Genomic DNA, 65,463 nt, shown 5'->3' with positions numbered 1-65,463 from the left:
GTGCAAACAATAGTATTTATTCAGATAGTATATATAGCATACATAATGCCTCCATGTTGTGGGAAAATATTTATATTGGGGAAATAATGGGGGAAATAAATATTTTCTTCCTTTTAAATAATTGTTTTGTTCACATCAAATTCTATATGCATACTTCATGTGCTTTGTATATTTTATTTAAATTCAATGAATTGATTAGATTTACCAAGTTGTTTAACTAAAAATCCATTTTTATGTTTAGAACAAATGTTATACCTTTCTTATTTGTATTTCTCCTTGTTCATCATATTTTAAAAAGATTTTCAACCATTTTTAAAGTGTCATGCTATCTGTTATAATACCCTATTTAGTCACTGCATCCACATTATAGCAAAATAGGACTTATCCAGGAATCTTAGTCACTGCATCCACATTATAGCAAAATATGACTTATCCAGGAATCTTGGTCACTGCATCAACATTATAGCAAAATAGGACTAATCCAGGAATCTTAACATGTTTAATATGATAACTTACTTTTTATACGTCGGCAAACAAATTTTGGGGATTGTATTATAATGCTATCATGGTGTTGTTGTCCGAAGACATTTGGTTTCCGTACGATAACTTATGTTTAAAGTGTATGGATATTTTTGAAATTAAAGCAAAAGGTTGGATTCCAATACAGGAAGGTTGGGAATATTTTTCGGGGTGATGGGTCCCAATCATTTATGAATAAGGGGCCAAACCAAGCATTTTTCTAGTTTGGGTATGGGTAGATTTTTGAAAAAATAACTTTGGGTAATTGATACCTATCCGCTGTCATGGATAAGAAAAAGGAAACTTGAACCATGCACATTGTATGTAAAAATGTAGTCCTTCAGCTCTTGCTATAATATCAAGCTTTTGTGTTTCTGCATTAATTTGATTTTTTTTGTAATCCTGATCTATTAGAGTGTGAGTTCCTAATATTGCCATACTCGCTCAGTCAGTTACATTATTCACAATAAATTCTGAATTTACAATACTTATTTTCAAATATACAGATTTATCAAAACTGACACAAATGTTTATTCTTCAATGCTATTGATATAATTAATACATGATAATATTGTTTGTTATAATTAATACATGATAATATTGTTTGTTATAATTATATTATTATATTACATTTAGGTTTTTAACTTTGTTCTTATGCATTAATCTTTTACCGTTTGGGAATTAAAGTTAAGAATTGGCCTTATTCTTTTGGACCAAATGTTGGATTACTATATTGTAATTTGTTTGTAAAAATAAAATAATTGATCATACAGTTATATTTTATATGCCCCACTTAGGGGCCATATGTTTTGAAGTCTGTGCATCTGTCCTGCTTCAGGTTAAAGTTTTTGGTCAAGGTAGTTTTTAATTAATTAGAAGTCCACATGTTCCCTATGATATGATCTTTTTTTCTAATTTTAATGTAAAATTAGAGTTTACAATGGACACATATTTATGTGACGGGATGACAGGATAGATTCCCTTAGTAAATGTAGCAGATACTTAGTGAGCCGTGAGCAGTTGAGCTAAGGAAGTACTTATTTAACTCAGTTGGTATATGCACTGCCTTGAAACACAGAGGTCATAAGTTCTAGTCCTGGTGGAGACAAAGCAATTTTGTAAAGAAATTCATTGGCTCCTAACAAAAAAAAGAATGGTTAGAAGCATTACCTGGCCTTGGAAATATATATAATAAAAATGCAGATATCATCATTATAGACTGGGGTAAACCCAGGTGAAATCAAACAAAAGAAAAAGATGATTGTTGAGCGTACATGCTTTTTATACGACCGCAAATTTTGAAAAAATTTTCGTCGTATATTGCTATCACGTTGGCGTCGGCGTCGTCGTCGTCGTCGTCGTCGTCGTCGTCCGGCGTCCGAATACTTTTAGTTTTCGCACTCTAACTGTAGTAAAAGTGAAAAGAAATCTATGAAATTTTAACACAAGGTTTATGACCATAAAAGGAAGGTTGGTATTGATTTTGGGAGTTTTGGTCACAACATTTTAGGAATTAGGGGCCAAAAAGGGCCCAAATAAGCATTTTCTTGGTTTTCGCACCATAACTTTAGTTTAAGTTAATAGAAATCTATGAAATTTTGACACAAGGTTTATGACCACAAAAGAAAGATTGGGATTGATTTTGGGAGTTTTGGTTTCAATAGTTTAGGAATAAGGGGCCAATAAAGGGCCCAAATAAGCATTTTTCTTGGTTTTTGCACAATAACCTTAGGTTAAGTTAATAGAAATCTATGAAATTTAAACACAATGTTTATGACCACAAAAGGAAGGTTGGTATTGATTTTGGGAGTTTAGGACCCAACAGTTTAGGAATTAGGGGCCAAAAAGGGACCCAAATAAGCATTTTTCTTGGTTTTCGCACCATAACGTTAGTATAAGTAAATACAAATCTATGAAATTTAAACACAAGGCTTATGACCATAAAAGGAAGGTTGGTATTGATTTTGGGAGTTTTGGTCCCAACAGTTTAGGAAAAAGGGGCCCAAAGGGTCCAAAATTAAACTTTGTTTGATTTTCATCAAAATTGAATAATTGGGGTTCTTTGATATGCCGAATCTAACTGTATATGTAGATTCTCAACTTTTGGTCCCGTTTTCAAATTGGTCTACATTAAGGTCCAAAGGGTCCAAAATTAAACTTAGTTTGATTTTGACAAAAAATGAATCGGTTGGAATCTTTGATATGTTGAATCTAAAAATGTACTTAGATTCTTGATTATTGAGGTTTTTTGGTCCAGTTTTCAAATTGGTCTACATTAAGGTCCAAAGGGTCCAAAATTAAACTTTGTTTGATTTCATCAAAAATTGAATCCTTGGGGTTTTTTGATATGCCAAATCTAACTGTGTATGTAGATTCTTCATTTTTGGTCCTGTTTTCAAATTTCAAATTCTACATTAAAGTCCAAAGGGTCCAAAATTAAACTAAGTTTGATTTTAACAAAAATTGAATTCTTGGGCCTCTTTGATATGCTGAATCTAAACATGTACTTAGATTTTTGATTATGGGCCCAGTTTTCAAGTTGGTCCAAATCAGGATCTAAAATTATTATATTAAGTATTGTGCAATAGCAAGTCTTTTCAATTGCACAGTATTGTGCAATGGCAAGAAATATCTAATTGCACAATATTGTGAAATAGCAAATTTTTTTTTAATTAGAGTTATCTTTCTTTGTCCAGAATAGTAAGCAAGAAATATCCTATTGCACAATATTGTGCAATATTGTGCAATAGCAAGAATTTTTTTTAATTGGAGTTATCTTTCTTTGTCCAGAATCAACTTAAATCTTTGTTATATACAATATACAATGTATATACACGTTTTACTACCAACTGATAAATTTAAATAATCTTTACCATTCAGTGATAACAAGCAGTTTTTTTACATCTTAATATTTTATGATGTATTTAAATGAGTAGTTATTGTTGCAAACTCCATTAGAAATTTGAATTGATATCAGTTTTGAAAAAGGGAAACGGGGATGTGAAAAAAAAGGGGGGGGGGGTTAAATTTTTCTCATTTCAGATTTCATAAATAAAAAGAAAATTTCTTCAAACAGTTTTTTGAGAGGATTAATATTCAACAGCATAGTGAATTGCTCAAAGGCAAAAAAAACCTTTTAAGTTCATTAGACCACATTCATTCTGTGTCAGAAACCTATGCTGTGTCAACTATTTAATTTTAGATTTAAAAAGTTTGAAGAAGAAATCTTTAATTGATTTGTAAAATCTTGGCATTTGTTTTGTGTAAAAAAAAAACCATGTAATGTCAAAAATTTGATCACAATCCAAATTCAGAGCTGTATCATGCTTGAATGTTTTGTCCATACTTGCCCCAACTGTTCAGGGTTCGACCTCTGCGGTCGTATAAAGCTGCGCCCTGCGGAGCACCTGGTTTATCATACAATGGCAAATAACAAAGAGCAAATTCTCAATAAACAAAATAGTTGTAGAACCTACAACTAAGTTTGACTAGTATGATGGCTAGAAATTTAAACTACCATTTGAAAAAAAATAAAATACGGTAAACACTTTAGAAATTGCATTCTTCTCTTGCTTTTTTCTGGATTAACCTTCATCAGGAAAGCTCAAAGTCATTTATTTGAAAGCCAAAGATGTAATTAATTCTTATTATTGAGTTAAGCCATTTTAATTGGTATTCTATAGGTTGCCTTTCTATGTTGTGATGTTACTCTATTGTTTTAGGATGGGTGAAGGTCAGCGAATATATAACCAAAAAGGACCTAAAATAATACTCATATACATCTCTAACTTCAACTTTGCCTGAAGGAGATTAAACCAGAGTTTCTTAATTTATAAACACAATTTATGAAATGGTATGTTATAAATCATATTAGTACCATGTTGGACTGACAAAAACTCTTGTGAAGCATAAGAAAGCTTTTATGCCTAAAATCTGCACAAGCAATAAAAAACCCAATGAAAGCTGATTTTTTTTTTTTACTGTAAAGCACTCTGTTTACCTTTTTAAAACAAATAAACTACAGGTAGTGAATGATTTATTTTAGAATGAACTGGATTCCATCCATAAAGACCAAGCAAATTTGATCAAATTATCATATTTGGTATTGACGTCATATTGAAGCTGCCCCACCTAATTGTTAACCTGTTGCATAAGTATCCTCAGCTCAGTTTAGTTGGTACTATAGAACAACAAATTTCAAACCAATGGATCAATAAAATCCCATAAATTTTATTCCTGAAAAATGAGACGTAAGCATGGAGTTATATCACATATTTTGTATTGTATAAACACCACACGGTAATAACACTTATCCCATGAAAGAGAAAAAAAAGTATTAAATGTCAAAATAAATGTACATTTTGATGTCATAACACGAAGTTAAATTTTCTAGACTTTTGATGTATTGTATAACATAAAATCCTGATAACTGCTGGTAACAACCTCCTACTGCAAGAGAGAGATAAACCAATATGTTCGGGTGCTAATTAAAGTGCATCTAATTACTATGTGTCAGACCTCGACACTTTGTCCATAGGTTAACACCAGTGATGAGTCAAATCTATATATTCATTCAAAATTCTGACCATATTGCAGTTAGTTTTTATCACCTTGTACTTTGATGACTTGACTGTGGTTTTCTAGCAGTTGGTTAAAATTTCTGACCAGTTGAATAATTTGGTTTGATAGCACAAATTGCAATTTGAGCAGAATTTGAATGAACCATAATAGGTGGAATGCAACATTTTGGTAAAAAGTGAAATTATTTAGGAAATGTATATGAATTTACTAAGGAGACCTTACATTTTAGGAATTAGGGTCCAAAAAGGGCCCAAATAAGCATTTTCTTGGTTTTCGCACTATAACTTTAGTTTAAGTGAATAGAAATCTATGAAATTTTGACACAAGGTTTATGACCATAAAAGGAAGGTTGGGTTTGATTTTGGAGTTTTGGTCCTAACAGTTTAGGAATAAGGGGCCCAAAATGTATCTAATTTTTTGGTCGTATATTGCTATCACGTTGGCGTCGTCGTCGTCGTCTGATACATTTATGGTCATAAACCTTGTGTCAAAATTTCATAGATTTCTATTCACTTAAACTAAAGTTATAAACTTTGTGTGAACTTTGTGTGATTTCATCAAAAATTGAATAATTGGGGTTCTTTGATATGACGAATCTAACTATGTATGTAGATTCTTAATTTTTGGTCCCGTTTTCAAATTGGTCTACATTAAGGTCCAAAGGGTCCAAAATTAAACTTAGTTTGATTTTAACAAAAATTGAATCCTTGGGGTTCTTTGATATGCTGAATTTAAAAATGTACTTAGATTTTTTAATTATTGGCCTAGTTTTCAAGTTAGTCCAAATGAGGGTCCAAAATTAAACTTTGTTTGATTTCATCAAAAATTGAATAAATGGGTTCTTTGATATGCCAAATCTAACTGTGTATGTAGATTCTTAATTTTTGGTCCAGTTTTCAAATTGGTCTACATTAAGGTCCAAAGGGTCCAAAATTAAACTAAGTTTGATTTTAACAACAATTAAATTCTTGGGCTTATTTGATATGCTTTATCTAAATATGTACTTTGATTTTTGATTATGGGCCCAGTTTTCAAGTTGGTCCAAATCAGGATTCCATATCAAGTATTGTGCAATAGCAAGAAATTTTCAATTGCACAGTATTGCACAATAGCAAGAAATATCTAATTGCACAATATTGTGCAATAGCAATTAATTTTCAATTGGAGTTATCTTTCTTTGTATAGAATAGTAGTTGATAATATATGTTGGAAATTTGCCAGACATGACTATGATGTCATTTTCTATTTTTATTTGCCAATAACTTTATGTAAATAACTTCATTGGAAATTTGCCAATATAAAATGTTGCTGATGAAGCTTTTTTTCCTTATCTTATCTAAAATGTTTTTAGATAATGTATGTTGGACATTTGCCAGACATGACTATGATGTCATTTTCTATTTTTATTTGCCAATAACTTTATGTAAATAACTTCATTGGAAATTTGCCAATATAAAATGTTGCTGATGAAGTTTTTTTTATTGTTTTATACAATAAACAATGTATATTCACTTTTACTACCAACCAATCTTTACCATTCAGTGATAACAAGCACTTTATTTTACATTTTAATATTTTATTATGTATTTAAAAGAGTAGTTATTGTTGCAAACTCCATTAGAAATTTGAATTGATATCAGTTTTGGAAAAAGGGAAACGGGGATGTGAAAAAAAAGGGGGGGGGGGTAAATTTTTCTCATTTCAGATTTCATAAATAAAAAGAAAATTTCTTCAAACATTTTTTTGAGAGGATTAATATTCAACAGCATAAGGAATTGCTCAAAGGCAAAAAAAAACTTTTAAGTTCATTAGACCACATTCATTCTGTGTCAGAAACCTATGCTGTGTGAACTATTTAATTTTAGATTTAAAAAGTTTGAAGAAGAAATCTTTAATTGATTTGTAAAATCTTGACATTTGTTTTGTGTAAAAAAAACAACATGTAATGTCAAAAATTTGATCACAATCCAAATTCAGAGCTGTATCACGCTTGAATGTTTTGTCAATACTTGCCCCAACTGTTCAGGGTTCGACCTCTGCGGTCATATAAAGCTGCGCCCTGCGGAGCACCTGGTTTTTGTGCTATTTTCACATTTCCTGACCGGTGTGAGAAAAATTTGTCTCCTCACTAGTGAAAAATCTGTTCTCGACAAATGATTGGTGTAAATTTAATTGTGACGTTAAATTTTCTTGTTTTCTTCTAAATTTCCTTATTGTGACGTCATGAAAAAAGGTGACCATGCCTGATGACGTCACATCAAAAGTACACAACTTTCCTCAAATCTTTGAAGAGGAAGGATAAAAATCATAAGAGAAACAGATTCCACCACTGTAACTCGTGTATTAAGATATTTCCCCACTCTCAACAGTTAAATTTAAATTATTTAAAAAGCTCAGCAAGCCTCACGCTTTAAATATTAAAAACTGAACTGTCTCCAGTGGAGAAATATTGTAATACACTTGTTGCAGTTGTCGAATCTATATATCTCAATTTTCAAAGGAGACGTTACAGACTAATCATTTTGTAAAAGTCACCTTTGAAACTCAAATAAGATGTAGGTAAGGAGTCTCATTTTCTTCTTTTCATTTACACTAATACAATAATTATAGTAAATCACATATCAGACATCAAACTTATTCTGAATAAAAAGAGATTTGAGGTATGTGTAAAAGAAACAGCATGTCATAAACACAATCAACAACAAAACAAGAATGTGTCCCCAGTACACGAATGCCCCACTCGCACTATCATTTTCTATGTTCAGTGGACCGTGAAATTGGGATAAACCCTCTAATTTGGCATTAAAATTAAAAAGATCATATCATAGGGAACATGTATACTAAGTTTGAAGTCAACTGGACTTCAACTTCATCAAAAACTACCTTGACCAAAAACTTTAACCTGAAGCGAGACAGACAGATGGATGGTACGACGCACAGACCAGAAAACATAATGCCCCTCTACTATCGTAAGTGGGGCATTAAAATAAGCAACATGTATAGTTGAATATTGCCATGTGTTCATGTGTCTCATTCATGGAACCTTATTACGAGCTGTCTTTTTATATATCTGATGTTGTTTTTTTGTCATTTGGGGAAATTTTGCTTTGTTATTGACTTCATAGTACTTATAGAAGAATATTTTTAAGACATGAAAAAAGGCCTCTATATAAACAAATGTCAGTGCCAATTGATAATTTGCAGCGCAGGACGTTTGCGCTTTTTCATAGGACATTTGCGCTTTTATTTTTGAACACTTGCGCTTCACATCATAGGACATTTGTGCTTTTTAATAAAGGACATTTGCGCTTTTTACATAGGACATTTGCGCTTTTGCAATATTTGGTTTTTATTACTATCCTATTTTATCTGGGCTTGGGACTGGCAGGTTTGACCTGGCAGAGTTAAAAGTTTAAAAATCATTGCATAGCACATTTCATAGCATATTGATATATGTTTAAAAGTTTACATACAGCTAAAACTAGTAAAAGAAAACATTCTGTTTTCGCTTGATATCTGAAGTCCAAGTACTGAAAAAAATTAGCTCTTGTTATCTGTTCTTATTGGTATTTCGCCTTTATTTCAAATCAATAATCATGTTTCTCATTCTGGGGTGCATGTTCATCAATATAACAAATGTGAATGTAATTCACCGACTGTTAATTTGCTAAAAGATAGCAGAATGAGTGAGTAGAATTGTTCATTGAAGTGGGTATGGAAGGTTTCTGCACTATTTCTCTTAATAATAACAAATTTAAGTTATTCGTCTATGTACTATTACTTCTCATTAAAATTACAGGTGGACGACTATAGGTAAAAAGTGCAAATGTCCAGTCAATTTAATACAGGTGAATCAAAATTTAAAGCGCAAATGTCCATAGTATATTTGACGTGCAAATGTCCTATCGTTTTACAGGTAAAAAAGCGCAAACGTCCTGTGCCAATAAATTGTACCTGTTGAATTTAAATTAAAAAAACTTGTTGTGCAGGTGTTACATGATAGGTTTTTGTATTGTATAAACACCACATGCTGGTATGATCTGTAGAAAAGAAAAAATATCACATTTTGCCTTTTTATAAGATTCAATGTAAATAATGAAACAAATATCATTGCAATATTTATCATATAGCCTGGATTTTTTTGCTCTCTTTAATCAGATGTTATTCCTGTTTTTATGGAAAAGCTTTTACTAAAATCTTATTATTGTCAACTTTGAATTAAAAATATCTACGAGGCAATTGTGACATTATTATTCAAATACGGTACCCATTTATACAAACTTCAAAGGTGTTTGTATTCTGCTATCTCATATTGTATTTTCTTGTAGTGTTCTATTGTATTTTCTTGTAGACTCTTATTATATATTTCTTGTAGTCTCATAGTGGGAATATTATTTCTGTAGTTTCAGTACATAGCTAGCCCACATAAATGAGCAAAAAAAGACCAAATAACTGCTCCAAAACAAACTGCAAACAAGGCAAATATAAGGGGTTTCTGTGTGTAAACCAAAACAGTCTCAGGAAATCATACTGGCTTATAGCAGAAAAACAGTTAGAATAAATAATAATATTTATTAAAAAATCATTTAATTTTGGCCCTTGAGAAACACTCAGCATACAAACAGAATTTTGAGTTCCTGAGAAAGTCAGCTTGCAACCTTCAGTGTAAGGAAGAACCTGCCTGCCCGACAATGCGCCAGCCGGGGAATGTGAAGCGAGGGTTCTCCACTTAGGTGATGAGACTAGGCGTCTCATCGGCAGCCAGGTAGTGCAAGGTCTGCCTGGCGGATAGCCCATGTACTAGTGAAGTAGCAGGGGTCTATCAAACTGGCACTGGAATAAATTTGATAAAATCCCCGAAATGCTTAGGGATGAATGAAATTTTAGAAATGACCAGTGATAAAATTCCATTAAGGAAAAACTGAAATAAAGAAAAATATATATATCACTAGTTTAAGCTGAGTTGTTTCTCTAGTCATGAAACAATATTGAAGGTGTTAGGAAGGGGAAGGTGTGAGGTAAATTGAATAATAGCACTGTAAAACTCCATCAACTAGTCAGGCTGCTATGAACCAAGAAACTGATTATACAAAGACCATGCAATTGGCTTTACACAGATTGGGTACATCTAACATCCAGGGGGAGGAGACTGACCTACTGACCCTCAAATAATATACTATTTTTTGTGTAATCAGTATTAAAGAGATCTGGTATCATATCTGCTGTCCTCTCCTACAGTGATTGTTTGTGACATGTATCTGATTAAGAAAAGATTAGTGTGCCTCCTAGTGAGATTCCAGTTGTAACTTCAAAGTGTCAAATGTTAGACAAATTAACCTCAAGATATAACAAGTGGTCTGTGTATGTTAATTAATTGCATCCATGATGTCAGCATCTTTATCATAAAATTAATTACTTGTAAACTGAATGGCTTTTCTGTTTGTATAAACAATACTTATATTACATATAAGTAAAATATTATTACACGTTCCTTTATGATCTTTCAAACTTACTAATCACTTGTTATAAAAATTTTAAAAATTCATCGAGCATGTCTAGTGTTTTTCAAGTATTTTCTGTGCTTTATCTTTATTTACCAATGAGTTTTAGTATTGTAAACTGACCTTTACATGTAAACAATACGAAATATTCAAAGTCAATAGACCATGACTGAAAGGGCCAGGGCCAAATAATCGCCAAGTAATTGAGATGTGCCAATGTTTATATAATTACATACCAATTGTCATTAATATATCACTAGTGTTTCCCCATACACTGACCTAATCACAAACTAAAACAAGAAATCTTAGCCAAAGTTTCAATGTCAATAGACCATGACTGAGGGGCAGGACTAAATAATCTCTATGGAAATGAGATGGGCCAATGTTTATACAATTGCATACCAAACATCATTGAACCACAACTAATTTTTTCTCATTAACGGACATAATAAATAACTAATACATAGTTGATGCCAACTTTGACAGGGATGGAAACAACACATCCAAGTCTTGCGCATCCAATACTTCAATAAGGCTAAACAAATAGCAGAGATAGAAACTTCAGGCTTGGTCCACAATATCCTATGTTTCAAGATAATTTGTATCAAATCAGCTGACAATCGGTATCGAATCAACGGCTTAAACCCTATTTTTCGTTTTGAAACATACAATGTAATTATCGACCAGCCATTATATTCTGTACTCGCAAATTCCAAAAATATAGATACTACTAGTAAGTAACATTATTGCACATCATTTATTAGTTTTATAAAAATTCTATAAACAATTTTGACACTTTAACATTCGTCAGTTCTATCAAGAATTTTTAGCACTTCGTTAAATCAATATCTGTTTGAATAACAAACAATTTGAGTAAAGTATATTTATGACATGTTTAAAAATAAGAATTTTTAGCACTTTGTTAAATCAAAATCTGTATGAATAATAATAAACAATTTGAGTCAGGTATAAATATCACATATTTTGAAATGAAATTCGCACTGTTGACAGTTTTCCAATTTATGTCCTTGACTCTAATGCCATTTTATTAACTAAGTCTGTATATTCTTTGATATTCAACACAGCTGCTTTTTTCTTGACTGCATCTAATGATCGTACCTGCAATAAACAACATTAGTAAGACATTAGTTAAAGCAATATCTATAGTACATTTAATAATTAAAGTGAATAGTAATAATTTCAAACAAGGAGGAGTCATAACCTAGCACAATATAAAAGCCCTATTGAAATTTTGAGCAAAAATCTAGGACCTCACAGCCCGAAATTTAGTACCTTGGGCTATAAATTTTTGTAATTTCCCATACACTAATAAAGGTCTGCCTGTCTGATTCATACAGACTGACATGAAAAAACAAAACAAAGACACATAATCTTAACTATAAAATGGACAAACGATTCCAAGTAACTGTTGTTCACACTAGTTTTCATGATTTCAATCTTATCATAATACAGATATTATTTTGTCCCCTCATTAATGATTTGATGAATCAAAGCAGGTTTGGAATTATTATTTACAGTTTTGCAATATTACAACATACTTCCTTCTATTTATGGAATCAAAAGATGCAATTTGTATATGAACACATTTTGTGTTTGTGGATTCAGTAATATTCCTTGGATACCAGTTCTTAAGGAGGGATGGTTTTTAAAAGTTATAATTTCATACAAGGCAAGAAACCAGGATTGAACAAGAATTGATACATGTACATTATAAAAGAAGTGCATGTACATATGCAATATTTCTAATGACTTTTGAAAGAATCTGTGTTAACATACTACTAATGGGAATGTTTAACAACCTTGACCTCCCACTAGGGTCCTCTCTGGTAAGTAAAACTTACTGTTTGTTTAGTATCACACTCCCCATGTTTCTGAGCCAAGTTCCATAAGTTCAGAGCCAATGCAAACATTGATGGCTTAGTCACATCACCATGATGTACAATTGTATTAAACAGTTCTAAAGCAAGCTGACTTTGTCTTCTCAATGTCTGAAAAAAAAAAATATATTTCTAAAAAAAAGAGAAAAAACAATTTCCATGTGTTCTACTGGTTATGTTCTCTTTTACGCACTGGATGTAACCAACAATCAATGAGTCTTTTTCAGGTGAACGGAATTTTGTCCTTATAGGTTTCAACATATCAACAGCAACCATTTCCCATGTCTTTTCTTTCCAAAAATTAGACAAAAGAACAGTCCTTTTCATAAATTTTGTGACTGTCTTCAATTGTCAAAGAGAAGCAACTTGTGTTAAAAGAGTGTAATAACAAAATCAAATCAGTCATTGGGAAATAAATTATTGATTTTTTTGGTGTCTTGTTGATAAAATGTAAACTTTTAGCTATTTATTGGAAAGAAGAATACTTCTGTTACAAAAATATTGGCTGTTTGTGACCAGACAACGCACATATATCAAGTTCTAGCTTCATTAAGTCATGCCAATATAAATTACTGAAATCTTCACAATTCTAGCATTTGAGTTAAATTTTAGACAGTTTCCTTCTTAAATGGAAGTGGCCGCATTTGTGTTCAGTCTAAATATTTAAATGGAAGTTGTATTTGATGATAATACATAACATATGTAAAGGTTGAGAGTGAACACAGATGCAGCCACTTTCATTTTTGACAAAAACCATCTGAAAAGTGACATATTATGGCATATTTGACAGATTTTTCATATTTAAGCTTTGAGGGTTTTTAATGACTAAATCAGTTCAAATCCTTCACATAAACTAATTGAATTGACTGAAGAAGACACTTTAGTGTTTAAAAAGTGTGCAAAATATTTCATCAGATGGACCTGAAATTTGAGGCCAAAACCGTACCTACTCCTTTGTACCATGAAAATAAATAAAGTAATTTTACCTCTGCTGTATGTAATGATTTCAGATGATTGAGTACTTCCTCAAGCAGTGTACTACAGATTCCTCGAACATCAGCGGTAAACTTAGGATCGGATCCATACATTGAGTCATTAGAATCAACTGAAAAATTAAATCACATGCATTACAAATGGATCAAAAACTTTTTAAATTCTGATAAATAACCTAAGAGTTAGTGGCAAGCTTTACCACAAAATGACTAATTAAATATATAGCCCCATTTAAAAAAAAAATAATTTGAGCAATGCTTATAGGTTTACATTAAAAGTAAAAGGTATGGGCTTTGGTCATTGTTGAAGGCCGTACGGTGACCTATAGTTGTTAATGTCTGTGTTATTTTGGTCTTTTGTGGATAGTTGTCTCATTGGCAATCATACCATATCTTCTTTTTTATAAACTTATCTTCATAGTGTTATTTAAATCACTTGGCCACAGAGTCCTTGCTATGAGGAAATCTTTAATATCTTTGCATCTTCTAAATAGTCATACCTAAACTAAAATTAAATTTTAAGGTTTATGTTCTCTAGACTTTATCTTTATCAATTGAGCATGGTGTAATTTACTTTATTATATACTTTAACTTAGTAGTAAATACAGATACATTGTATGTGTAATACATAGAGATTAATACATGGCATTTTCCATATCAGCCTGGGTATCATCCCGAGACCCCCATATCAGCCCGAGACGGAGTCGAGGTGCTGATATGGGTCGAGGGATGATACCCAGGCTGATATGGAAAAGGCCATGTATTAATCGCTTTATCATATACTTCCGACAATAGTTTTATGTAAGGCAAATAAACTAATGCAATAACTAAAACAGTCGACACTTTATAAAGAAAATTAAAATTATGAATCAAATATACTATAGTTGTCCAACAACAGCATCATTAACTCCTTATATATTTATGGTAACATTTCCTATAGAATTTTTAAACATTGAAAATTTGGAAGAGTTTTACGATCATTACTACTCCATGTTTGTTGTACTATAAAATGATTCATAATTGTCAATGGCATTTGTTAGCAAGTATTAAACTATCCCCACAAAAGTTCCCGTAAATTTTGACGTCGTCATAAAAAACATCTGACGTCACAATGGAAAAGTAAACAACCGATACCGGAAACACCGGAAGTAACTTGCACGAGGGGCACTGATATGGGTTTTTTGCACGAGAGGCACTTGATATGGGTTATCAGGCCGGGTGGGAAGATATGGCTTGTGCACTTCCGCCCATTACACATATGCAAAAGCTATCATATCAATGCTAAGTATATGATAAAATCATTGACAAGCGTGCAGTATCAGCCACCCGTGATGATATCGATATCAGCACGGTTGCAAAAGCTTTATCACACCTTTAATCTGTATGACGTCACGTCATCGATTGCAGTCACTGTTGCAAAGGCTTTCAAATCCCTAATCTATATGACGTCATGTCAAACCTATAATCTGTATGACGTCATGTTACATAAAAAACATCTACTTGAGGTATATGTATATAAAAAATTGTATATGATATGGCTTTTTCAATATCACACACCATATCAACCCTCAACCAATATAATCCCTCGAGCAGAGCTCTTGGAATTATATTGGTGTCTAGGGTTGATACAGATGCGATATTGAAAAAGCCATATGATATTCTCTATTTATACTCAATCACAAACTCCTATCAAAAGACCATTTATTAAACTTCAAAAATGTTGTTTGACTTTTGACTTAACATATACCCAACATCTCCTTTATTCATATTCATTGACCAGAACAATAGTATTTGCATGTACATTAATTTTTTTTAAATACTTTGAACTAGTTACCTTTATCTACATGATAAGGATAACTTTCCTGACAAACTGCTGACAACACTGCCAGGACACGGACATAAATATTGGATTTAAAATCACTGTCACTGGTGTAGTTCTGTAGAATGTTTAATAGACCTCTCAATAAATAGAGAACTCCAGAATCTGGGTTGTCCTGTAATGAGATTAAAAAAATAATATTCATGACACACAATATCACTGAACTAGTGCACATTTTTGTTTAGGGGCCAGCTGTTGCACACCTCTTGATGTGGGATTTTCTCGTTGTGTTGAAGACCCATTGGTGGCCTTCAGCTGTTTTCTGCTCTTTGGTCTGTTGTTATCTTTTTGACATGTTCCCGTTTCCATTCTCAATTTTATCCCTACACCAGGTTATATGATTTTAGATCAATAAGGAACTGAGGACAGAAGTAGAATTGAAAACTTAAACGAAGTCACTGAAATGTGAAATGTAGTAACTTGAATATCTACAACATCATGGATAGATATAAGAATACAAACTCATAAATATAATGTTGTAGTTTATTAACATTGAGGAGGGGAGTCCGAAATCCCGGGCTTAAAAACAAGAAATCCTGATGTCCCCTATTTAAAGAAATTTAAATCCTGACATCCCGAAATTCGAAAAAAGAATTTCCAGAATTCTGAAAGGATCAATCCCGAAATCCTGAGCTTAAAAAACCTGATCCTGATGTCCCGATAAAAATCCTGACCCCCTCAACATTCTACACCTTTATTACACATGTATATGTATAAATCTGAATACTTACAGGAACAGTTAGTAAAGTGGACAGGAAATTACAGATATACTCCTGCAAAACTGGCTCTGATTGTCTCTTCTTTCCATCTTGAGTTAAATCTTTAGGCACATCTGGTATTAATGATATTGCTGCTTTAAAGAAAGAATCAGCTACAAAACAAAGATATATTTATCAATAACATATCTGTTTTATGCTTTAACTAAAAAAAAATTAAGTTACAATGTTAAACAACAAATCAACATCATTTAAATCTACAATATTTAAAACTTCAACATCTCATGGGTACTAAATTTTGTGGATTGAGGTAACATCATAATTCCTTGGATATATGAATTGATGGATTTCTTGAAGGCTGCATAAAAGCCTATAGAAAATTTATACTTGGTTGGTTATAAATTCTTGATATTCCCAAGTATATAAATGTTGTGATCTGAATTATATATACCCTCGGTTACAATGATTTTTATGTCTTATTTAAATTACTTTATCACTAAATACTGTGAATATGATATCAGATTAATATATGCATTCTTTGATGTAAATTGTCAAAATTTTATTTATGAATGTGATTTCAACAAATAATTCCTGTAATATATATGTTTTTGAAAATAAAAATATCTTATAACTGGTGTGTCATGACTGAAACAAAGTAGATCACCTGGTACTAATTATTTTGACTATCCATCATGAACAGTACTATAGCACTAGTCTTGTTACCTTGACTAAAACACTGATTTAGCAGTGCCACCTGTCCTGACAGAAGATATAACTGTAGCTGTGACGTCTGTGATTGTAATGATGGTACTGTTATAAAGCAATATGCTGCACATGCCTGAAAATAAACCAATCAGAGACTCAGAAAATTAAAAATACATGGCAGAAAAACTGATAGAAGACTTAGTAAGGTTTACTGAAAATATACTAATCAGAATTTCTAAAAGAGATTTTTAATTTTTTTTCATCAAAACAAATGTTTCAATTTTACACCTGAAAACATACAGTAATCAGTCTAATAGGTAAACATTTTAAATTATATTGCAGCTTCTGGAAATGAAATTCAAAATGATGATTTCTGAAAAAAATTTCAGAAACGATAGTTTCTGACAGTAAAAATTCAGAATGATAGTTTCGGAATGTTTTTTTTGGACGATCAATGCATTTGAATGGGGACATGTAGTTGGAACCCCCCTTTGTCCTGGGTTAGAAACCCCTCCTTTTTAAAATGACTGGATCCGCCCCTGAGCTTATAAACAATACACCTTATCATTATATGTCCGCCATTACTGGACATCACACAAGTTCCTGTAAAATGTTGATGTCATAATAGAAAATATCTGATGACACAATGGAAAAGTGATTGTTGTATGACATGAAAAGTTCAAGCGGGACAGATTCTCGGGTCAAGCGGGAACAGCGATAAGGTGTATTGTGTGGTTGTGTTTAGCAGAATGTTTTGTTATATCTACAAAATTGAGTTTTTTTGGAATGATTCCCTTTCACATGTTTTATTATACCTACCCTAACAAAATTGCCTGTTTTTCTGGAATGATTCCCTTTCACAACTTTTCGTGTATCTATTGACAAATTATTCACATTCTGAAAAGAAAACCATTAAATGTGAAAGTATATGGTAACTTTTAATAAGTTTGCTTGCAAAAAAGAATAATGTTTATACTCAACATTTTTAAAACAATGGAATATTCTCTAATTATATAACATTTACAAATTATGAAACTTAAGTACATAAATTGTGTTTCTAATAATCTTCTTAAAAAAAAAATATTGTAAAGAAAATACTTTCGATTTTGAAAAATTCTATATACTGTAAACCGGGAAATTTTCGCGCCGTCTTATTTCGTGATTTACTTACACGATCCAAATTCGAGCCGTTTTGAATTTGCGATTTCCCAGTGGCCTAGATAAATATTTTCATAAATGATTTGGAAAGTGAACAGTTTTACATATATCTTAAATCAAATGATAAAATCAATCAGAAATATTTTGTTTTCGATTCATTAATGTTAAAGTAGATTGAAAGTTAAGCATGTTTCAATGCTCGTATAAACGCATACAGAATAATATAAAAGTATAAACCTAATTAGGGATGAATTAAAATAAAGAGCTGTCAGGATTAATGCTAATTAGTCGATCTTTTGATCTGATCAATCTTTGTAGTAGATTCAACGAGGTGATACCTTTATTACTGATTGACAGGTGTCATTAACATAATGGTAATCAGTGTTTGTTTACATAACAATATCCGTAATGTTCGCTTCAGTGAAATAACTGATTTGAGTTAAAGACATGACTTTTAACATTGCTTTTCATTAAGACATACTGTTATAATTTAAATTATATATTTGTCGTCTTTGAAATCAGTGTTATACAGTATTCCTATATATATTCTATTCATATACGTGGATATAAGAAGATGTGGTATGAGTGCCAATGAGGCAACTCTCCATCCAAGTCACAATTTGTAAAAGAAAATGTAATTAAAAGAGTTTTTCCTTGACATTTTCACGGTTGTTTAATTTTCGCGTTTCACTTCTTACCGCGAAAATAGCGAAAACAAGAATGTGTCCTCAGTACACGAATGCCCCACTCGCACTATCATTTTCTATGTTCATTGGACCGTGAAATTGGAGTAAAATCTCTAATTTGGCATTAAAATTAGAAAGATCATATCACAGGGAACATGTGTACCAAGTTTGAAGTCGATTGGACTTCAACTTCATCAAAAACTACCTTGACCAAAAACTTTAACCTGAGGCGGGACAGACGGACGGACGGACAGACGGACGAACGAACGGACGCACAGACCAGAAAACATAATGCCCCTCTACTATCGTAGGTGGGGCATAATAAAACTACCACGAAAATTTCCATGTTTACAGTATCACAACTGAACTTCCAATCTGTTTTCTAACTGCCTTTTTAAGAAATAGCTGCCCTTATTTAAACAAAATTCTATTAAGATTCTTTCTTTTATTTTAACCTGTCATCCTTTTCAAAGAGCGAAAGTGGCACCTGCGCAAAAATCCTTTTTTTTTTTTTTTACAGTACATACCTGCACCAGCTCTATTAGGACCATATCAAGGTTAGTGAAATTAGATCTAGCTTCTACATAGAAACTCAATTGTTGTTCAAAGTCACGACCAAAAGATATTTTCCTAACAAAGCCCGAAATTAAGTTACTGATCATTTTTCTTTCATCGTCGAGAGTTAAAGCACTGAAATAAAAAGATAAGCACATGTTAAATGTAAAGTTAATAATTCAACATATACCTTCTTTAAAAATTCATGTAAATGTAGTTGTTAATCTTTAAGGTAACTCTAAATTGCTTTGTTGGATATAAATGAGATAAAATCATTAAAATATTCCAAAAGAATGCTATATACTGCAATTTTCCCCATTTTAATTTGAGACATAATACAAAAAAAAAACATGGTAGTTAAAAAAATGTTAGTTAAGTTCTATTTTTATAAAAGGTTATAAGTGAGAATTGACAAAAAACTTGAATAACAACAAAAGGATTTCCATATAATGATACATAATATTATAAAACTTACTTAACTGAATCATGCATAGTCTTACATATAAACATCAGGGCATTCACTATAACAGGATCATTGGTAGGTTCTAATTGTGTTCTGAAATGAAAGAAAATACTAATATATTTGTCAGTCTAATAAACAGCAAACTGCTCTTACCTCAAATAAGAATAATTTTTGTTAAGTTTGTGGGAGCGTAGCTATAATCTGACACCCCGAAATTCCGACAGTCCAGTAGTTCCGACAGTCCGATAGTCCGTTAATCCGATAATCCGATGGTCCGACATGAAGCCGTGCTGCTGCAAAGGATGATTGTCTTCTTAAAAGCGTATTGGCATACTGCTGAAACGCGAGCAGTGTTTGAAATTTAAAAAGTGTATTGCATCGAAATGGGATATAAATTAAAAAGGGCAATTCTGTATGTATATGCCTGTCCTAAGCTTAAGTCAACATATAACATGTTAACAACACCTCGATTTTGGCAAAAACAGTTAACAAAAAATGCAGAAATGCTGATAACAGTTAACAAAGTGGGTTGAAAACTGTTAACAGCTTAAATTGATCTCAGATAACAGTTAACAACACCTTGAAAAGGGTCATAACAGGTTAACACAAAAAAGTATTGCCCCCCAATGTCAATGTTGATAACGAGAATGTCTGTTTACATACATTTTGTACATGCACAAGCATAATGTAACCAGGGGCACATATATTGTTAAATATACTGTTCCAAGATGTAACGTATAATCATATATCACAAGTATTAGATGTATGCTTTTATATCTGAGGGGAAGATATGTAACGACTACTTCAGATAGAATAACATAGAAGTATCAATATTTTCTTTTATCTTTTCTTATGTTTTCTAAAAAGAGCAATTAGTTTTGATAAAATAGGAATAGTATCATTATCTCAAATTTCAGTCAAAATGCAAAACCACTTTCAGAACTTTCAGAACGATTTCATAGATTTGGAATGAGATCTTAACTTAAATTGCGTCTATTTATAATACCTTATCATTGCTCTAGCTTGTATGGCAATATAAACCGCTGTAGTATCTAGTATGTTTTTGGTTTACTGATTGCCAAAACCTGAACTCTTTGCTGATAAAAGATAACACTTATATGTAAATTATTATGAGGACCTGAGCATCCCTAGTCTTGAATCATCACGGCATGACACCAATTATGTAAAAAAGATTGGAATAAGAGCGATCATGTTTTAAGGTGAACGGACCCGGATTCCGTTCATTTCCGATTTGTATGAGATAATTGTGGTCCTGTACAAGACGTCATACTGACTGATTTGTTAATTTTCTGTGTGAAAAAATATACCAATTTACAAACGTTCCATGTCTATATAGGCATACTTTTCAGAGACAAGTGACCGTGCGTCAGACTATCGGGCTGTCGGATTATAGGACTGTCCAACTATCGGGCTGTCGGATTATGGGACTGTCGGACTATCGGACTGTCGGATTATGGGACTGTCGGATTCTGGGTCTGACCCCCAGTTTGTTTGTTTTTTCATGCCAAAGAGTACTTTTGATGAGAACTGAGCATGTGTAGATCAAAATTTATTTTTTAGGATAGGAAAATGGTTGAAAGTAGGAACTTACAATAAAAGATCTGTTATGGAACCAACTGCACAATTTGAATGTCCAAAAACAATTAATTTAGCAGACTTTTGTATGTTTTTAGTTTTATATTGTTTTGTATAATTATCATTCTGTTGATGATGGAAGTGTTTAACGCCTTGACTGGAAATACATCTTCGCACGGTTCTGCTTGTTGCCTGAAGGCATTTGGAGAGCGTTTAAATAATTTTGTGCCATCTGTCAGATACAGGTGGTGGATGCCATTTTGCTAGGTTGCCATATTGGTTTTGTGAGTTGTTTTGGTTTTTCTTTTGTTGACTATTTTGATGTTATGTCGTCACAACGGCTGCTGTCAGGGCCAGATTAGTCAGCTTAGCAGCCCGCTAACCTCGATGATGGAGTACTGGTCGATGAGTCTCGGACGTAGTATTAAGGATGATAGGAAGCATTATCAGGACCACTGCCGTGGGACAGTAAACTGGAGATCCATTATTCAACACCTTGGATACAGCCCTCGGAGGCCAGTCGGCACAATACTTCCCCAACCATAATAGGTTTTAGAGTGTATGCTGACGTGGGTTACACAGAAAATGCCTCACGTATTCTAACTCTATACAGCATTGGATTGGTTTCTGTCATCGAAAGTAGTAAGTCGCTGATCCATCTATCAGTAAACCCTCATAGAAGATAGCGGGTAAAGGAGAGCTGGCCCAGCACATCCGTTCAGCTGTTAATGTTATCATTTGAATTTTATAGCTTACTATGGAGTTAGGGATTAGCTCATTGTTGAAGGCTGTACAATATTCTAAAAAGTATGGTTGTTAACTTCTTCATCATTTGATCTATGCTGGAGAAGTGTCTTTATTGGAAGTCAAACCACATCTTTTTATTTCTATTTTGGAATCATGATCTACATAAGTTTATTAGGCCACTTATTTTCTGATTCCTTTAAACTGAAAAGTTTGCAATGAAATCTTACATTAAGCACTCAATAGCTTGCTTTTATGAAACTATTAAAAAATACATGTACTGTCAAATATATGCTGTTCCAAAAACAATACCTACTTATTAAAAGATTCCATAATAGTTTTACAAACATCCACTCGGACAGATTCCTTCTGGAACATATCTATGAATGGTAAAAATTTGTCCTGCAATAAAATGAAAATATTCTGTAATTTCTGTCAAACATTTTGTTAACTAACATTCCATTAAATTTCACTTTTTGAGATTTGCTTTATTTTAAAAATCATCATTCTTTTGTTGTTGTTTTTTTTATTCTAAAACATGTTTTTATGAATGCCCAATATTAAAATAACTTAATATGTTCCTTCTCGTTCAACCTTTAAATAAAGAAATAAAGCAAGAAATATATTTCAGTATGGCTAACATCAAATTAACATATTAAATTTTTTATTCAATGTTTGCAAATCATGTATGGTATGGTCTCATCATTTTTTTTTCTCTTTGATTACCGGTAGTTTTAATTACCCTGCTGCATGTGCAGTGTCATAGAGTAATTTTCATATAGGAAGTTTTATAAATTTTCATTGGCATTACTATTTTTAACAAAATAATATATGTTAAAATAATACATCCACATCTATTATTAGTACTTACCAAAGAAAATAACATAGAGAAGTTTGTGATATGACACATTATTTTGGTAACAACAGACTGTAACTGTGGATAAAAGTCCTCAAATACTCTATCTGGTGTCATGTGCTTAATTATGTCTGCTAAAATTGTGTTTATCTCCCTTTTCTGAAATAAAGTATCAGTTTAATACCATTGTCTCAAGACTGTTTTTATTAACTTAAGACATATTAACTTATATGGGACCAAGACAAGGCACTTAAAAATCTCAACTATGGGTGGAAAGGGTGTTTTTAAAAAGACTATATTGTACATTGAAAATGTAAGAAAGTGTCTAATATTGCCTTTATATATGGTTACTCCCATTTTAAAATTGTCTTCCCTTGGTATCTTGTATGCTTTAAGGGACGACATCAAAAGTTCAATGAAGGATAAAAAACTTAATTCACATAGTTTTTTCACTGACCCCCACACCCCTCTCTCTTAACTTAATTTGGGAAAAATTGATTGACCAATAGAGATATATGTAAAATTGATTTTAGATTGACAAAACTTGCAACAATGTTGACCGGTGTTGTAGTTAATCTAGGTTTGATAAGACATTGAAAGATGGAAAAATAAATTTTGAGGAATGTTGGAAGAATAACCTAAAGTGTTTGTAAAATACTTACACCGAAATGTTTGACAACATATTCAGTCCACACCTCTGCACAGTCAATGTAATCCTAAAATATAAAAAAAGGATCACTATATTTTATAGGCACTACAATCTTTCAGAATCTCAATAATAGATCATTTATGTACAAAGTTCCATCAAAGGTCTTTGTAGTATCCTTTTAACAGATCGGATATTAAAAAATAATTTGTGTTTCATAGTTTCATTACATGAGCATTGATCAGTTACCCTTCTGAGGCAACTGTGATCCCTCCTCCCCCTTGTATGTAATAATAATATTAATAATAAATATATGTTTATAAAGAGGAAAATTTGGTAAAATACTAATGACAATACTTACACTTGGATTTTTCAGTTTCATGATACTTTTCCAGACTTCATTCAATACAGGTAATCTTTGTTCTTCTGGTGGAGATGCCATCACTAAACATAGACCCAGGGTCCTATCTAGTAAATGCTAAGAAAACAGAAAACGATAAATCATAACTTTTTTTTTCTCTTCTAAGAATCTCTTTCAATATTTTTAAATTTTGGCATGCAGGCAGTTTTATTTTGTTCTGTAATAATGAAGGATAGTTCACAATAGGGCTCTTCACGGTTAGTTCAACCATAATGGATAGGGGGCAGATTTTCATAATGGAGGTAAAAATGGTATGAAAAATACAGGAACACATCATTAAAACAGAGCAGTTGCTTAGAAACATGCATAGGATTTCCCACACTTTCATACTATTTCCACCTCTTTCAATAAAATCTGCCCCCTATCCAATATGGCCGAACTAACCGTCAAGAGCCCTATTAACAATCTTATATAAATAAAACTAGTATCAAAAACAATGTGTCTATTAACAATAAGGGTAGATGTACTTGTATGGTGTGTAGAATTTTTTTTAATTTTTATTTTAGATACACTTAATTAAAGATCTTCTGAGCCAACGCCTCCTACATTTTGTTTTGGTAGAGTTTCCTTAAGTGGATACTAGATGTTATGCAGGATTGTCAGATAAAAAAAATTTAAATACCGCTACATTGACAACAACCGTTAAGTTAACTGCAACATTTATTGGTTGACATGTTTCTCCAATTTGATCAGCGTCTTCAGGTTGCAATTTACTGAAGTGTTGTTGTCGTTTTAGCTGTATTTAACTCTCGTATGCTGTAAATTCAGAAATTATTGGGATGTTTATATTTATGTGAAAAAAGTTGAGACTCAGATTTGTTATACTAAAAATGTACATTCTTAATTTCAGTAGTGATTTTTCTGTACAAAATGTTAACAATCACATTAATTTGTAATTTATCAGTATTGCAATAATAAATGCACATATTGATTTCTGATTTACAGTCCTTACCTTAGGAAATCCAGCTTCCTCTGATTCTCTGATTAATTCTATAAACTGTGTGGATCTGGAAGCTATATATTCTGGTTTAAATGCTGATATGATAGAATTCAGTAGTAAGGCACTAAAAATAACATCATAGACAATGTTAACATTAAATCAAATAAAACTAGATGTGTCAAAGCGACACGAATGGCCCCGTCTCAAAAAGTTGAAAAATCTGTATTTTCAATAACACATGTGGACGAAAACATGATGGTAGTCTCACATATCAAAAATCAGCTCAAAATCTAGAGGTTTATAAAAAAAAGTCTGTATAACTGTGATTTTCAACAATCTTCAAAGTTGTAAACCCATAATTTTGGCAAAAATTAGCAGAGCAGAACGAAACTTAAACTTGATCTATAACTCATCATGAGTAACTCACATACCAAAAATCAGCCCAATATCTGAAAGCTTTCAGAAAAAAAGTCTGTATAACTGTGATTTTCAACAATTTATCAAAGTCCATAGCCCATAATTTCGGAAAAAATTAGCCAAGCGGAACCTAACTTAAACTTTATGTGAAACTCATCTTGGTTAACTCACATGCCAAAAACATCCCAATATCTGAAAGAGTTTAGAAAAAAAGTCCGTATAACTGTGATTTTCAACAATTTATCAAAGTCCAAAGCCCGTAATTTCAACAAAAGTTAGCGAAGTTGAAGGAAACTTAAACTTGATCTGTAACTCATCACGGTTAACTCACATACTAAAAATCAGCCCAATATCTGAAAGAGTTTAGAAAAAAAGTCTGTATAACTGTGATTTCAACAATTTATCAAAGTCCAAAGCCCGTAATTTCGGCAAAAATAAGCAGAGCAGAATGAAACTTAAACATGATCTGTAACTCATCATGGTTAACTAACATACCAAAAATCAGCCCAATATCTGAAGTATAAGAGTTTGAGAAAATAATCCATTTAATGGTTTGTTGCGGAATGACGGAATTTTCGAATTTTGGAATTACGAATTTTCGGACAAGGGTAAAACTATATGGCACCGACAACTTCGTTGCGGGGCCATAATAAAAAAAATTATAACATAATGGCATTCACATAACAGAGCATAGAAATTGATTCCATCCTTCCACTGAACAAAAATATTTCTGAACTTCAACAAGAATATCTAGAAAATATGTAAGGGTAAGTAAGAAGGCATAGCAAAGGAAACACCCATCTCTGTCTTAACTGATTGTCAACAATGCAGTAGGCTAAACACTTAAGTATCAAGTGTGTGAGTGAAAAATATTTACTGAACCTTACCACTTATTACAATTATAATGGTAACATTTTGATTTCGCATGATTTCATTGCTAGAATTAGCCTGGTTGTGAACTCCATTATCACTGAACTAGTACATACTTTGTTTAGGGGCCAGCTGAAGCATGGTGGTCTTTGGCTGTTTTCTACTTTTTGGTTGGGTTGTTGGCTCTTTGACAAATTCCCCATTTTCATTCTCAATTTTTTCTAACAGCTTTAAAAGTTACTTACTTATTACATTGTTTCCTTGATTTCTCCAGGATATCCATAAGTGTCTTTTCTGTAGATTTATTTGCTATACATTGTAACAGCCAGTCCAAGGCAGGAGAAAACAATGTTAGATATCTAGGCATCTCTATTTTCTGCATGGCTAAGGTATTTTGAACAGCATCCTTTTGCACCTACAAATGTTATAAAATTTGCAAATACAATGTACCCATAAGTTGTATGCTCACATAAAGATTTTCATTGAAAATTTATGATTAAAACATTGTTTTTAAAAATTCTTTAACATACAAAAACTTTTGCATTCTAACAATTATTTATTTGATACATTTCTATTTTTCCTTAAGTTGTCATGGAAATTTGTTGATTATAACCTGAATTTGTCAAATTCATTGTTGTGTAATCACTCTTTTTTAACATACACAGTACCCTTTTTCAATTACAGGCATCATTTATTCAAAATTATACACCAACTTACAAAAATCTATACAAAATCTATCTCTTTCTAAATAATGCGATTTATATTTGCTTTTTATAATTTATGACCAATTTTTGTTTGGTTAAAAAAGCCTGCTTAATACCTGTGAGTATGTGGCCAGGAAATCTTCATAGCATGGTAGTATATGGTCTCTTGTTTTAGGTGCTATCAAAATGCCAACCTGTAAAAACATATGATAAATTGTGTGAGCATATCAAATATCATTATTTATTCCATAATCAAATAAAACTTATAAAATATACATAAACTGATTCAAAATATTACTTTTACTTCTTACAATGTTAGGAAACAGGTAGAAATGCAAGACAGTATAATCTAATCTAAAAATAACTTTTGCATATATTCAAAATCACTCAAAATACAAATACTGATATGTGAGATACTCTTTTAAAGGGGGTCTCATTGGGGGGTTCTGATCCCAGATCCCGCTTACTGTTTTGTCAGATTCCCATATCCCGCTTACACTATCTACGTAAGCAATTGTCATTTTTTTGTAATTTCCCGGATCCCACCAGACTTCATTTCCCGTTTTCACGGCACAATAATTTGTATTTCAATTGTCCCGCTTACAAAAAATCCGCAATCCCGCATCACGCTTAGACCCCAATGAGACCCACTTTAAACTTGTAGTTTGTTACTTTTAAAGTTTTATATAGTGCATATATCTGAATCAACAATACAACTTATAAATTAGTACAACACTTTTAATAAATATCTATAAGTGAACAACCTATAAATCTAGTTACTTGTCAAATCGAGGTAGCATCTTGCAAGTAAAGCTAGATATGAACTATATATACTGTGGATTGACTTATTTTCATGGATACCAATTACTTACCGGTATATTTGTATATTTTTTAAAAATTCATGGTTTACCTAAATCCATGAACATTAGTAAATTTGTATCCCTTAAAAAATAAAGCACTTACCCTACACAGATAACATTTGGCATAAATAGCTACCAGTGGATCACCTATACCTCTGGTCATAACACATAATCTGTCTATGGCATCTGTATATTCCCTGATAACAAAGACATTTTTTTTGTAATTTTCATCTTAAATGCATTACGGATCTTTAATAGAAATGTAACTTTACATAAAACCCAAAATGACTGTCTGACTGGAATGCATTTTACAATCATTACACCTTACTGAGTACTTCAAGTTTAAAATTTGTGCCTTAACCCAAAATTGAGTATTTTAATTGGCTAAATTCCGAGTCAGAGAATGATGAACACACTTAAAAAGTTAACAGCTGTTAGCCATTGATTCAATTTCCTAACTTACAGACTTATGCAGCTGTTTCTTTTACACTCAGAAAGGTAATCAAATCTTATAAATGAAACAATAAGTGAATTAATTTCAATAATATTGAATTATGACTACATAGTTATGAATTTGGTGAAAGAGCACTTCTACAAATACCCCTCTACCAAATTAATTTTTTAAATGACACAAATAATATACAATTATAATGAAAGCTACAAAATATTTTGATATCCCATAAAAACTGTATATGAAGTTTTGTCATAAATATTAAATAAGCCCTCTCTTACTTACTGGTTATTTAGGTAACTGTAACATTTTAATATGGCTGTTTCCACGTAAAATCTGGGAATTAATTCTCTGATGGAAGCTATCTTAAAGAACCAGTTTCTACAGGTCTCCTTTGCAGACTCTGGTACTTGGTCAGGAGTAAAATTATCTGAATGCAACATAAATATGGTATAACTATATTTGTGGACTTCTCATGGTAAAAATGGTTTTCCTTAGGACTAACATTAACTTCTGAGTTCAAACTGGCAAATTAATACTTGTGTATAAATTATTTTAATAAAAACAACCAGGTGCTCCGCAGGGCGCAGCTTTATACGACCGCAGAGGTCGAACCCTGAACAGTTGGGGCAAGTATGGACAAAACATTCAAGCGTGATACAGCTCTGAATTTGGATTGTGATCAAATTTTGACATTACATGGTGTTTTTTTTTACACAAAACAAATGTCAAGATTTTACAAATCAATTAAAGATTTCTTCTTCAAACTTTTTAAATCTAAAATTAAATAGTTGACACAGCATAGGTTTCTGACACAGAATGAATGTGGTCTAATGAACTTAAAAGTTTTTTTTTTGCCTTTGAGCAATTCACTATGCTGTTGAATATTAATCCTCTCAAAAAAATGTTTGAAGAAATTTTCTTTTTATTTATGAAATCTGAAATGAGAAAAATTTAAACCCCCCCCCCTTTTTTTTCACATCCCTGTTTCCCTTTTTCCAAAACTGATATCAATTCAAATTTCTAATGGAGTTTGAACAATAACTACTCTTTTAAATACATCATAAAATATTAAAATGTAAAATAAAGTGCTTGTTATCACTGAATGGTAAAGATTGGTTGGTAGTAAAAGTGAATATACATTGTTTATTGTATAAAACAATAAAAAAAACTTCATCAGCAACATTTTATATTGGCAAATTTCCAATGAAGTTATTTACATAAAGTAATTGGCAAATAAAAATAGAAAATGACATCATAGTCATGTCTGGCAAATGTCCAACATACATTATCTAAAAACATTTTAGATAAGATAAGGAAAAAAAGCTTCATCAGCAACATTTTATATTGGCAAATTTCCAATGAAGTTATTTACATAAAGTTATTGGCAAATAAAAATAGAAAATGACATCATAGTCATGTCTGGCAAATTTCCAACATATATTATCAACTACTATTCTATACAAAGAAAGATAACTCCAATTGAAAATTAATTGCTATTGCACAATATTGTGCAATTAGATATTTCTTGCTATTGTGCAATACTGTGCAATTGAAAATTTCTTGCTATTGCACAATACTTGATATGGAATCCTGATTTGGACCAACTTGAAAACTGGGCCCATAATCAAAAATCAAAGTACATATTTAGATAAAGCATATCAAATAAGCCCAAAATCAAACAAAGTTTAATTTTGGACCCCCATTTAGACCAACTTGAAAACTAGGCCAATAATTAAAAATCTAAGTACATTTTTAAATTCAGCATATCAAAGAACCCCAAGGATTCAATTTTTGTTAAAATCAAACTAAGTTTAATTTTGGACCCTTTGGACCTTAATGTAGACCAATTTGAAAACTGGACCAAAAATTAAGAATCTACATACATAGTTAGATTCGGCATATCAAAGAACCCCAATTATTCAATTTTTGATGAAATCACACAAAGTTCAATTTTGGACCCTTTGGGCCCCTTATTCCTAAACTGTTAGGACCAAAACTCCCAAAATCAAACCCAACCTTCCTTTTATGGTCATAAACCTTGTGTTTAAATTTCATAGATTTCTATTTACTTATACTAAAGTTATGGTGCAAAAACCAAAAATAATGCTTATTTGGGCCCCTTTTTGGCCCCTAATTCATAAACTGTTGTGACCTCAACTCCAAAAATCAATCCCAACCTTCCTTTTGTGGTCATAAACCTTGTGTTAAAATTTCATTGATTTCTATTTACTTATACTAAAGTTATTGTGCGAAAACCAAAAATAATGCTTATTTGGGCCCTTTTTTGGCCCTTAATTCCTAAACTGTTGGAACCAAAACTCCCAAAATCAATCCCAACCTTCCTTTTGTGGTCATAGACCTTGTGTCAAAATTTCATAGATTTCTATTCACTTAAACTAAAGTTATAGTGCGAAAACCAAGAAAATGCTTATTTGGGCCCTTTTTGGCCCCTAATTCCTAAAATGTTGGGATTAAAACTCCCAAAATCAATCCCAACCTTCCTTTTGTGGTCATAAACCTTGTGTTAAAATTTCATTGATTTCTATTCACTTTTACTAAAGTTAGAGTGCGAAAACTAAAAGTATTCGGACGACGACGACGCCAACGTGATAGCAATATACGACCAAAAAATTAAAATTTTTGCGGTCGTATAAAAACAAAAAAAAACACAAAATATCATATATCCATCAGCATTTTGAACAGAAATTGTATTTTCTAAATCTTCAGAGAGACAGGTATACCTTGCATGCTTTACTTTATACTTATCCAAAACAGAAGAAGCAACTGCATATTCACTTCAGTTTGAAAGAAAAATAGATTAAATATATATCAAAAGTTTCCCTGGAGGATTTTCAGTAAAGTTCAACTTCACATTTTCAACACAACCAGCAGTTCTACTTAAGTGCTCCCAGAAGGTGGTATATTACCAGGTAGTTTAAGAGGAACTCCACTGCCTGCAGGTATATAGACTGCTTTCTCTTTCAGTCGATCATAAACAAGTCTTCCTGAAATACAAAAAATACAACTATAGTAAAACTTTATCTGCACAGTAAATATCTTATTTTAAAGATCTTCATAAACATGAATGACAAATTTGACACTGGATGTTAACCAACTAACAATTATTCATTAAATATAAAAGAAATAATTCAATTTCATTAAACAAAAGAGGGGTGAAAGATTTCAGAGGACAGTCAAACTCATAGATCGAAAATAAACTGACAACCCCAAATCCAAAACAGAAAAAGACAAACAGACAAATAATAGAATACAAGACACAACATAGTAAGCTTAAGACTAAGCAACATAGACCCCAGAAAAATCATTAGATTTAATTCAGAGTTTAAACTGAATAAAATTCAAATCTGTGTATGAGTTTTAAGTTGTTTGTTAAGTACTATCAACATCCATGTCACTCAATTATGATAATTTTTATTGACAATAATCGAAGAACTTTGTGCTGATGGAAAATCGTTTGTAATATCTGATGAATTTGATTTTAGAAAATGTCAATTAGTAGCTTGGCATATTGTATGGTCACTTGTATAAAATTTGGGGTGGTAACTTCTTCCTAACTTTTTTGCTTTTAATATTTGGTTTTACATACACAGTATGTATAAGTTGCTGGTGTTTAACTCCAATTGTCAGCACTTATGGCTATATTATGATTTTTATTGGTGGAGGAAGCCACAGTGCACGGAAAACCAAAGACCTTTGGGAGAAAAATTGTTTATCCTAGTCTATCTAGATCAGAACAAGTGGGGTTCATACTCTCGATCGTAGTGGTGACAGACTAGCTATCACTGAAGACTATTACTACTTAGACCACCTAGTCACAAAAACAAAGCAATCTTTTCAACTTGATTCAATGATAACATAAAATAACAATAGGGTTTGTCTCATCTAAATTACAGTTCTTACCAAATGTATCAAGTATATCTGTAATCAGGACAAACTTGCTGGGATAAAATGGCAAAACAGATGTATCTGCTAACAGTTTAGAGCACTGAAAAGGAAGAAAACAGTATACTCTGACCATGAATTTTGATCTACCTGTACCTTTTATTACAAATTATTTTGGTGTTTAATTCAAGGGTGCTTAAAAACAGCTAGAAGGTATGTACCTTATCATAATTATTTTCTGTTAGTGGTATAATTGTTTGTTTTTTGGCAGCAAATACCAGTTTTCAAGTTTTTGATCCATTGTTCTACAATAACAAAAATAAGTGATTTCCAGACTAACAGTTTTTTTTGTTTTTATTAGAGTACAAATGAACATGTACGAAATTATCTGAATTAAACAAACAATTATTGGTCTTCTCACAAAATAATCTTCATCGTTACTTTAAAATATACTAAAATGTTCATGACTTTCTTTTTTTTGTTTTATGTAAAATGAGTCGCTGAGTCTTTGGAAGATTGTATGAAATCTTATCCTATAAAACTACAATATATACCTGTATAGCAATTTTGAGAGCTTTAACTCTTTGGTCATGTTGCCAAGCATCGATCAATGCTTGATTTAGTTCATCTATTCTGTTGACATAATCCTGCTGACTTAAATTTAACATTTCTTGAACTGAACCCTGCAAAAAATAATCAAAATTTTAAACTTTATTACAAAATCAAATCAAAAATAATTCTAACAATTCTTAAATAAAGATTTATGAATGGTTATTTTGACAAACTTATAGTCAACTAAAAGGCTTTACCTTAACTGTGTAATGCAGCAAAGTAAAGTTGTTTTTAGTGTTTACTTTGTCGGTAAACATTAAAGGTACAAAAAGTCTAAAAAGTATTTACAGAATACTATGATTTTACAATCCAGAATATTATTAAATCTCCCTTCAAGTGAATATCTAAGAATTCAGTGCCTACCTACTTTTAATTTGTTTTATTTTCCATTTCATTTTCTATATCCTAATGCATACAAATCTTTGAATTTTTCGAAAAACTAAGGATTTTCTTGTCCCAGGAATAGATTACCGTAGCCGTATTTGGCACAACTTTTTGGAATTTTGGATCCTCTATCCTCTTCAACTTTGTATTGTTTGGTTTTATAACTATTTTGATATGAGCGTCACTGATGAGTCTTATGTAGTCAAAAGGCGTGTCTGGCGTACTAAATTATAATCCTCGTACTTTTGATAACTATTATGTAATTTCATCACTGTAAGAATTAATTGTTCAATGATGCTGTTAACCCCAGTCAATGAGTGAAACATTTTCATAAAAAATAATTGGTGTATATAAATTAAAAAACCCAACAAAACTACAAACCTCTTCAAAATCATCAAGCTGCTCCAGTCTGTTTCTAACCTTATCTGTGACGGTGGTGGTAGTTGAGGGTCTCATTGCAACTGTAAATAAAAATAAAGAAAATAGAGCAGTTGAAACAAAGCTTATTATCTCACTCTTTTTCTTCCATCAATGTCGGAATCTTAATTATTGCATTTGTAGAGTGATAAAGTGTTATGATGTTATAATAGCTTTCTTCTTCTATGACTTGCAATGTTACTTTATTCTGAGAAAGAACATTATTGTAATGCCTATCAGATACCTATACAAAATCTTTCAAGTGAATTTGCTGAGGTGACCTCATATCTTTTTGGGCTTTCTTATAAGACAAGTTTTAACTTAGATCTTACCAATATCATAAAAAACCCACAATCATTGATGCATGGAAAATCAAAATGACCCTTTATGTGTATGGTTGCACAGCGAAAAATGATTTGTCTACAAGTTTATAAAAATTATCTCTTCCATGATTTGTTTTGATGCATTTGGTCGGCCATTTTAAATGATATCTCACACAAAGTAAATACATCATAAAATTGAGAATGGAAATGGGGAATGTGTCAAAGAGACAAAAACCCGACCAAATAAAAAACAACAGCAGAGGGTCACCAACAGGTCTTCAATGTAGCGAGAAATTCCCGCACCCGTAGGCGTCCTTCAGCTGGCCCCTAAACAATTATATACTAGTCCAGTGATAATGAACGCCATACTAATTTCCAAATTGTACACAAGAAACTAAAATTAAAATAATACAAGACTAACAAAGGCCAGAGGCTCCTGACTTGGGACAGGCGCAAAAATGCGGCGGGGTTAAACATGTTTGTGAGATGTTTATAAATACATAACTCAATTATTGTATAAGCTTGTTACCTTTTTCTTTATCTGAAGATGATAGGAAGCTTGTGGTTATTGATAATTTCTCAGATGTAGAATATTTTGTAAGTATTGACGACTTTTTGACACTCCATGGTTCAAATGTTTCATCTAAACCATCTGTTTCTGCTGATTCCTGAAATATTTAACATAAGTAATAGCAATTAATAGGCATAAATATATAGATCAACATTATACATGCATAGGGAAAAAACATTTAAATTCATATTGAAATGAAAATGATAGGTCCATCTAGTGTAAAATGTATCAAAATGCAAAACAGTTCAAAACAATGTTCCATGAAAATGAGTAATTGTAAAGAAACAGGTTGCAAAAGTTGCTCTGAATTTGAACTGTAATGCACACCAAGACAATAGCATAGAAAATAAATCTAGAAATCAATCCATTATTTACATTGTGAAGACAATATCATAAGTCAAGTTTTTCAGTACTAAAAACTTTGATATACATTCAACAGAGTACGTTCGATAACAAAATCATTAATGTTGATGAAATTCAATAATTATCTCCCCTTGATACAATTTTCATATGAAAAAAATATACTATTGAACTTAATTTGTTTAAATTCATTGTGGTTTTAATATTGCCAAACTTACAAAAGTAACATCTTACAATAACTATGGTATAAGTGTTTCTAACTATATTTACCTTAAAACTTGATTTTCTCCCTGTAGTAGGTAATGAGGATGATGCTATTGACATCTGTGATAAGGGATCTGATCCTTCTAATGAGGCACTAAGAGGGTCTAACATGGAACTCAGGGGATCCTTTATTACTGAACTGGAAACTGGTTTCTTTTCATTTTTTGATGGTGTTGTGCTCTTCTTGTCTGTCTTCTTGACATCTACAACCTTTCATAATAAGAAATCAAAATTAAAAAAAAATTAAAAAAATGTTTTTAACAAACTGCAGTGCTTTAATTTGTGATAAATTATAAAACTAATCAATTATCATTGTTCCTTTTTTCTGTATTAATGTGTACAAAGGTGCACAAATATTTGAAAATATTTACTTCTTAAATGGAACAGCTAGTTCAAGATTTGAGTTAAATGTGACAATTTAAGCATGACAAAATATTTCTTACTGTAATTGATTTTAGTGGATGAGAAGAAGGTTCTTCACCAACAAGCCTTTCTCTATTTCTTTCAACATCATAGTTTCTGGACCTTGGAAACCTTAAATATAAATTTATGTACAACCATGAATATCTAAGTAAAACACATTTCACTGTATAATTGTATATACACTTTTAATATCAAATACAAATTGTACTGTACAATGTATGTCCCATTAAAGAATTTGTGAATTAAATCATGCTAAATGACAAGGGATTTTTCAAAGAAGAAGGATGCCACTATTACATTTGGCTAGTGTGCTAGACATTTGTTCTAAATTAAGCAAAGTTTACATCTGGACTAATTAAATCTTGTACCTGTACAGCCACATGTGGAGCAGGATCTGCTTACCCTTCCGCAGCACCTGAGATCACCCCAAGTTTTTGGTGGGGTTCGTGTTGCTTAGTCTTTAGTTTTCTATGTTGTGTCTTCTGTACTATTATTTTTGTCTTTTAATTTTTAGACATGGCGTTGTCAGTTTATTTTCTATCTATGTCAGAGTTTGATTCTTTCTCTGGTATCTTTCGTACCTCTTTTAATTACAGATATAATCAAACTTTATCAATTCTTACTTTTGATATAAAATATATAACATGTCACATAAAATATATTTTAAATGTTTAAAATACAATTGCATTATTAAAAATTTTGTCATTTGAAAATTGTGCTAGTTTGAAAAGGAAAGAACTTAAACTTTTACACCATTTCCCGGAAAATGGATTTTAGCGCTTTGAGATCAGCCTGTATCATAGGATTACAATTTTGAAAGGTTGGTGGTAACTTTAATTCAGGGCCACAAAGAATCATTTAGAAAAATCAATTTTTATCTTCACCCAGCTGATTTATAATTGCAATTATTGCATATGCTAAACATAGTTTCAGAGGCGGATTTAGAGGGGGGGCCCTTGGTTGCTTATATAGGGAATCATTGAAGCGTGACTGGAGCGGGCCCCCTCTTAGGTCAGTCAGTGGGCCCCCACTTATGAAAATTTCTGGATCCGCCACTGAGTTTAAACAACTATTTGGATTCATCTTGCTCAAACTCCCATTTCAAAGGGAAGTAATGCCCTTTACCGTCAGTCGTCAAATGGTCATTTTCGGATACCTTTAGCAGCAAATTGGTTAAATCTTATTGTGATTTGTCAACATATTCTTATCGAGATTCGTCAGAGGTCTCAAATAATTATCATTAGCGTCATTTTTGGAAAAAAATTAACATCATGCATCAAAATCAGTTGATATTTTTATCGTCTAAAAGAAAGTGTTATCTTTATGCACAAAAAATTACTGTTAACGTCATTTAACCCAAATGCTGACATGACTTAAAGGGATAATTCACGATTTTTCACTTTTCATCTTATTATGTTCATAATACCATAAAAAACATATTCACCAAGTTTTATTTTGATATGAAAAGTAATAAAGAAGAAAATTGGGAATAATTAATTTTATTTCTTCAAACTTACTGACTTATGTGACGTAGTTTAAGTCTTTTTGCATGCCGGGAGTGAAATTAATATCATTTAAGTCTGTACGTTAACCATCTAAAAACGCTATTTAAAGCGCATCGACAACTTTTGGTGTAGCTATTAACCAACGAAAAGTAAGTGATAGCCATGCAACTTTTTAAAATTAGAGTGTAGGATTTACAGTGTATGTGTGGATTTTTTTATACAAATTTAAGTTATTAAAGTAAATAATACAATAGAACATTTTTACGATTTTTTTCTACAAATACTTTAAACAAACATATGAAACTGACATGATCGATAGTGTATTAAAAAATACATGTTTGTATTCTGAACTTTTTGCTTCATTCCAGCAAACATTTTCACTTGCTTGTACTGTGGAAATAAAATGTGTATTAATTTGTGACACTTAGTGAATGTTGAATGCGTAGTTAAACTCCAGGTAATTAAAAGATTAGCATTGTGTAATTCTAATCTTTTGATCTTCATTCAGTGACATCTAGGCGTCACGGTTCACCATTTCAGGTGTGAACAACATTTCGTATGAATGATATACGGGAGTCAGTTATAGTTTTAGACACAGAAATGTAAGAAAAAGAATTAAAATTAATTTACGGGAGTAATAAGGTCGCACAATAACTGGATAGCTGTTGTATATTTTTATATATTTTGCATAAGCTCACTTTTAAATGAATTATGACTTCTGATTACTTTTGTAACGATAAAATACTGAATTATTTTATATAAATATTTTATAAATAAAAATAGCCTTCTAAACACGAGTGTATGAACTAAAAATGGTACTTTTTTAAATTAGAATCGGCAACCTTTAATATTTCAAACAGATCATTAACAATTGCAATTATTTAGTCCATCCAAAGCGATCTTTATTTACCTATTTAGGAATTGATGTTCTCATCAAAATATTTTAAATCTCACAACGCATGAATACTTCACTATTTGAAAAAAAAGATGTTTTAAAAAATTGACAGGAAATTTAACATGTTAAAGGATCTTCTTGGAATGGAATCGAAAAATTACGAATAGATATTCTTTTCAATTGTGAAAAACGTCAACCAAATTTATTCATAATCGGGAACGTCCTTATTAAAATAGTCTTCGTCTCACAACGTATTATTCTTTAGCTATTTGACCAACGATGTTTAAAAACAAAAGACAAGGAATTTAATGTCATCTTTCCCTATTTTTGAATGTAATTATAAGTCTGTTCAACTGGCAAGAATACCCTTAAAGCGGACAAGCAGTTTATTCTTTAAATTGCTGTCATTGAATATCAAGAAAGAAAATAAATCCCGAAATTGATTTGAAACTTTAATACTCAATAGTTTTCCTAGAAAATATTCACATCCCTTGGGGATTATTAGTGTACGTCCAGTTGCATATATATCACATGAATGTCGGAACAATTGTGATGATATCGAATTTCTTCCTTCATTCAAGAACAATCTAATTGATATATAAATCTGTGATTTTACTATGTTCATAACTTCGATGAACCAAAGCAAGTTATATATCGACCTGTATTTAAATCAAATTGGTTCTCTTCTTCTTCTTCTTCTTTTGGTGTACAGTCTATTACATACTGTTGGCATACGTGGACTAGTCTATTTACAAAACTTTTACCCCAATTTACACAAAATGTATGTTTCTTTTTTATGTTCAATGTATACATGTATATATCTTAAATTGCGATATAGTTCCGTAACTTTCTATCCAGGCGTATAAACGAATCGTCGACAAGTGCGTACAATTTTTTTTAAATCAATATTTCTGGTATGTTCCAATCTGTCCTTTACTATTGACAACGAGTATATATTACATTTTCCCAAATTAACCCTTGGAAAAAATATGTAAATAGATTTTTATTTCTTAAATCTTTTTTTTTTGTTGGTTTAATTTTTATTTTTATAAATAATATCCATAATATTCTTTACACCAGAAATGTTATTTATAAACAAGCGTATGAGTTAAGTAATGACTAGTATATTATATCACTTTCGGACACGCAAGACAGAGATGTATATTATACACCTGATAGTTCAAAATGGAAAGTTATAAGTTATCGGCCGTGTACACTGATCAATACCTACAGAAGTGAAACGATGCATGAACTTGCAAGCCCGACAGGAAATCGCTTGAATACCTGGACGTGTCACCTCACACCCCTCACAATACCTTTGGGAGTAATACCTTTAGCCATGCTGGTGATCAGATGAGGGAAGATCAGAATTTATTTGAATAAAGTTTATTACTTTAAAGAATTATGAACAAATTAGATTTTCGAAAACAATTTTCACGGAACACTTATTTATGATTTCAACTTTGACTTTTTAACTTATTCCAATATTAACAGTTTAAAAATAATAGACCATGGTAATTTAAAAAAAAAATAAGAATATTTTCCGTATCAAGTTAGTTAGTCGGATAAAACAACCGTACGATTGACAAGATATTGACACGCATTTACGACTACATCGGTTACTGTAGTTTTGTTCCTTTGTGGTTTATAGACATATCATTGTTATTAATCGGGAAAGAAGACAAAATGGCCGAACGCAGAGAATTGATACTCTAAATTTAAAATCGATGGTGATCTCTTATCTAGCGGAATAAAACTTTAATATCTATGAATTTGAGCATTTTTAGACAGAATGAACATAATATCAATTTTTGATTTTTTTGCGAAGTTTCCCTTTAAGTGCTAATGTAATATCAATTAAAAGATTGATGTTTGAAAAATGTCCAGTGGCCACATGTATTTTCATGCATGTTTAGGATGAGAACAAATTGACAACAACTACAATGTGCATGTCCTGTAAAAGTGATCATCAAAGATGATGAAGAATTTTGGAGTAACTCTGAATTATAAGAGTATATAGGATAGAAAAGGGAAATTCTTTATTCAACCAATAATGATGAGACAGACATAATTTTTGCAGTACACTTTACAGTTACACAAAAACTGAAGTTGTAGGAAATTCTGAATTTTTCTTGATTCCTACAGTTTTTGTGAAGGAACAACTATGAAATGCGTATTTTGAAGATGTGCCTGCATCCCCGATAAACGACAGTTTTTATGTTTTTAACCGGTTAAGAATTTGTGGGAGGAAACAAACCATTCATAGGTCGCCATTTTGTCTATTTTGATAAGTCACATGACAACGTCTAGTTTTAAAGTGATTAAACAAAATTGTTTTAACTGCTAGTATAAAGAAATAAATTAAGATAAATATGTTTATAAGTGATTACACTAATTTAAGACTGATATTAATTAACATGTTAAAATTCAGACCACATCTTAAATGTACGAAACCACGGCTCAAATATTACTTCTTTTACCCCTGGAAATGGGGGATACCGGCGAACAAGAACTAAATTTTTTACCATTAATTTCTGACTTGTTAAAGAGGTAATAGACTATTTAAAAGATATAAAATAATTGGTTTTACTATTGAAGCAATATTTCTATGCTATGATATTAAAAGAAGACGGAAACGCAACTCGAAAGAGCACATTCAACGTTTGGTAAATCTAAATACCACAAATAATATTTAACTAAATTTTTTGAAGTTGTCCAAATCATGAAATTGCCTATAAAGCGTCTTAATGTAGTAGCATTCTTTATACGCCAAAATCTTCTATGAGTACAGACAAACCAATGGCAATACATCTAACCTTTACACTTTATTGCTATTCTCGGTCGACCTGATAATCTGTGCAGCTTGAACTATATTTATGTCATACAACAATCACTTTTCCATTGCGGCCTCAGATATTTTGTATTATGATGTCAAAATTTTACGGGAACCTGTGTGATGTCCAGTTATGGCAGACAAATAGCGATAAGGTTTTACGACTATAGTATAGGAAAGTTTTAAGGGGGTCTCATTGGGGGTTTCCGATCCGGGATCCCACTTTCTGTTTTGTCAGATTCCCATATCCCGCTTACACTATGTACTTAAGCAAATCTCATTTTTTAGTCTTTTCCTGGGTCACGCTGGACCTCATTTCCCGTTTTCACAACACAATAATTTGACTTTCACATGTCACGCTTGCAAAAAATTGGCAATCCCGCATAACGCATTGACCCCAATGAGACCCACTTTTAAGGCACTATGTGATAATCCTACAATCTGTGTTTTCAATGTATTCTAACTATTCTGTTGTCCACAGTGATTTGATGAATCTAGACAAGTTCTTTCCACAAATAACCCTATTACATGTACTTACAGTAGCTGAAAAAAAACTTTACCGTTATAGAATTATGCCCCTTTCCAATGGAAAAATTGCTGAACTTTTTGTTAACTTTATAAAAAGAAAATGTGGTATGATTGCCAATGAGACAAATCTCCACAAGAGACCAAATGACACAGAAATTAGAAACTAAATGTCACCGTACAACCCTCATTAATGAGCAAAACCCATACCGCATTGTCAGCTATAAAAGGCCCCGAAATGACAGTTTGTCTCATCCAAATGTTATGAAACTTATACATTCATTCATTCCCCTTTTTAAGTGGAAATTGCTTAATTTTTCATTTCCTTTCATTACCTTAAGTTTGCCTCGACCAAATTTTATGAAACATATATCTAATGCTAAGTACTGCAAAACACTGATCAAGTTTAATTTCGGTGGAGTCACTTCTATCATTCTAGAGTTATGCCCCTTTACAAATGGAAAAAAATGCTGGATTTTTCGTTTCCATTCTTCCTCAAGTAAAGTTACATTATGAAACATAAACACAACAATAAGTATTACCACAAAACTCAGATCAAGTACAAATTTAGGTAGCATCACTTTTACAGTTCTTAAGTTATGTCCCTTTATAACATTTATATATACAAGCAAGGGGGATCATCTGTGTCCTATGGACACATTTTCCATTTATTCTCATTCTGCCTTTTCACTTTAGTTTGCCTCATGCATATGAGAATTTTTTAGTGAACTTCAGATTCTGGGGTGCCATCCCCCAAAACACCATTTACAATTTATTGTTCAGTAGCCACTGGGGAGCATTTGTGTCCTTGGACAGGACATATTCTTTTATTTTATTGGGATATTGGGATACATTGTAGCGCCAAATGATTTATACAATCATGACAATTACAGTTTTATAAAAAAAACTGATAAACATAATAAATGGGAGATATTTTTTTTATTCTTTAATTTCTTTACAGTCTTTGGATAACTCTCATTGGTTTTTTTTACAATTTTAGTTTCATAGAAACTGATAAAAAAAAGCAATCTTTTATTTTCTATTGCAATTTTAAAAATTAAGTTTAGCAATTTGTTTAGATGCAATAATGTAATAATGTAACCTCTGTGTTCTCTACTCTATTGACAGGGTTACAACTCAGCCCATAAATCTCAATGATGAAAAAAAGAATACACTATTAAAATTGGTAAAAAGCTCTCAAGAGCTTATGTTTGTATTAATTGATGTTTGTATTAATTGTTATATATATGTGAAACGAATCAAAATTAAACTTTTGTATTGGTATAGAGTGAAAATTATGTTTCCAATAAAAATAAGGAATATGTGAGTTGTTAATAAGGGCTATTCCAGAAAAAAATGTATGGGAGGGTTGGAAGGCAGTTTTTGTCAGCACCCACCACCCAGACAATTATAATTGAGAATTATAGTGCATTATAGTGTGAAAAGTTGCTCGGATACCCATCACCCATGTATTATTAATATAATGTGCCTTCCATCCCTCCCATACATTTTTTTCTGGAATAGCCCTAAACTTGATCATATTCTGGATGCATGATTTTTGAACTGAATGCACCACTTCAGAAACTTCAACATAGTTACACTATTTGAGTCCTATCATTTATCTGTTAAAAGCGATCCAAAAATTGATTCTACATTTTATACCAGAAGTATTACATGTAATTATCAAAACAATGTATTCAATAAATAGATAATTACATGTACATTGTGTTACATAATAAAAATAATGTGAACAATTGTACAAAATGTAGGTTAATCAGGGGAGTACATTGTATGCAGGGGTTAAAAAATCCACTAGCCCGACGCCCGGGACTACAGCATTTCGACCTCGGGCAACCAAAACTTGTAACCCAATATGCCCGACGGACTAGTAACAAAACATTCTTGGCGTTTTCAAAATAGAAAGTGGAAAATCCCCTCATCACCATTCTATCTTAGCCAATCAGATTCGACTACGTCATCCGGGATTCCCAGAGTTTGAACTGATTTTGTAAAAGTTTTAAAATAGAACAAATAACTTGGTGTGGATCCCGGACTTTCAATGTCGATTTGTCATTACAGGGGGTATTGTACACTGGTTATGAAACGGGGAAATATAATGTAACCTGATTAATAATTTATTGCAATTATATGTTAATCCCTTATGACAGTAATTTAAAAACCTGACTTTTGTAAGATATAAATTTGTGTACATGTTATGGACGCCATTTTGTTTTTATTTGCAAACTGTAGAAGCCTTCAGAACCATAACCTAAACATTTAAAAGTCTTCAGAAAACCTAAACTTGGTGCAATAATATTTCATCAATCATGATTATCTTCATTGATATTCAAATGGATTCGATTTTAAAGAAATAAAATTTATAACAAAAACAATTTCAGTTTAGAGACTGCTCAGTTTGTAGTCAATTTATAGCCCACAATTAGCTTACCTGTGATAAATGTAAATATATGGATATTACCATACTTCCTTTATAAAACAATTATAAAAGACACAAACTATGAATGGTGATATTTAATCACATAAATATTTGAGATCATTTAATTTATTTTAATAAAGAGAATTTTAAAACGGAAAACAAATATGAGCATTTCACATAACCAGCTGATAACTCTTTTACACAAATGTGATGATGTATTTTATAAAATTACTCCAATCCTTTTATATACCCATATATAATACTATAGCAGTGGTCAAGAGTTGTACCATATCGGGATTTGGTCAACTCTTTATTACAGAATAATCAAGGAATATTCAATTATCATGATCAACGACTTGAATATATCTGCTAATGGGATGTTTTTTTGCTGACATAAGTTTTTGGTATCCAATTTGCTAAAATCTACTGTACAACGGATAAAAATTGTAAAGTTTATAGAATTCATTGTATTTGCAGCAAACTCTGAGTTTGTAAGGCATACTCGGGCTAGCAGGTCAGTTTTGTTGGGCTAGTAGTTCTTCCAACAGGGCTAGTAAAATCCTGCTACCAATTAGCCCTGGGCTAGTGAGCTATAACAAAATTTCTTAACCCCTGGTATGTCATGTAGTACCCCTAAATTAAGCTGCAATACATTTTATGCATCAACTTTTTACAATGTACTTGTCATGCTTCTAACATACAATGTAGCCTCGCAGGGTTTGGTATCATGACTAGACATGAAAAGTAGGTCACTTTATGGCTTTCAACAATGAGCAACCCATACCGCATAAAATGCTACAGAAGGCCCTGAATTGACAATATAGAACAACTAAAAGAAGTAATTTAAAGGCTAGATTTATGTATAAAATGATAAATGAAATACAAATACCCGGTATGCTAAAAAAGGAATGTTTTTAAGACAAACTGTAAACTAACAATTGGATAAAATTGTAGTCATATAAAAAATGTATGATGAGATATATTTTTGTCTATTTCAGTGTAGAAAAAGAGTCTGGAGATGTAAACACTAAGATGACCGAGTTGAAAACAAAATTGGACAAAGCAAGAGAATTTGTAGAAAAGATGCCAGGAATTCAACAAAGTCAATCAGAACAAATCAAACAAATAGATATTCTTAGGAATCAGTTAACAGTTAAAACTGCATTATTAGAAAAATATAAAAGTATGGACAAGTTTGATTTGTCAAGCTAACTTTTTTATTTTGTAGACTTAAATTTGTGTACGTTGTATTTAAAGGAAATTATTATAAACTTTGCATTGAAATAGATACGGACTAAAGATTTTGGCATTTGAGTTTTGGTTGAAACCAAGAAGCAATTGATTCAAAAATTATATATAAGTTTAAGTACATTCTTTGAGTAAGACTTTGCAATGTCGGATGAAACTGAAATAGATCCGCACAACATTTTCATCAAAGATCCAGATGAATGGATGCAGTATGTATATAAACAAGTAAATGTGTTAGTAGAAGATGGATCTGAATACACAGGTTGGGTGTATACTATAGATCCAGTGTCTGAATGTATTGTATTAATGACATTCAATGACGATAATACCAAAATGGACATAATAAACGGCAGCTCTGTGTCCTCAATATCTATCATTGACGAGGATACTGAATTACATGTCAAAGCAAAGCTAGATGCTATGTTCCGACCAAAGGAAACCAGTTTACTCACAGAGGAGGAACTTGAAAGTCTTAAGAAACGACTTAAATTGTGGCTAATTAAAAACAGGCTCCCAGTGCAACTTACAGGGAATAATGACGAAATTTTGTCCATTTCTGATGCACTATTTATTGAGCCACCTTACGGTGCAGATAACTGTCGTAGTACCAATGAAATAATTCTTGGTCGTATTCAAGGTCTTATAAAGAATATGCCTGCAGACCATGAAGATTGGTAGAGAATGTTAAAATGAAATTTATTCATTTTATAAATGTCGTGAAATTGAAATCATTGTAAAATATCATTAAATTGTAATCAATTGAAATCTGTATATTTTGTTCCTTTGTTATTATTCATGAAGCTTTATCTGTTATATGAGGGTGAAAACAAGATGCTTGCCATATGAGTAGTGATGCTGGAGGTGAGATATTAGTATCACTTTTCATTTGCAGGTTTACATCTAAATGTTAAATTTTCTTAGAAGTTCCACTTCAAGATAGTTGTATGTGCAATAGATCTTCCATTTACATTTGAAATGTCTTGGCATTAACATATATATAGTTTTATATTGTCCAATGTGAAGCAGGGGATACATGCATGGACATTTGGCAGTTCCTGGTCTTTAAGGGGCACACATTGTTGCTATGACAAGTCCAATCTTGTGATAAACTATATTTGGATATAGAGTTCATATACATTAAAATACATTTGCATTTGTAATTTTAATACTTTAAGTAAACAGCATATTTTTTTTTGGCTCATTAAATGACCTTGGATTTTAAAAGTACAAATGTAATCCAAACCATGTCCAATATCTATAATACTAAAATTACGAGGTCCAATTTGTCAGACGTCATCACGTAAAAGCGACGAATCACAGAATTCAACTTTATATATAACTAATATAGTACAAAGGTGTAGATTAAAAATTACACCACTCCAGGCCCTTAATTTTGTTTTCCATGTAATTAATGTTGCCAATAATTAAGAAGTTCCGGGTCGAGTCCGCTACCGATACCAAAAGTATATTCACCTGTTACCTATTACCTTATCTGTACGTTCCGCATCTGACAGGCGCACCACCAAACGTTGTATTCAGGATTAATATGCTATATGCACGGGTCATAACCACAGGGTTGACACTACTAAATTGTCAAATTGTTACCTATATGTAGTATTTTAATCAGTAAGACTTTCTAAGATAACAATACGAATACTAAAAATAAGGCGTATAGGTACAGTTTTCAATTTGTTAGTGGGCATGACGTAAAACAGCGAAGCAAAGAATTCAACTTTATTTATAACTTATATAGGACAATGCTGTTGATTAAAAAATACTCCATTCCAGGACCTTTTGTTTTCCAAAAAATTTATATTATTGTTTCAGTTCGACGGGTTCAAACAGAAAGACTTGAAAGCAGAGAAAAACTGTGTATCTTTTAATCGTCATGACTTTATCAGATGACAATACTTATACTAAAATAAGGCTTGCGCATAGTTATATACTTTAATTCAGTCACGGACCCGTGATATCACGGGTGTGTTCTAGTACAGAAAATATAACAAAAAAATATGTTGAGATTGTGGTATGACTGTCAATGAGGTGGCTATTTCCCATAGAAGGGGGAAGGAGAATGTAAATAACCAAACTAATATGGTTTTATCGAAGACAACATTGTATGTGTTTTCCTCATTGTTGAAGTTCGTACAGTTGCCTGTAATTGCTTACATTCACATCATATGAACTTTGGTAGAAAGTTGTCTCATTGTTAATCCTACTACATCTAATTTTTAACCAGATTTTTGTGACAAAAATGTCGGTTATTGATTTGGGGATGTACGGCGGGCGGTCGGCAATCAAATGTTGTCCGTGCATTAACTCATGAACCGTTCAACCAAAGCTTTTAAAATTTTAATATGTTGTTACTGACAACTAAATGAAGGTCAAGTTCAATAATGGCGATTTTGACTTTTACTGTTCAGGAGTTATGGTTCTTGAAAGATTGAAAAATGGAGTTTCCAGTCGTGTCCGTGCATTTACGCATGAACTGTTCTACCTAAGCTTCCCAAATTTTAATATGTTGTTACTGATGACAAAATGGAGGTCAAGTTCAATAATGACGATTTTGACTTTTATCGTTCAGGAGTTATGGTTCTTGAAAGATTGAAAAATGGTGTTTCCAGTCGTGTCCGTGCATTTACGCATGAACTGTTTTACCAAAGCTTCCCAAATTTTAATATGTTGTTACTGATGACAAAATAGAGGTCAAGTTCAATAATGACGATTTTGACTTTTACCGTTCAGGAGTTATGGTTCTTGAAAGATTGAAAAATGGTGTTTCCAGTCATGTCCGTGCATTTTCTCATGAACCATTCAACCAAAGCTTTTGAAATTTTTATATGTTGTTACTTATGGCAAATTAGAGGTCAAGTTCAATAATGACGATTTTGACTTTCACCGTTCAGGAGTTATGGTTCTTGAAAGATTGTGAAATGGCGTTTCCATTCACGTTGTTGCATTTACTCATGAACCATTCAATCTAAGCTTTTCAAATTTTAAGATGTTGATACTGATGACAAAATGGAGGTCAAATTTGATATTGACGATTTTCACTTTCACCATTCATCAGAAATGGTTCTTGGGATATTGCCAGGACACAAATAAATCCGGTTTGCTGTCGTTGTGACAGCCTCTTGTTAAAAGTAGATGCAACAAGTGTGGAATGCCATATAGAACTGGATAACTAAACACTGTTAAGGGTCCATGATGTTTGAATTTAAAAACAATACAGCTTTGTGTATGAACTTGGTGTGCTAATTGTTGCTTTGTTTTATATTCTATAAAAGAAAGGAGGAAGATATCAAGGGGTATTTAAAGTTTCAAACTTGAATAAGTTGTTGGTAAACTGACCCAACCAAAAAACTGTATAGCAAACAAATTCCTTCAAATACTGGGGATATCTCTGTGCTCTAGAAAGTTAGGGGTAGCTACCATTTGATTTTTATGGGGGGGCTAGGATGAAATTTGAAAAAAATAGGCAGGACAGGAGTTTTAAGTAAAAAAAAAAGGCAGGATGAGACACTTGCAAAAAAAAAAGTCAGGACTACAATTTAGGTAAAAAAACGTCAGGATAAACTAAAAAAAAAAAGGCAGGACCGAACAGAGTGAAAAATAAAAAGGCAGGACAGAGATTATGTAAGTGATAAATTTGTCCTGGTAAAATATGTCTGGGCGGACAAATATTACTAGTATAAAAAGTCCATGGTTACAGAATTTACTAGTATATTTAGTCCGATGTTAGTAATATATGTCCCCAGACTAATTTTCCTAGGTAATCATGTTCTTTAAATTCATATAATAAATTCAATTACATTTAAACCATGGAAATTTAAATGTTATGTTTTAGTAATGTTTAAGAGTTGCATAGTTATAATTTTGATAAAATTCATGTCCCCAGACTAATTTTCCTAGGAAATCACGTCCATGTCATTAATAGTCCCAAGTGAAAATGTCCATGCCCTTAATTTTAAAAGGTGAATATGAATGTAATATGTTTTAATATTGCTAAAGACAAAACGAAAAAGTTGTGTATCAATCTGTTAAATAAAATTTGTCTCCATACTAATTTTCCTAGGAAATCATGTCCATGTCATTAATAGTTCTAGGTTAAAATGTCCATGCCCTTAATTTTAAAAGGTGAATATAAATGTAATATGTTTTAATATTGTTAAATAGTTGTGTATCAATTTTTTAAATAAAATTTATGTCCCCAGTCTAATTTTCCTAGGAAATCATGTCTATGTCATTAGTATTCCTAGGTGAACATGTCCATGTCTTTTATTATAAAAGGAAAATGTTATAAGCAATGGGAACTCAATATTCATGTTTTAATTAGGTTATAAAGGAAATGTCCTTCATTTTAATTGGAAAAAAATAAGGAAATTTTCCAATCTTATCTAGCATTTTTTTTCATCTATTTTAAATATATTTTATGATATAATAAAACTATAAGAAAAACAAGTCTTTGGACAATTTTTCCTACGAAAACAAGTGCCAGACATTGTTTACTAGCTATGGACTTATTTTCCTAGGAACATTTGTCCTAGGACTTATATTCCTAGTAAAATCATGGACATGGACTTGATTAACTAGGAAAAAAAGTCTGGAGGACAAATTTTACTACCGGACCAAATTTACTGTTACATTTACAGCTAAAAAAAAATGCAGGACAAAATTTGTCATCCTAGCCCCCCCATAAAAATCAAATGGTAGCTCCCTTAAGCAGATAAAACTGTAAGAACCCTTTTATTTACTTCTGGTCAAACATGTCAAAGTGTGTAAATATATATGTCAAATTGACCTACGGGTATATGCAAACTTCTTCATTAAGATGCACCTCCAAACAAGTGCCACTATCATAAAATGACTACTTTAAAGTTATATGAAACCACAAATTAAAAAAAATTAATGCATATGTTTTTTATAACTAAATGGATAGTTTACATTATAAAACTTGTGTACATATACTTTTTTTCTGGAGAAAATTCTTTGTACATGTAGCAGAGTGATTTTTCATGCTTCATAAGTTATGAATTTGCACTTTTGAAATCATTGATTTATATTAAAAATCTACTTATCAAATTCTTATTGAGTCTTTAGTTTAATTATTTCACTCTTGCAAAGTATTTTTACTAAAGGATATTTATCCTTTATGACTTGATTTAGTATATAATTTACGTATTGAGTAATGTTACTCATACATATTCATGGGGGTTGAAACTGAACTCTTGTTTTGATTGGTTCTTAGTTATTGGCGGTTAAGTTGAGTTTTCCTTTGTACACCTTGGGTAGAATTTACCTGGACACTGGTCAGTGAAAGTTGTTCATTTTGTTTATCAAGTTTACCCTTATTGACAGATTGTATATTTACTATATTCAGCTTTATAGTTTTCCAGACATGACTAGACTCTGATGTAGATTATTTACTTTGTGCCAAGTTCCTTATTTACTGGAGAACTCGCTCCACAAGTGAGTTTTTATTCTCTGGTAATAAAGTATCCGAACCTTAGAAAGTCTTCTAGTTATTAATTACTTATACCGAAAGAGATCCCTTTCACATACACATTGAGAAGTAAACTTTTTTTAATTGCTTGCTCCAAGAAAGCAATACACCGATATATTTTCAGTATATGCAATTGACCTTAGCGTGACCCTCTCGTAAAAATCTGGTGAGCTGTTTGTCCTACTGAAAATTAGTAATTTTGGGTATAAAGAAGTTAAATTAAAAAAAAAAAAGGCCACCAACTCAGAATGTGGTATTTTATTCACAAAGCTGATGTTAAAAACTAAAGTTCGATGAGGAACTGTCAAGGTCAAGTCAGTTTCAAATACATGTAGTTGAATAAAGCTATTTTTGGTAAATCCAGCACCAGCATAGAAGGCTTAAATTCTTTAGAATCAAATAGCTATTGTTTAACTTAGTAGTGATAATTTGAAATTGAATTGTAACCATCTAGAACAGGAATTTTTTTTTATCAGTGGAGGAGGGTGTCCATTGTTGTTTTGCTATTACAATGAATATGAAGTCATGTGAAAATAACTCCACAAAAAAACTGCATTTTGAAAACATTCAGAAAAGGTTTCAAAATATTCACAAAGAGAAAAACCGAAATTCCAATATCTTCCAAAATGATGACGCTTGATACACACCTTTATAAAAACCAACACTTTTTTGCCCTTCCTGTAAAAAATCAAAGGAGTAGGTTCAGTAAGACCCCTTTTTTGCCCCAAAATATAGCAGTTTTATAAAATTGTTAAAATGTAAACTTTTAGCTATTTTTCTTAGAGTAGAATACTTCTGCTACAAACATATGGGCTGTTTTTGACAATACAATGCATATTTATCGGGTACTAGCATCATTAAATCATGCTAAAATCTTCATAATTTTAGCATTTGAGTTAATTATTAGTCAGTTTCCATCGTTAATGGATGTGGCCGCATTTGTATTCATTCTTCATATTTAAATGTAAGTTGTATTTGATGACAATACATAACATATATAAAGGTTGAGGATGAAGAAGGATGCGGCCACTTTCATTTTTGACAAAAACCATCTGAAAAGTGACATTATGGCATATTTGATAGATTTTTCATATTTAAGCTCGATTTTGAGCGTCTGTAATGACTAAATAAGTTCAAATCTTTCACATAAATTAATTGAATCCAAGTAAACCTTGAGTGTCCAAAATCTTTCATCAGACGAACCTGAAATTTGGGGCCAAAATCGGCCCTTACCCGCCGGACCTTCTCCTTTGTGAAGCTTTTAGAAACATTTTTAACTGATAGTATGAGAAATTTTCCAAATTCCTCATACAAATAGTGAAACAGAATATAAAAAGTTTTTAATTTAATTTATTGTCATTTTATTGTTGAAAAGTTTTACAAACAATCCAAATAAAATAACAAGTCAATATTTGGCACTTTGGAATGGATGTCAATGTTCAGTATATAAATAAATATATACATTATGATTTAGATTCATGCCAGAATACATAGGATATTTCTTCTGAAGCTCCTGATAGATGCCAATTCTGAAAAAAAGAAAACAATAAATTCAATTATTTCCTCAAATAGCATGAGAATTAAATAATAAATAACTAAATGTTTTGGTTCGATTTAATGCTAAATCTCAAGCCATTAAACTTAAATAGAGTGATAAGATTGTTGGTTGTTTAACATCCAGTTGCAAATATTCATGCATGTTCAGAACAAACAAGAATGTGTCCAAAGTACACGGATGCCCCACTCGCATTATCATTTTCCATGTTCAATGAACCGTGAAATTGGGTAAAAAATCTAATTTGGCCTTGAAAGTAAAAAGATCAACTAATAAGGAACATGTGTACTAAGTTTCAAGTTGATTGGACTTCAGCTTCATCAAAAACTACCTTGACCAAAAACTTTAACCTGAAACTCACACTTTTAATTTCTATGTTCAGTGGACCATGAAAATGGTGTCAAAAGTCTAATTTTGTTTTAAAATAAGAAAGATCATATCATAAGGAACATGTGTACTAAGTTTCAAGTTGATTGGACTTCAGCTTCATCAAAAACTACCTTGACTAAAAACTTTAACCTGAAGTGGGACGAACGGACGGACGGACGCAAAGACGAACGGAGGCACAGACGAACGGAGGCACAGACCAGAAAACATAATGCCCCTCTACTATCGTAGGTGTTAAATCAAACATAAATCAGTGAAGCATAAAATATAGGTAAGAGTGAACCTATTTGTGTAGAAGGTTATTATACACCTATAGATTCATCAAGTTTAAAATCTTTAGGTCCTTACAATCTGAGAAATGAGGTAAAAGTATATTAAAAAAATATTACTGCCACTCGAAGTATTTTTTTATTGCACTTTTTCTGATTTTTTCTATGAAAGCATGACTTTTTTAACAAGAATGTGTCCATTGTACACAGATGTCGACTATTTTTGAAATAGGGATCAAAACTCTAATTTGGCATTTAAATTAGAAAATTATATCATAGGAAACATGTGTTCTACATTTAAAGTTAATTGGACTTCAACTTCAAACAAAACTACCTTGACCCAAATCAACCTAAACCTTGACCAAAATCTTTAACCTGAAGTGGGACAGACATACAGACAGACGAACAAAAGATGCACAGACCAAAAAACATGCCCATAGGCATAAAAAGAAGTAAATAAGAGATAGTATACAACTTAGCCTTATACTCAAAAATATGTAAGGGTTCCGCGGAACCCAGTGTCTCGCCTACTTTTGCTGTTAATCACACACTCATCAAAAATGATGAAAAAAATCAATAAAATTATTCCTCTCGATACTATCTTTTGATTGTCAGAAGCTTCTGTCCAAGTTTGGTAAAAATCCAGGCTAGTTTAAGAATCTTAAAAATGTTTTAAATACTTTAACTGCAGACTGTATGTAATGTTAACTGGAAGAAAAACTAAGTCCATTTATAAGTAAAATACGGGAAAAATGGAATTTTATTTTGACAAAATTTACATCTGGATACTATCTTCTGATCATAAACAAGCTTCTGGCCAAGTTTCTTACAATTCCAGGATAGTTTAAGAAAGTTATTAAAATTTTAAAAACTTTAACCACAGAGTGAATGTAATGTTTCCTGGCAGAAAAACTAAGTCCATTTATAAGTAAAATACGGAAAAAATGGAATTTTATTTTTACAAAATTTACTTCTGGATACTATCTCCTGATCATAAACAAGCTTCTGGCCAAGTTTTGTACATTTCCAGGATAGCTTAAGAAAGTTATTAAAATTTTAAAAACTTTAACCACAGAGTGAATGTAATGTTTCCTGGCAAAAAAAACTAAGTCCATTTATAAGTAAAATACGGAAAAAATGGAATTTTATTTTTACAAAATTTACTTCTGGATACTATCTCCTGATCATAAAGAAGCTTCTGTCAAAGTTTCGTACAATTCAAGGATAGTTTAAGAAAGTTATTAAAATTTCAAAAACTTTAACCACAGAGTGATTATTTGTGGACGCCTCTGCGGCCGACGCCGACGGAATGTAGGATCGCTAAAGTCGAAGACAAAAAGGAATTCCGCATGCACATAAGGCAAGGTTGAGTGCTGTTATTTTGTGGTACCCTTCAATCAAATTTTAAAGTTGCACTGAGATTTTCTCCCGAAATTCCATAAAAGGCAGAACATTTCCTACCTGATCAAAGCTTGAACTATTTTTCACATGTTTCCACTCCATCAACTCATCCATACCAAGATTTTTTGTTTGCTTCTAAAATTGGAAAACATTTGTTACAAGAAAAACAAGAATGTGTCCACAGTACACGGATGCCCCACTCACACTATCATTTTCTATGTTTAAAGGACTGTGAAATTGGAATAAATTCTCTAATTTGGCATTAAAATTAGAATGATCTTATCAAAGGGAACATGTATACTAAGTTTCAAGTTGATTGGACTTCTACTTTATCAAAAACTACCTTGACCAAAAACTTTAACCTGAAATTTGCACTATCATTTTCTATGTTCAGTGAACCGTAAAATTGGGGTCAAAACTCTAATTTGGCATTTAAATTAGAAAGATCATATCATAGGGCACATGTATACTAAGTTTCAAGTTGATTGGACTTCAACTTCATCAAAAACTACCTTGACCAAAAACTTTAACCTGAAGCCAAAAACCTTAACCTGAAATTTGCACTATCATTTTCTATGTTCAGTGAACCGTAAAATTGGGGTCAAAACTCTAATTTGGCATTTAAATTAGAAAGATCATATCATAGGGCACATGTATACTAAGTTTCAAGTTGATTGGACTTCAACTTCATCAAAAACTACCTTGACCAAAAACTTTAACCTGAAATTTGCACTATCATTTTCTATGTTCAGTGAACCGTAAAATTGGGGTCAAAACTCTAATTTGGCATTTAAATTAGAAAGATCATATCATAGGGCACATGTATACTAAGTTTCAAGTTGATTGGACTTCAACTTCATCAAAAACTACCTTGACCAAAAACTTTAACCTGAAGCCAAAAACTTTAACCTGAAATTTGCACTATCATTTTCTATGTTCAGTGAACCGTAAAATTGGGGTCAAAACTCTAATTTGGCATTTAAATTAGAAAGATCATATCATAGGGCACATGTATACTAAGTTTCAAGTTGATTGGACTTCAACTTCATCAAAAACTACCTCGACCAAAAACTTTAACCTGAAGCGGGACAGACGGACGAACGGACGAACGAACGGACGAACGAACAGACGGACGAACGGACGCACAGACCAGAAAACATAATGCCCATAAATGGGGCATAAAAATGCATTAAATGCATTAAGACAATTAGTCATACAATTGTTCAGTTGACAATTTTAGTCATAATGACTTATGTGTAGATCTGATAAGAATGAAGATTTTTGTTTAACACAAGTTCTCTCTTTTAATTTAAGTTTTTTTTTTTTAGAAGTGCATAACATGGGTAAATACTGTCTTCAAGGACATTAACTCCATTAATTGTTCAAATGACACCAGGCTGAACATTTTTGTGTTTTAAAAAAATCAATTTCTCTCTTTCAATTAAAGTTTTTGCCAAAAAATACATAAAATGATATTTTATAGTGTTTTTTTCTATGTTGTGATGTTATACTATTGTTTCAGAAAAGGGAGAAGGTTTGGTACCATTAAAACGTTTAATCCTGCTGCAAATGTTTGCACCTGTCCTAAGTCAGGAATCTGATGTACAGTAGTTGTCATTTGTTATATGTAGTTCATACATGTTTGTTATTCTTGTTTTTATATAGATTAGACTGTTGGTTTTCCCGTTTGAATGGTTTTACATTACTAATTTTTTGGGGCCCTTTATAGCTTGCTGTTCTGTGTGAGCCAAGGCTCTGTGTTGAAGGCCGTACCTTAACCTATAATGGTTTACTTTTATAAATTGTTCTTTCGATTGAGAGCTGTCTCATTGGAACTCATACCACATCTTCCCATATCTGTTAACCTCTTTCAAGGGTAATAACTCCTGTAACTGGTCAAATTGGGGACTTTTTAAGTTGAACATTTACTATTGAAAAATTCTCTAAGTCTACAATAATCAAGGTAAAAATTGCAAAAAAGGATATAAATCATCATTCAAAGTTAAAAGTTTAAATTTGAATAGCTTTTGTAGAGCAGTTCCTGATGGACCATTGATATTTGGAATGCTACTGTATCAGTATAAGAATATTTTTTTACAAAAATAGTGTTCATGCTCTGGAAAGTTTGGAATAGGTAAAAGGCTTACTATGGATTCATTATTATACGTTGGAAACCAATTTTCATAGATTTTGTGGTGACATGGAAACCACAAATTTAAATGTTTAATGAATTACACATGTGTTGTCTGGTTATATGCAAACTATTGGAAAACCATGAAATCAAATATCTAGAAAATGGCAGATTTCTGCAATCCATGAAAATTAGTACCCACAAAAATTGGTATCCATGAAAATTCATAAATCCACAGTATAATGATGTGAACAATGAAGGACAAACTACACAATAAACTAACAGTATGTTTCACTCCAACACCAAGCTGACAAGATCTGATTACTGGTTCCTCTTCTCTCACTGGTTCCCTGCTCTCCTGACAATCACAACTCAATAGTTCATGTGTATCACAGTCTGTTCTTTCATTTAAAGAAAACAAGTCCTGCATACAAAAAATATATCATTATGATTTAATTTTGAATGTAACACATCTTCTGATTGACTGACGTTATTTTGTTATCATCCCATAGACATAATTTAATCATGTGACCGTGACATCATCAATATTTTTTGTGGTTTTCTACGGTTTAAAATGGAATTTAGAATTAAATTATAAGAAATGACTGTAATATTTTTTCTGTCTATTCGAAATAACATAAAAAATGTGGTGCACACTGTTAAATAACCCGCTACACGCGTTATTCAGTGTGCTTGTTATTGTGTTATTTCTTCATTGACAGAAAAAATATTACAGTCATTTCTTAAATAATTTCAAAATTGTTGATGACAATGTTTATTTGTATGTTGCTCTGACAGGACCCAAAACTATATTTACACTTTATAAATTGTATATTATGATTATGCTTGATTAATATATTTGGTTCCAATTATATCTCAAACAGAATTCTTTTGCTTTAATCTCTTTGAAATCTAAACCAGAAAGGATAACAGGCCTTTTGGTCATAAAACTCAGTGAAATGACAGATAACAAGATTACTAAAATTCTGTATACTGCTATTGAAAATGTTGAATAGTATGATGCACATAATGAACTTCATATACTACAGTGACTTGACTGTTAGTGTTGCTATCCACCAATTGCAACTCATTCAAATTTTGACCAAATTGCAATTTATTTTATAAAATCAAATTGTTTATAAACTGGTTAGAATATTGAACCAATTGTTCAGTCAAAATGTGAAAGTGCAAGGTGATAAAATAAAATATACTTACAATCCAATAAGACTTTAACTCCACTTTAATGATGTTATTACTAAATCAGTCTATCAATCTGTATAGTTATATTATAGCCATTACCATACTAAAGGTAAAATGTTTTATTTTGAATTGCTATAAAAATGTCCAAACTAAGCTTTTATATAGTTTTTCTTTCGAAAAGGATTTTATATTTATAAGAATCATATATCATTTAAAATAATACATCATATATTCAGTAAAATACGTGTGAAATAACATTATGCTATTGATAAGTTTCCTTGGGGAGATAACCTAAAATACTATTCTTTTGAATAAAGATTTTTTGAAACCAAAAAAGATTATCTCCCCTTCCTACAAACATATTCCAATTTCACAAATATTTTACTGAATATGAAATGTTTTTATTCACATAATGTGTGATTCTTATGAATATAGAATACTTTTCGAAAGAAAAACTATATAAAAGCTTAGTTTGGACATTTTTATAGCAATTACAAATAAAACAGTTCACCTTTAGAATGGTAATGGCTATAATATAACTATACAGATTGATAGACTGATTTAGTAATACTATAGGATTGTAAGTATGTTTTATTATATCACCTTGCACTTTCACGACTTGACTGTGGTTTTCTACAGCAGTTGGTTCAAATTTCTGACCAGTTGAACAATTTGGTTTAATAAAACAAATTGCAATTTGGTCAAAATTTTGAATGAATTGCAATTGGTGGATAGCAACACTTACAGTCAAGTCACTGTAAAAAGACACAGCAAAATATAATATGCATCCATAGGGAACTACCATCATGTTTATCAATCTGTAAACTCAAAACCCTTATCGGGCATAGATTTTTAAAAGATCACATCATAATGAACATGTGTACTTTCTTTGCAGTTGATGTGAGCACAATGTCATGGTAAATTACTTAAAACCAAAATTTTAATTTGATATGGGACAGAAAAACCTGATAAATGGACTGACAGACTGGAAAGCATAACTCTACTAAAAAGGCAAGATATATAAAAGATATGACATAATATTGAGCTTATATTCATTATCCATATCAATTCATCGAAAAACTTCATATTTCAATTACCTTTAGATCATCTAATGAAAACTGAACATCATTTTTACTTTTAGAATCCATAACAGCACCACTTAAACTCTGTTTACTAATTTGTCTTTGATATATTTTCTCCTCTATTGTACCCTTAAAATAGAACAAAGCATATCATTAAAGTTTCTTGCATTAATTAATAAAATATTTTTCCAATTTCATTGCTTTTTTTTATCTTTTAATATCTATATGTAGAATATTCATGTTCTTCAAAAAAATATGTGCCTTTAAAAACAATTTTAAAGTGAAAATCTTTATTTTATATCTACAAAGAATTTCTATCAGAGAATTGAGGTAATTAAAACTTACAGTTGATAATAATCTGTAGATATACACTTTTTTCTTTTGTCCATCTCTCCACACTCTGGCCATGGCCTGTAAATCATTAGCAGGGTTCCAGTCTATGTCATACAGAACCAGTCTAGAAGCTCCAATCAAATTCAAGCCAACACCACCCGCCTTGGAACTCAAAAGGAATACAACTACAAATAATGTAAAGTGAAATACTACATGTGTATAAAATCAATAGGCAAAATTTGGCACTCCTTTTTTTTTTTTAACCTTTTATAACAATTCTACTGTTTCTTGGTTTATCAAATTCAGTTTACTGTGGATTCATTTATTTTCGTGGGTACCAATTTTCGTGGATTAAGAAAAACTTGCATATTCGTGGATATTTAATTTCGTGGTTTTGCTGAAGTCTGCATACAAACCTATAGAAAAATTATCATTCGTTGAATATTTAATTTCGTGGTTTGATTGTGCCCACGAAATCCACGAAAATTGGTATCCAACGAATAATAATGAATTCACAGTACCTCTTTTTTTACTGCAGCTCTTGTTTTTGTTCTAAAGTTTCTGGTTTATTTTTTTCTTTCATATTTATGGTAATTTTTCACATATCCAATGGGACTTTTTAAGCATTTTTAGTACAAAAATATAATTTATGTAAAGAAAACAACTGGTACTGAAGATTCACATAATTTTTTTGAGGTTCCAATTTTCGTGGATTAAGTAAAACTTGCATGTTTGTGGATATTTAATTTTGTGGTTTTGGCAAAGACTGCATACAAGTCTATAGAAAATTTGTTGTTTGTTCTACTTTAAATTTTGTGGTTCACCTATTCCCACAAAAGCCACGAAAATTGGTATCCAAAGAATAATAATGAATCCACAGTATATATCATTTTTTTACAAATCACTGTAGATAACAAACTGTAGTTATCTACCAATTAAATTATATTCCATTCCTGCTTTTTATGCCCCACCTACAATAGTAGAGGGGCATTATGTTTTCTGGTCTGTGGCTCCGTTCGTCCTGCTCCAGGTTAAAGTTTTTGGTCAAGGTAGTTTTTGATGAAGCTGAAGTCCAATCAACTTGAAACTCAGTACACTTGTTGCTTATATGATCTTTCTGATTTTAAAGCCAAATTAGACTTTTGACCGGAATTCACGGTCCATTGAACATGGAAAATAATAGTGCAAGTGGGGCATCCGTGTACTTTGGACACATTCTTGTTGTTGTATGTTTTCAATGTATTATGTTGTATCTGTTTTAATTTTTTGCTATCTGATAATTAGCTACATGTTTTGCTATATACTTATGTTGTAAAATTGTGTTTGCGTCAATCATAATTTATTTGCTTATGTGACATTTTAATGTGCTGAAAATCCATCATTATGCCTAACATTCTATTTCCTCCAAACTTGGAACCATATTTTGAAGTAGCTACTTACAATGCTTAGAATATGAGCTATTAAACTGTGAAACTATATCTTGTCTTTTGGCTGTAGGAGTCTGCCCGTCCAACCGACAGTATTCAAAATTACAAGCTTCACAGAAATTCTGTAGGATATCCAATGTCTGAAATAAAACAAGAAAATATAGAACTTTTAAACGGTACTGTATTCTTTATCTTAGTTCAAATGAAAAAAAATGCAAATAATATTTAATTTGCTTTCTTATTTAATCCCTTAATTGCCAATTTTGCTCTATATATCAGATCCATTTTACAGTCTATTCTCCTATCATAGAAGTTTGAACATCAGTTTAACATTCCCGAGCAATATATTCAGTTACTTTTTTTTGTTATTATAGACTTCACATGCTGATAAAAAATGAGTTACGACAAAGTCATTATCAATATGTAAACTAAGATACATTAATTCTTTCTTTTTGATTTTTATTCCATATAAAATATTGTTCTGTTAAAACAAAATCTGAGACTCGAGCCCCTTTCAATTTACAGGTTTGTAAGTGCAAACAACATATTTTTTCTTACAAATCTGACAGCAAAATCAAAATCATGTTAAGTTTGACGATGTCTTAGTCATTCAATAAAAGAAACTGTCACTTTAACTTCAGGATCCCTGTTCACTTACCTTAGTATGATTAGAAACCAGAACAATTTTCTCCTTTGGAGAGTTTTGATGCAAATCATTAAGCAAGGAATTCAGTACTTTCAGTTTACTAGAATGTTCAGGGTCATTGTTGTCTGTTAAAAAATTATCTGGGTATAATGATGACATGCCAGAATATACTGAATCCTGGAAAAAAGAACTGCATTCTAAATTTTATCGTTTTATTATTAAAGTATATTAACATTTTTGCAAATCTGTTATTTTTTCCCAAAATTAATAAATACAACACATGGTCTTTTATTAAATTTATGTAATAATTGACACTTGTCATTTTGTAATAATTGACACAAGTCATTTTGTAATAACTGACACTTGTAATTTTGTAATAATTGACACTGGTCATTTTGTAATAATTGACACAAGTCAATTTGAAAAACTTCGCATAAGACATTTTGTAAAACTTGGCAACAGTAATTTTAAGATTATTGACACAAGTCATTTTGTAATTATTGGCAAGTCATTTTTTGTAATAATTGGCAACCGTAATTCTATAACAATTGGCACAAGTAATTTTATAATAATTGACACAAGTAATTGTCTTCTAATTGGTACATATATAACATATTCAGTAATTGTAATTTATTTCTTTTTAATATTTTGCATAATGAATATTACTGATCTTTTTAATATTTTGCATAATGAATATTACTGATAAGTATGTCAATATAAATACATGAATCTACATGATCTATAATTATAAATTCGCTATTTTACAAAAAAAAAATTATTATCATACTAACTGATAATTTTCTTTCTCAGCCAAGAAGAGTGATCTGAAAATTATTGCTAGAAATTGAGGGAGCATGTGTTGTGGTAAATGAAATTAACAATATCATCATAATAAAAATAGCGATACACAGATTATCATTGATCATCTCAACTCAATTGCTTTTCTCACTTTTGCTGTACCAGCTCAAGCGAGAAAATCAATCTCATTAAGATGACCAACGATAATCTATTATTATCATAATTCCCACACAGCAAAGATACATGATATAGTACTACTAGGGGATGTTCAATGACCTTGACTTCCCATGAGGGTCTCTCACGATAGTCACAGGATGAGTCTGTTCATTTGTTCATTAGTGTGCTTGTTTGTTGGTCAAAATGTTTGTGTCTCTACATAGTTTTAACACTGTTACTCCAAAAAAAAATAAAAAATTTCAGCACCTACTGGCTTTGTGCAATCTTTTATATAATAGTTTATGAAAATGGTTTTGAGATTTCTTTGAACAAACCAGGATAAGGAACTTAAACTATAATTTATGCAAGGTCAAATTGAATTGACAGTACCGTATATTTATTTACGAGTCGATATACAGTCACAGACCATATTATAGTTTATCTTTGACATTGGCAATACCTTTTGGTAGAGTTTTCCTTACAATATCAATAAAGAATACAGATTTCGTGAAATTTTAACCTTACCCTCTGTAAAAGTTCATTATTTATAGATTATAGTTTGTAATCCCAACAAGATTTTTTTCTCTCTCGCTTGAGCCCATACGGCGAAAGTGAGAAAAGCAATAGAGTTGTGATAATCTGTTTTATCAATATTTTACCAATGACGACATTGTTAATTACATTGACAACCGGCACATGCGCCCTTACTTTCTAACAATAATTTTTCATATCACTATACTGTGCTGAGAAAGGAAATTATCATAATTAGTCAGTAAGATCAAAGGAAAATTTTGTAAAATAGCAATAATTATGGTTATTGTTCTTTTTAACCAAGATATTTCATTTGGTACAGTTTTAAGAGTTGCGGCATTAAGATAATAACTATTTATCGTCTTTTAAAAAAGCATAAATTGTACTTGTACTTAGCTCTTGACAGGATAAAAATGCTTGGCATTGGCTTGCATTTTACAGTACTCTAGTCTAAACCAACTTATTTTGGCAAATACTTTATTTTGTGTTGAGCCCTTTCTAGCCCATTTCGCATAGAGATATTATTAAATAAATAAAGATCAAAGTTTTAAATTTTTGCAACGATTGATAATCGCGTTATTTTTCTACACGTGAAAGACCGTAATAAATCGCTCACGAAAATTAGTTGGTTTACAGTATATAAAGAATACCTGGTCAAGGTCATCAACACATTCATCAGCTTCCTGAGCTTTAAGAAATAGTAAACTAGGATGGTTGCACAATTTCTTCAGAGCTCCTATACAAATAAGATGTGGAGCTCCAGCCATTTTACCCATCAGGCATGATCTGATCATTCTACTGCTGAGTAGATGGCTGTACAGTCTGAGCTGTAATGGTGTAGGTCTGCAAAATACCACTATCTCGCCTACAAGTATAATAATAAAAGGTTCGTCACTTATTTGAAAATCAAAAACTCATTTAAAAATTGAAGGGCTGATAAAACCCAAAATTATAAAAGTATAGCCAAATCAGGGTAAACAATTAGTTCTTTGAATGAGGGAGATACATGTATATCCCTAAATTTAAAATTCTTTCAATAACACAATACCCTGATAATCAATATTCTCATGCCAGTACCAAGTAATGGCTACTGGGCTGGTGATACTCTACATGTACATGTTTTGTGCACATAGAAATTATATTTATAAGTTTATTGTTATAATTCTGTGAAAAAGTATTTTATCAGAAACAAAACTCGAACTTCATCTGTTTCTCAACTTTGCAACCTTTAAACTACATGCTAACTCAATATTGATAGGCATAATGAAAAAAAGTATACTGGTAATAAAATTGAGAATGGAAATGGGGAATGTGTCAAAGCCACCAACAACCCGACCATAGAGCAGACATCAGCCGAAGTCCACCAATGGGTCTTCAATGTAGCGAGAAACTCTGAGACTTCCTTCAGTTGGCAGATTGTTGCTTACGTAAATAAAGTGAAGTTGCAATTATTTCCAACATATTTAGGATGAGAACAAATTAACAATTCTTACAAAAGAAAGGTTCCCCGACATGGGATTTACTGAAGGAAGTGTAGGGAATTTAGAATGACACTGGAAAATACCGTGGTTTTTGGCGGAGGACAGAATTTTGTCTTACCATATGCCACCTGACGAGCCCTCAGAGAAATTTGTAAATGAAGAAATAGAAAACACATATGTTGCAATATTTTTTTGAAATGAGACTTAGTGTTTTACATACTAACATTTAGGAGGTAGGTATTTGTTATTTATTTCTTGAGTTCTACGCAGAAGAAACAACTTTGTAAGACGTGACAGTTCTGATCCTCTCTCCTCACCAAGTTCTATCTCAGCAGGAGTAGCTTCAGGCTGACGAGATGCTACAATAGGTCCTTCATAAACTCTTCTAAATGCCCCACTAGAACCTAAAAATAGAATGGAAAGATTTTAAGTGAAGCAGATAAAGGAGAAGATTCATGAAGGGTTAACATTGGTTCTTAATTTTTTATCTTTTTAATCTGGACAAAAAAATACAAACTTCACATAGAAGTAGTTAAGATATTACTGTTGACACAAAAAAAAAACTTAATTTTAATACATCACATAACAAATGACAAATCATTGACTCCTTAAGTATGCACTATTTGTGTGGTAGCGTCAGTTGTGGTCAAGTTTTCAATGATTCTTAACTGTTTATTGCATAATTTTCTTTGGCCGCCATCCAAGATCTAGAAATTATCTATGTCTAGGGATTCAATATCATCATTGTCAACTTTTGATTACAGAACATTTTGGATCCTAGGTTTCGGTCAAGAAGTTCCTAAAGCTTTTAAGTCCTAAAAATGCACAAAATCATCGTACATGTACTTTGACAATATATGTAAAATCTGCAGATTATGAAGTCACACCTGAAATATTATTTGCATTGACTGTATAATCATTGAATTTCGTTACAACCAATGTGGAAATAAAATAATAGACCAACTATTTTACAAACCAAGCACCCCAGGATTACAAAACTCCACAATTGAAAAGAATTCTTGCAGATCATTCTGTATAGGTGTTCCTGTTAGTATTACTCTCCTTCTGGCAGGTAAACTCATTATCAGCTGAAAAACATATGACTGTTTTTAAATTTTCTCTAACTATAAATAGTGAAACACAAATTTATGGAGGAGTAAAAAGATATTTTTTTATAATCAAATAGATTTAATTCATGGCATTTTTAAAGTAATAAAAGGGAAAGTTTCAATAATCTACTATTTAACTGTACTAAATTTGAGATTCAACTACGATGATACCAATGAAATATATGCTGGAGGGTAGTTTCATTTTTGGAGACTGGTCTAAGGTCATTTACATTTATATGTTCCTTGGTTGAGTTCAAAGTTAATGAATTAGAGTATTATTTACTTTATGATAGGTCAAGTTATCAAAAAACATGTTTAACCCAGCCACATTTTTGCACCTGTCTCAAGTCAGGAGCCTCTGGTCTTTGCTAGTCCTGTATGATTTTTAATTTTAGTTTCTTTTGTATATTTCAAAGTTGAGTATGTCGTCAATTATCACTGAGATAGTACATATTTTTGTTTAGGGGCCAGCTGAAGCACACCTTTGGGTGGGGGCTTTTCTCGCTGTATTAAGACCCATTGGTGGCCTTTGGCTGTTTTCTGCTCTTTTATCAGGTTGTCTTTTTGACACATTCCCCATTTCCATTCTCAAT

General features: G+C 31.6%; 3 protein-coding genes across 3 annotated transcripts in view; 1 reads left to right on the top strand and 2 right to left on the bottom strand.

Annotated features, from left to right (window-relative positions):
• Positions 1-11,339: 11,339 nt before the first annotated feature.
• LOC139488601 (VPS35 endosomal protein-sorting factor-like) lies at positions 11,340-40,117 on the bottom strand. Its single transcript, XM_071274326.1, has 26 exons — positions 40,076-40,117; positions 35,439-35,529; positions 35,002-35,205; positions 34,330-34,468; positions 33,442-33,521; positions 32,619-32,747; positions 32,083-32,167; positions 31,089-31,166; positions 28,444-28,588; positions 27,811-27,904; positions 26,964-27,041; positions 26,389-26,558; positions 24,869-24,980; positions 23,857-23,973; positions 23,512-23,565; positions 22,865-23,008; positions 22,310-22,395; positions 19,666-19,746; positions 19,163-19,325; positions 17,611-17,688; positions 16,810-16,924; positions 16,102-16,241; positions 15,326-15,485; positions 13,486-13,604; positions 12,464-12,610; positions 11,340-11,720 (listed from the first exon to the last, which is right to left on the bottom strand). The coding sequence occupies exons 1-26, from the start codon at positions 40,090-40,092 to the stop codon at positions 11,622-11,624; spliced, it is 2,925 nt and encodes a 974-aa protein (XP_071130427.1). The 5' UTR covers positions 40,093-40,117; the 3' UTR covers positions 11,340-11,621.
• A 4,545-nt stretch (positions 40,118-44,662) lies between these two features.
• LOC139488602 (gem-associated protein 6-like) lies at positions 44,663-45,630 on the top strand. Its single transcript, XM_071274327.1, has one exon. The coding sequence runs from the start codon at positions 45,006-45,008 to the stop codon at positions 45,537-45,539; it is 534 nt and encodes a 177-aa protein (XP_071130428.1). The 5' UTR covers positions 44,663-45,005; the 3' UTR covers positions 45,540-45,630.
• A 6,068-nt stretch (positions 45,631-51,698) lies between these two features.
• The window catches only part of LOC139489779 (DNA repair and recombination protein RAD54B-like), a gene marked incomplete at its 5' end in the record, with an annotated part of 31,135 nt that continues 17,370 nt past the window's right edge, over positions 51,699-65,463 (bottom strand). The window contains 10 exon segments of the mRNA XM_071276599.1: positions 51,699-51,893; positions 54,037-54,111; positions 56,391-56,531; positions 58,405-58,518; positions 58,735-58,907; positions 60,163-60,289; positions 60,808-60,972; positions 62,931-63,145; positions 63,986-64,165; positions 64,738-64,849. Coding sequence (XP_071132700.1) covers positions 51,828-51,893; positions 54,037-54,111; positions 56,391-56,531; positions 58,405-58,518; positions 58,735-58,907; positions 60,163-60,289; positions 60,808-60,972; positions 62,931-63,145; positions 63,986-64,165; positions 64,738-64,849 — 1,368 coding nt within the window.

Source organism: Mytilus edulis, chromosome 9, assembly GCF_963676685.1.
Source record: "Mytilus edulis chromosome 9, xbMytEdul2.2, whole genome shotgun sequence".
In the NCBI taxonomy this organism is placed as follows: domain Eukaryota; kingdom Metazoa; phylum Mollusca; class Bivalvia; order Mytilida; family Mytilidae; genus Mytilus; species Mytilus edulis.
The sequence above is the reverse complement of the archived record's forward strand: the minus strand, read 5'-3'. Positions and strand labels throughout refer to the sequence as shown.

Excerpts from the sequence above, each read along its gene's own strand:
- LOC139488602 (XM_071274327.1), top strand. The coding sequence starts at position 45,006 with ATGTCGGATGAAACTGAAATAGATCCGCACAACATTTTCATCAAAGAT.
- LOC139488601 (XM_071274326.1), bottom strand. Across the intron at positions 17,689-19,162 it reads TCCTAATAGAGCTGGTGCAG|AATGTGAATAATTTGTCAAT; the intron begins GTATGTACTGTA and ends TTTTCTTTTCAG. Across the intron at positions 13,605-15,325 it reads TCCTTATCATGTAGATAAAG|TTGATTCTAATGACTCAATG; the intron begins GTAACTAGTTCA and ends TTAATTTTTCAG.